Here is a 72,089-nt window from a genome sequence, read left to right as displayed (position 1 = left end):
GCTGCCAAACCTTCCTCATCTCGATGAGATCTGTCTGGACGACCCGTTATACCAGACCCATGCTGACCGACGAGCTCAGCTCCTTCAACAGTACTACTAAGATACAACAACTAACCGGTGAGAATTCGTATCTTTTGTAACCCCTTTTGTTCCATGTCAACTCACCGCGTTCGTTGCGTCAGCGTAGAAGTATCGCCATCCGCGTTGACTGCTAGCGGGTGTCGGTCTCAAATGACTATCGGTGTCCTAGCGCATATGACTGCCCGTCTGGCTGTCTTGGCGTAAAAGACCGTTTCCTCTTCAATTCCACGTGCCGCCTCCTGGGGTCATCTTCTTTGCCTAGGACGTGGGGCGTGACGTAACAACATCATTTGTCGACCGATCATATGTTTGAAAATATTCTAAGTACTTTTGAAAATTACCAAAAATCGAAATTTTGGTAAAGTCTAAACAAACGCGAATTGAGAACCTAACCTACAAATTTTTAGGTTAGTTTCATGATTTTCGCTCACGAGTCCAATGATATTTCAATCTTCGAGTTTGGGCCATTTTTGGCTATTTTAGGATTTTGACAGATTTTGGATTTTAGGTTATGTTGATGGATTTCAATCAAATGTACGTGATGTTAAGGATTCATTGTTATGAAGGATTTTTAGGAGGTTTGGAATCTTTAAAGGGGAACGCTCGCTCTTATGTATCTAATTTTACATGTAGTCTTAAAGCTAACGTCGGAGGTGCGACCGACGTCACATAATATTATAATAGGAGTAGTAATTGGATTAATGAATAATGGATATAGTAATATGTTGTAGGAATAATGTATGAGTTGAGTTGAGTTGAGTTAGAATTGGAATTGGAATTGGAATTAGGAGTGAAGGATCGACACACTTCACTTTCGCGGAGCTAGACTGAACACGTCTGCTCTTGAAGTCGGAAGAAGCCGGACTGGCACGTCCGTGCGAGTCGCTCGCTTGGAGCGGACCGTTCGAGTCGCTGTCTGGAGGCGGACTGATGCAAGCGCCTGCTCTGCCTTGCCTCCTTCGTTCGGAGTGGGGATAGCTGACGCTGCAGTCTCTTTGTTCTTCAGTCGTCGGAGTGGGAGAACCGCTGACGCAGCAGCGTCTTCGCTCCCGGGGACTGCACGTGCATTTCTGCTGACGCTGCAGTCTCGTGGCTGTCCTATTGCCCTCTACGAGCGTGGGACTGCTGATGCAGCAGTCTTTGGACTTCTCGACGTTTCTAGAAGCTTCTAGATGCTTCCAGAGTGATGCAATACTTTATTGCATTATGTGTCGCGGTGATGGGTTGAAACTGAGGTAAGGTGTTGATCAAGGTGAAGTTATGGTGATGGGTAGAGACGGAGATAAGGATTAGAACAATAGAATAATGAGATCTTAATACTATGCTCTTATGTCTAGGGGACGGTGTGTGGATCTTATGTAGATCAGACCTTGTATACATAGTGTGTGTACAAGGCCAACGTCGTACATCGGACGACGTAACAGTCGCACAGATCGCCCCTGTCACGTCCTGGCGGGGCTATAAGAGCAAGAGAAGAGAATACCGCGGCCCGGCTACTCTACTCTTCCACTGACTGACATTTAATAAAAGTGTTGGTCTTTTTATCAACAGACTAGGACCCGATGCCGACACCTGCATGCAGTCTTACACAGATGAATGATGCACGCGACCCTGAAACATACGCGGTAATATGTTCCACTTACTTTTACGCTTCGCTTGTTTGTCGATTGACACGAGACATGAATTCGCAACGGATGAACAGCTACGGTTGCGCTGATGGCCTTGAATGCGGTCCGCTCTGCTTGACAGGGGTTGATCCAAATGGCTGGAAACGACCTTCAAGGATTGACGACTGCGCCAAACTCTGTCACGTCAATATTTGACAGGAACGACCTCCAATGATTGACAGCTGGCTGCTACGGTATTGTAGACGGATGCGCTCGTTGAGGAAACGGGCGTGGACGCTGTACGATACCGTGAATCTAACTCACGAATATCGTCCGCGTGATTGACGATATTTTAACTAGCGAAAACGGGCGTGGACGCTGTGCGATCCCGTGAATTTATCTCGCGAATATCGTCCGCGTGGTTGACGATATTTTGATTCGAGAAATCGGACGTGGATGCTGCGGAGCTTGCTATGCGAGCAAGTCTATCACTATCACGCACGTACGCGAACACGTAACAGGAAATTGAATAAGGAATACTATTCGCGAACTTTCCAGTGAGAACTCTATCTCTAACTAACAACGTGTCACTTCAAACTACGAAGTTAGGAGCAAGGAAATAATAATTGGGATTTAGATTGACTCTGGTAAAACAAAGTATATTAATAACGTAAAAGAATACAAAGGTAAAGATGCTTATTATTAACGAAATCGAAATACGTACTAAGTACGAAATATGAAACGCAATAAAAATGTTTAATTGAATAAACGAAGTAATATTTGAATTAAACGAATAAGAATACGATATTACTGAATGGTATTAGGGACTGTGTCTAAACAGTATGGATTTGGGAAGATTGTGTCTAAACAATCTGGATTTGGAAAGACTATGTCTAAATAGTCTGGACTTGGAAGATTGACGAAAACTCGACTGACCCACTCGGGTCCCCGGAGAGGACTGGGGAAAATCGAACGTTCGTCGACGAACAACGTTCGTTCGAAAAATGCTGACTTCGCAAAAGGGGACCGTGTCCTCTTTGTGCCGGTCTTCGTCGTAAACAGCGCGATGGCCGCACTAGAGTCAGCAGTTTTCGTTCCCAGTGGTGCAGGACTCGAAAATTAAGTGGTAACCATTGGCGTACCTATTTATTTATTTAAATAAATTGGGACTTAGAATATTTTCGAGCGCTTGCTCTTGCAAGGCGTTTCGATGTAAATTTTATATGTCATATGATTAGTTGACATCATTTGTCGACCGATCATATGTTTGAAAATATTCTAAGTACTTTTGAAAATTACCAAAAATCGAAATTTTGGTAAAGTCTAAACAAACGCGAATTGAGAACCTAACCTACAAATTTTTAGGTTAGTTTCATGATTTTCGCTCACGAGTCCAATGATATTTCAATCTTCGAGTTTGGGCCATTTTTGGCTATTTTAGGATTTTGACAGATTTTGGATTTTAGGTTATGTTGATGGATTTCAATCAGATGTACGTGGTGTTAAGGATTCATTGTTATGAAGGATTTTTAGGAGTTTTGGAATCTTTAAAGGGGAACGCTCGCTCTTATGTATCTAATTTTACATGTAGTCTTATAGCTAACGTCGGAGGTGCGACCGACGTCACACCTCCCCCCTTAGAGAAGAGATTTCACGCAGTGGAATCTCTGCCTCTGGGTGGCGGTAGACAGGATGCACTGAAATGTCATCCCTGTCTCGCAACGCTGGGTCAAGGGAATCGCAAATTAACGTTCGTTTCGTCAAGGGAGGACGGGTTCGGAATTCTCCGACACTGGCACTATCACTATCTTTGTCCTCGATGGCCGCTGAAGTCTTGTTGTCCCTCTGCTTCATGAATATAAAGAACCGGGTCAGTGAACTCCAGATGGCGACAACGAGATGCAGGCTCCAGCCGTATAGTGAGTGTAATGCGATGCCGTTAACGATCGTACTGATGATTGTTTTGATCGTGCGGATCGCTACATACACTCCGATTATTCCAGCACTTATTGATCCGAATGTAGTGAATCCGGACCATAATTTCTGTGCTGTAGACTCCGCTATCTGCTGTAGGGAGTTTTCATCGAGCAGGTTGAACATATTGATGTTTCCTGCTGCAAACTGTCTTCCCGTCGCACCCTGTGCGATTGAATTTATGACTGCTACCTTCTCTACAGGAAACATTATATGATCCTGTAGTTTGTCCAGGTCGTCTTGTGAATAAATGCCTCCCGTTGCCAAGTTCTTCGGATCTATGTATTTCCAGGTTGACTTGGCGAGGGGGTGAAGCTCCGAAGGAGTGATGGCCTCCATCAATGACGGTGTTAGGCGATACCATGTTCCGTGCAGTCTATAATATGGGGGAAGTAGCTCATTGCATGGCTTTTCTGTCCCCGTATTTGAAATGATGTGGTCCCTTGGCTTCAGGAATTTTGATGTGTTCCGATACGTGATGGGTAGCTCATCATAACACCGTTCGGTTTTCCTCACTTGGACCGTGACTGGTATGCACTTTATTATGTGCACTACCTCTCCTGCTGGAACTGCGATAAATCCGACATCCTTCATGATGGCAGTGGCAACTTCTTCGGGTGCTGAATGTAATAATGTGAGGGCGTTCTGGAGAATCTGACGCTCTAGCTCACACTTCTGACGGATTACATCTTTGTAGAGTTGAGAAAATTGTTTCCGGAGGTGCTTCTCCACGTAAACAAATTTGCTGTTGACATACGTGAAGATGTCCAGATTGTTGACCAAGGTGTGTGTTTTCTCCTTGAATTTTCCTGAACTTCCAACTTCCAGAATGAACAGCTTGGGGTGTTCCGTTCGGATTATGACATATCCGCAAACTGACGATCTGCCTGTCTCCGTGAGTGCAAAAGTCGTGTCCTGCGATGCTACGGTATACAGGGTTGGAGAAGGATTCACCTTGGAGGATAGTTTAGTGGCTATCCCTTCGTACAAGACATCATAATTATTGAATTTGCACGAGTCCGTCGGCGTGGTTTCCCAGAACGTATGGCCATCTTGTGCGTCTAAGCAGCTTCCTTTTTGAAGGGGGCAGGTTTGCCCAGTTTGTAGATGAATCTGTCCGGTTGACAATCTGATTGGAGCGATGTAGTCGCGGATCGTGATTCGGACTAAAGCTTGTACCACGACATCGGTCCAAGTCCCAAACGGATCACTATACGTGGTTCCAGCGCAGCTACCATCGTTCTGAATAACTCCTGCTAACGTGAGGCCGTGAGAGGAGGTCGAGTTCGGCTGAATACCTGTGATCTGGGCGGCTGGGGTGATGAATATTGTCCCCGTCGTGTGTAGGCTCGAACAGGTTTCGCTGGAGATCGGTAATATATAGTCTTGTCGACCATTGGATACTACCGAATTATGTGAATGCATGCCACAATAGTATATGGTTCTGTCTATTCCGATATGGCATTGCAAAACACGAGCTTGCGAGAATTCAGCTAGCTGCAGGAGCTGAATTCTTTCTAAATTTTCAGCTGGTGCGATGTCTTCTGGCTCGCAGTTAAGAGTGTCAATAGTTGAATACGTGGTAATATTCAAGGTTGAACCTCCACAGTCATATCCAATGAGTGTTGAGGCTTGCGTGGCAATAGAGAGCAAGATAGCTGCTTGTATCGGCTGCATGGTTGCTGTTATAGCGTTGTCGAGAGACTGATGATCTTCAGGGGTGACGGTTTCTCCTTGAAGATCTCGTTGCGTCGCAGGGATATCGTCTTCCTGCTGTGGAGTGGGGTGATGCTGACCAGAGGTTTTAAATTTCGCTCTTGGGTCGCTGCGATAGTTTATCGTTGGCGTAACGATATTGGAGACTCTGTTAACGCTAGGAAGATTGAATTCGTTTCGCAAGATACATAACGAAAGCTTATAATCAGACTTAGTTGTCTCGGGCGAGTATAATGTATCGGCTTTATTTCTTTTTCTTGCTGACGCGAATCTCGCGGAATTGTATTTGCCAGACGCATGGACTTTGTTTTCGGTCGCACGGATACCTGATCGTTGAAGCTGCAAGAGGTGTTGTTCCGGCGAGGATTTGAAGATAGGAGTTTGCGGCAAAACATAAACTCCTTTTGATTTAACTTTAGGAATAGAAATGTTTTCTAAATTGTTCTCATATGAACATTCTAAAAGTTCATCTGAGGCGAAGGCGTTGATGTTTCTTTCCACACAGGACTTTGAATATAAATCGTCGGGATGGTTACCGGAATCGTCGGGATGGTTACCGGAATTATTTAAAGAATCGGGATGGCTACCGGAATCGTCGGGATGGTTACCGGAATTATTTAAAGAATCGGGATGGCTACCGGAATCGTCGGGATGGTTACCGGAATTATTTAAAGAATCGGGATGGCTACCGGAATCGTCGGAATGGTTACCGGAATTAATAGAAGACGCGAGTTGATCGTTAACGATCGTCTCGTGCGCGCGGCACGCACGAGCATTGAATAAGTCCGAATTGACTTCGGCTTGAATATTCGAAAAGGGAACCTCGATCTCTTCCACCTCCAACGTAGGCAGGGAGAAGGACGCCACTTCGGACGATGCGTTAAAGCATCGCAGGTATGCCTTTCCGTTACGGTTGGTGACTAAACAATCACCTAAGAACACATCGGGTTTTACATCTACTTTTCGCACATACCCTTCGCTTGGGCCCTTTACGTTGACGGCTATGCAGGCGGCGGTACGGCTTTCGATGGAATATTCCCGAGGATTCGAAAAGGGAATACGTAGGTTTTTATACTCTACGCATTCCTTCGCAAATGATATCTCTGCTCCCTCTCTGAAGAAGGGGGAGCCTAAGATACCATCTATATTAATTGGAAAACTGTCAGGCAGAACGTGTAGCGTGACTTTAATGGAATCTGCTAGCTCCGCATTGATATAACCGAGGGTCGCAATTTCTCCTTCTGTCACGCCATGGACGTGTATGACGCTGTCAGTTTTTAGATGAACGTCAGATTTGATACCAGACGCTCGGATTAAGTTGACCTCGGACCCGGTGTCCAAGAGGAACTCACACTCTTTTGAGAAGAGTGACGATTTTGCTTTTATTCGAGGGATAGGGGAGTCCGGCGCGAGATTTATTGCCGAGACTAATTTCGCGGATGGTCGTTCATTCTGCTGACCGTCCGGGTTATCTCTCCTATCTACTCGAATTTCATCTACTGCTGGTCGTCGCTGATGACGGCCAGCTGTGTTGCCTTTTGGCGATTCTCTTGGGATGCCTCCCGTCCTTTGGTCGCGTTTGTCGGGAGGCTTGATTCGTTTCCCGACTCATTTCTACTGTAATATTCGCGGCGGCGACATTCGTGTATGTCATGTCCCGTGCGCTTACAATATTTACAATACTTCCGACTCTCCGTAGGAAAGCGATCGCGACCTGGGGACTGGGAAGCGCGATCTTCGCGTTTATACGTTTCGCGCTGATTTGATTGCGACGGTTCGTGACGTCGCGGAGGAGGAGAGCGATACGCGTCTCTGTTATCGGGTTTCCTGTCTCGCCAGGATTCACGAGGTGAAAAGGAAGGTCGTTGATCTTTCCTTTCCGAAGATCTATTGCGCTGCTCTGGCGCATTCCTATCATAAGGAGAGTTGCTTGATCGCTCTGGTGTGCGATTACGAGAGTCGGAGAATGCAACGCGGCGTCCGTCGTCGCGATAACGAACACGGTCAAGCTCGTACTGTTTGTACGCGGTTACTGCTTCATCGAATATTTTCTGTAATTCGAGTGACGCGCAGAGCCTGACCTCGGCTCGAAGCGCTGGGATAAGACCACGCATGAAACAATCAACTGTGAATTTGTCAATCTCGTCTAGATTGGGGACCCCGCGGCCTGAATCTATGATCGCCGTTCTAAGGTCCTTTACTCGCGTAATATAATTCAACACGTGCTCGGACTGTCCCTGGTGTATCGAAGCTAATTCTCCGCGATACTGATCGATGAATTTATATGGGCCTAGTACATCTTTCAGGCGATTGCACAATTCAGAGATTGTGTTAATATTTACGTCTTCAATCGCGGCGTATGCCTGTCCTCTAAGCTTATTGCATACTAATCTAGTGAGGGTACGCTCAGCTGTGGCTGGAACAGCTTCCAAGGCTCGCTTGCACGCGCGAACGAATTGTAGCACGGTTATGGAGGTGCCGTCAAAGGTAGGCACGAGTTCAACCGCTTGTTTAACGGTGAAATTCGAAGAATCGTGTGTTACGTCACGCCCCACGTCCTAGGCAAAGAAGATGACCCCAGGTGGCGGCACGTGGAATTGAAGAGGAAACGGTCTTTTACGCCAAGACAGCCAGACGGGCAGTCATATGCGCTAGGACACCGATAGTCATTTGAGACCGACACCCGCTAGCAGTCAACGCGGATGGCGATACTTCTACGCTGACGCAACGAACGCGGTGAGTTGACATGGAACAAAAGGGGTTACAAAAGATACGAATTCTCACCGGTTAGTTGTTGTATCTTAGTAGTACTGTTGAAGGAGCTGAGCTCGTCGGTCAGCATGGGTCTGGTATAACGGGTCGTCCAGACAGATCTCATCGAGATGAGGAAGGTTTGGCAGCTGTCTCGCTGGGGTACGCACGACAATGCGTCTGTTGGACGGTAGGTACTCGTCCTTGATGATCCTACAGCGAACGTGCGGCAAGATTATGGTGCTCCTGCTGTCATCGTCATCAGAGCTGGTGACGAGATCAATGACCTCGTAACGAACGGCAGGCGGGTTGTTGTTGTCACTGGACAGGTTTATGGTATTCCTGACGTCGTCGTCGTCGTCAGAGATGTCAACGAGATCGGCTATCTCGTAGCGACCAGCAGACGGTTTGGTGACAGGTGAAGAACGCGAGAGGTCCGCGTGGTCGACCTCTGTGTTCGGAATCGGACGGCACGGACAACCGTATACCGATACGTAATCTGACGCGTCGCACTCGATATTCTCGGTCGTTCCGAGAAGTTCAGTCCAATCAGTCGAACTTAAGACGCGGTTTAAGATGGCTGTTTGATTTAATGCCCGTTTGAACTTGGCCAGTTGATACTTTCGGCCTGCACGACGTGTACGACGCATAAGGGATGGGTATGGAAGGAACTGTTTCGGAAGAGTTAATACTCTGAAAATCCTTTTGTCGGATTTTGTCTAAGTCCCAAACGTGAAAGAAAAATTGGCCAGGGGTTCCCCGTAGGCGCTGGCCAGAGGTAATTTACCTGACTCGAAAATGTCCACTCGTTAATCGGCACTACCCAGCAGAGCAGACGAACTGGCCTCCGAGCCGGGTCACCGTGCGACAACGAGGGCACTATTAAAACAGTCACTTCACTTTAGACACTGATATGTTTCCTTTCACAAACTGTCACTTCAACTTCGATAATCTTTTGACTAAGTGTCACCTCGTTGACGTATTGCCTCGGCGGAGCTGTAAGCTTCTCCCTTTGTGACCGAGGTTGAACACGTAAGCGAGAGCTCAATTATTTATTATTAATATTAAATGCGTTTATCTGATTTGGAAAGTTATTATTTCCAAACGTCTACTCGTCAACCACTACTTCTCAGCGGAGCGGACGAACTGACCTCCAAGCCGAGTTCTGTATGATTAACGAGGGCACGATTCGAATTTCGAAAAGAAACTGTCACTGGATTTAGTAGAATGATGTGGAAATTAACTTCACGTAGCACTGGTAAAATATAATATATATATTGAAATAAAGAACGTTGAGTACACTTGAGTATAAACTTGGTAGTATAATAATAAATGAATTAAACGTAATAATCGTATACGGAGTATGAGTTAGTAAGAGTTAGAATTGGAATTGATTTAGGAATTGAATTGGAATGGATTTGGAATAGAATAGTAGAACAAACGTCGATGAACGTCGAAGCGCGAATTAGAAGAGCGCAGATCGACACGTCTGCTCGCTTCGCTGGCTTGGGCCAGACTGACTGATGTCGTTGTGTGAGAATGGAGTGAGCGCAGACCGACACGTCCGCTCACTTCGCTGGCTAGCACCAGACTGATGCAAGAGGCAGCTCTGCGTAGCCTCCTTCGCTCGGAGTGGGGGTTGCTGACGCTGCAGTCCCTTTGTCCTCGCTCGTCGGAGTGGTGACGGGTGCAAGACTGCTGACGTTGCAGTCTCTTTGTCCTCGCTCTCGACAGAGTGGTGACGCGTGCAAGACTGCTGACGTTGCGATCTCTTTGTTCTCGAGGTGGCGTTTACTCGAGCGGAGTTGAGGATTTGAACAAGTTATAAGTGTAGATGAGGGTTTGAACAAGTGTTAGGTAAGATTGAGAGTTTGGAGTGGTGGTTGGGTTTAGAACAATTGGGAGAGTCGAGATTTAAGTAGTGATGGGTATTAGAACAAGTTTAGGAAAAGTCGTGGGTGAAGTAGTGATGGGTTTAAGATGTATTAGAATTAGAACAAGAGTTTGATAGCGATGGGTTTAAGAGATATTAGATTTAGAACAAGAGTTTGATAGCGATGGGTTTAAGAGGTATTATGTACTTAATATTTAATCTTAACCTAGAATCGAGGTACGGTCCTCGATTCGACCAACGTCGGAGGTCGTCCGACGTAACACCTCCCTCGCCGGAGAAGAGATTTCTCGGAGTGAAATCTCTCGGTCCGAGGTTGTGTTCGGTGAACGCTCGCATTACAATTTTTGGTCTTGAGACGCATCGTTAGTGAGCGATCCGCGCAGGGAGCTCAGTTCTCGGCGCACGTTGACTGTATTAACAGTACGAAACACTGGATGCACTGAGATGTTGTCTGATTCTGCGCGAGGAGTTGGGGTAGGTTTCGCAATGTCCGACAGTCTATAATCGCAATGTTCATTATTTGACTGTCTTTTATTGGGGTCTTGGGAGGGAATGGGCTCACTTATGTCATTTTCACTTTCACTTTTCCGATATCTGACAGCGTATGTGTATGTTTCGTCTCTTTGTTTCAGGAAAATGAAGAATCTTGTCAAGGAACTCCAGATGGCGACGATGAGGTGGAGGCTCCAGCCGTATAACGAATGGAGAGCGATGCCATTGATGATTGTGCTGATAATAGTTTTTATTGTGCGAATTGCCACATATATTCCTATTAATCCAGCGGTTACGGATCCGAACGTGGTAAATCCTGACCATAACTTCTGTGCGGTAGATTCAGCTATTTGTTGAAGCGACTCTTCGTCGAGCAGGTTGAACATGTTAATATTTCCTGCTGCGTATTGTCTACCTGAGGCGCCTTGTGCAATAGTATTTATTACGGCTACCTTTTCTACAGGGAACATTATGTGATCCTGCAGTTTGTCGAGGTCGTCTTGCGAATATATGCCTCCAGTCGCAAGGTTTTTGGGGTCCACGTATTTCCATGTGGCCTTAGAGATTGGATGGAGTTCTGACGGTGCAATAGTTTCTGTTAGTGATGGAGTGAGTCGGTACCATGTTCCATGTATTCTGTAATATGGAGATAGTAACTCGCTGCACGGCTTCTCTGTACCGGTGTTTGAAATAATGTGGTCCTTTGGTTTCAGGAATCTTGAAGAATTCTTGTACGTGACGGGCAGTTCGTCATAACAGCGTTCCGTTTTCCGGATCTGGACTGTCACTGGGATACATTTGATAATATGGACCACTTCACCTGCTGGGACTGCAATAAATCCAGCGTCTTTCATGATGGCGGTTGCCACTTCTTCAGGGGCTGTGTGCAGCTGAGTGAGTGCGTTCTGGAGAATTTGTCGTTCTAGTTCGCACTTTTGACGAATGACGTCCTTATATAGTTGAGAAAATTGTGTACGGAGATGTTTCTCTACGTAGACGAATTTGCTGTTGACATAGGTGAATATGTCGAGATTGTTGACGAGGGTGGGTGACTTCTCCTTGAATTTCCTGACTTCCCCGTTTCTAGTATGAACAGTTTTGGATGTTCTGTACGGATTATGATAAATCCGCAGACTGAAGATCGTCCTGTCTCGGTTAGTGCAAATGTTGTATCCTGAGAGGCAACTGTATACAAGGTTGGCGAGGATTTTAACTGTGGGGATAGCTTGGTCGCTAGCCCTTCGTATAGAACATCGTAGTTGTTGAATCTGCATGAATCTGTTGGTGCGGGTTCCCAGAATGTGTATCCGTCCTGTGAATCGAGGCAGTTGCCTTTCTGAAGAGGACAGGTTTGTCCGGATTGTAAATGAATTTGTGCTGTGGATAGCTTTATCGGTGCAATGTAGTCCCGTATCGTGATGCGTATTATGGCTTGCACCACGACGTCCGTCCAGGTTCCAAAAGGATCGTTGTAGGTTGTGCCTGAGCAGCTTCCGTCATTCTTGATTTCTCCTGCCATTGTGAGGCTACGAGAGGTTGTGGAATTTGGCTGGACTCCTGTGATCTGTGCCGCTGGCGTAATATACAGAGTTCCAGTAGTGTGTAGATTAGAGCATGTTTCACTGGTGGTGGTTAGGAGATACTCTTGTCTACCATTGGCGACGACGGAATTATGCGAATGCATGCCACAGTAGTAGATCGTTCTGTCTATTTCAATGTGGCATTGGAGGACTCGGGCTTGCGAAAACTCGGCTAGCTGCAGAAGTTGAATTCGCTCTAAACTCTCGATCGGTGTGACATCTTCGGGTTCGCAATTCAGGTTATCGATGGTAGAGTACGTAGTGACGTTGAGTGTCGGTCCACCGCAATCATATCCAATGAGGGTATAAACTTGCGTGGTAATGGTGCATAGGATGGCAACTTGTAACGGATACATGTTTGTGGTTGCGAAATTGTCTGAAGACTGGAGCTCCTCTGGAATGATCCTATCTTCCGAGGGGCTGAGTCGTGATGCGACAAGCTTATCTTCCGGCTGTAGAAGGAGATTTTGTCGACGCTGGGTTTCGGATTTCGCTCGTTTGTCGGTGTTGACCGGACGCGTGATTAACGCGGATTCTAATTTCGCGTCAGCGGAGGACTGTAATGAAATCTCCTGGGAGGGTTTCTTATCGCAAGTCGCAGGAGATGCTACAATCATTGTTCGCGGGTTATCGCAGAGGTATAGTATAATACGAAATTTGTTTCTCCTTTTTGCTGACGCGTATTTTACAGACGTATAATTCCTAGATGGATGAAACTCGCTTTGCGGTGCACGGATACTTGACCGTTGAGATTGGAAGAGATCATGTTCCGGCGAAAAATCAGAGGTAGGTTTTTGAAATGAAATATAGACTCTCTTTGACTCTGATTTAGAAATTATCGCGGGATGATCTTTTATGATCGACTCGTATACTCGGTCTATACGAGGTAGAGTTTTATGCTTTACTTTATGTAGACGTTCTGTCGTCTTTAGAGAATCAAAGGCGGGGACATTTCCTTTCAACCTAGACTCGGAATAGAAACAATCGGACTTGATACCGGAGCTTGTAGAATAAACCTTCATAGGTTTGAATTCGTGGGAGTCTTCTTTGGACTCTGGATTAAAATTGTTGGGATGGTTACCGAATACGTCGGGATGGTTACCGGAATTGAAAAGGTCGGGATGGTTACCGAATGCGTCGGGATGGTTACCGGAATTAAAAAGGTCGGGATGGTTACCGAATGCGTCGGGATGGTTACCGGAATTAGAAAGGTCGGGATGGTTACCGAATACGTCGGGATGGTTACCGGAATTAGAAAGGTCGGGATGGTTACCGAATGCGTCGGGATAGTGCCCGGAATTAGTTGAATAACGCTCGATCTCTTCCACCTCTAACACGGGTAATCGGAATGAGATCGGACGCGGAGATGTGTTGAAACATCTGAGGCTCGCTTTGCCTCCGCGATTAGTGACTACACAGTCACCGAGGAATACATCCGGCGCTACGCTGACGCGGCGGATATATCCCTGTTTCGGGCCCTGTACGCTGACTGCAATGCAGGCGGCTGTTCGGGGCTCAACGGCAAACTCATTAGAGTCTGCTGCAGTCCTTGATTCGGACTGTTGATTTTGATTTTTGCGCTTATCGACCGGTTCCTCTACGATATTATTCGATGTGATACGAATCTCTCCCGGTTGCACCCGACGTTTTGAGAGAGGGAATGTTTCTTCCTCTGTCCTTGCGGCGTGCTTTTCAAGAGAGACCTCCGTTTTCGGAGAAGGCATTGAAATAACCCTCGTCATTGAACTATCGCGGGGCTCAGTCGGCAGTGCGCGTGAATTAGAGAACGGAATAGAAATGTTTCCGATTAAAACAAATTGCCTTGCAAAGGAAATCTCAGCTCCTCCTATAAAGAAGGGCGAGCCGAGAATTCCGTTAACACTGACTGGAAAATCGTCCCCGAGCACGTGGAATTTGACAGGGATTGTCCCTTGAATGAATATAACGACTTCGCCGAGTGTTACTATGGAACCCTCGGTTATTCCATGAACTTCGATCGTGCTCGTGGGATCAATGGTTATCCCAGGTTTTAAACTAGACGCGCGTATCAAATTGACTTCCGAGCCCGTGTCTAATAGGAATTCACTTTTCTCGCGAAGCTGAGGGGCGGAGATTTGTACGCGCGGGATCGGCGAGTCTACTGCGAGGTTAACTGCAGAGACGAATCGTCGATCTGGTCTTCGGGGAGCTCGTTCGTTCGAACGGCGGTCTGCGTGAATGTTTGGTTGCGCTTTGTTGGGGCGGCCTCCCGCTGTTGATTCGTTCCTGTCGGGAGGCCTGACTCGTTTCCCGAGCGCAGGTTATTGTTATAGGCTCTTTTTCGACATTCGTGAATGTCATGCCCGGGAGTTTTGCAATAGTTGCAAAACTTGCGGGGCTCTCCCGAACGTCTGTCGCGATTTGAATTCGGGTCCCGGTTTTCGCGCTGCGGGTTTCGTTCGCGAGGGGTTTCGGATCGCCACTGCGGAGTTGGAGAACGATAAGAGTTGCGGTTCGAGTTTCTCCACAAGTCTCGACGTTGGTCGGACCCGTTATCGCGACGCTCATCCGGTCTGTTGTCGCGACGTTCAGGGATGCGTTCGCGAGAATTGAAATTGTCAGAAGAGCGTGGGCGATAGGAGCTTCTGTTATCTGAGAAGCTTACCTTGCGGGAATCGTCACGATTAGATTCGCGACGACGGTTTTGATACAGCTCATATTGCTTATATGCAGAGATGGCTGCTTCGAAGATCTCTGCCGAATTCTGAGAACGGCAATGCAAAACTTCGCTGCGAAGTTGTGGGAGTAGACCGCGAAGGAAGCACTCGACTGTGAAACGATCGATTTCTCTGTAGTCGTAATGTCCTTCGGTAGAATCGCTGATGGCGGTTCGTAAATCTTTGACTCGATTTATGAAGTCAAGAATATGCTCATTGTTGCCCTGGGCTACGCTTGCCAATTCGCCACGGTACTGGTCCACGAATTTGTAGGGTCCCAGTACTGTTCGTAGCTTATCGCAAAGTTGTGAGATCGTACGTATGTTTTCGCCTTCAATGGCAGCGTACGCACGATCGGAAAGTTTATTGCAGATTAGTTTAGTAAGGGCACGTTCTATGGATTCGGGGATAGAATCACGCGCGCGTTTGCAGGCGCGGATGAATTTTAGGACGGGAATCGATGTTCCGTCGAATTTGGGTACGAGTTCTGCGGCTTGTTTCAACGCGAAATTTCCTGTTGGCTCATATTGCGGGGTTTCGCGTGGCTCTGATAATGAAGGTTCTCGCGTGTTAGAGACGTTACTGGGGCCTGGTGTAGGCGCTTGGTGACGTAAGTTTTGGTTCAAGGCTTGAATATTGTGGAGCTCTTTGCGTATTTCATCGAGCATGTTATTTTGATTCTGTGCGTCTTCTTCATATTTAAGACGCAATTTAGCAATGAATTCGGTTTGCTCTTTTAAATATTCCTCTTTACGGGCGAGATCTTGCGCGTAAAGAAGTAGCTCTTCCTCGGTTGGCGGAGGAAGGTCTTGATTAGGATCCGCTCGGGGATCCGTTTGGGATCGTGTGATTGGGCGAGACATTTTGCGATATTAGTGTGAATTCTTACTCGACACACGATATAGAGAACAAATGTCAGACGTACAAAAACAATTTGTTAATGGTTCAACTACCGGCGACCGTTTTCGTGTCCTACCGACTGCGCCAAATTTTGTTACGTCACGCCCCACGTCCTAGGCAAAGAAGATGACCCCAGGAGGCGGCACGTGGAATTGAAGAGGAAACGGTCTTTTACGCCAAGACAGCCAGACGGGCAGTCATATGCGCTAGGACACCGATAGTCATTTGAGACCGACACCCGCTAGCAGTCAACGCGGATGGCGATACTTCTACGCTGACGCAACGAACGCGGTGAGTTGACATGGAACAAAAGGGGTTGTTACGTCGTCCGATGTACGACGTTGGTCTTGTACACACACTATGTATACAAGGTCTGATCTGCATAAGATCCATACACCGTCCCCTAGACATAAGAGCATAGTATTAAGATCTCATTATTGTATTGTTCTAATCCTTATCTCCGTCTCTACCCATCACCATAACTTCACCTTGATCAACACCTTACCTCAGTTTCAACCCATCACCACGACACATAATGCAATAAAGTATTGCATCACTCTGGAAGCATCTAGAAGCTTCTAGAAACGTCGAGAAGTCCAAAGACTGCTGCATCAGCAGTCCCACGCTCGTAGAGGGCAATAGGACAGCCACGAGACTGCAGCGTCAGCAGAAATGCACGTGCAGTCCCCGGGAGCGAAGACGCTGCTGCGTCAGCGGTTCTCCCACTCCGACGACTGAAGAACAAAGAGACTGCAGCGTCAGCTATCCCCACTCCGAACGAAGGAGGCAAGGCAGAGCAGGCGCTTGCATCAGTCCGCCTCCAGACAGCGACTCGAACAGTCCGCCTTCAGCCAGCGACTCGCACAGACGTGCCTACCTGGCCTCAGCCGCCAGTCCGGCTTCTTCCGACTTCAAGAGCAGACGTGTTCAGTCTAGCTCCGCGATAGTGAAGTGTGTCGATCCTTCACTCCTAATTCCAATTCCAATTCCAACTCTAACTCAACTCAACTCAAGTCCTAATTCTCATACATTATTCCTATAACATATTACTATATCCATTATTCATTAATCCAATTACTACTTCTATTATAATACTACTTACATATTGTATACCAGTGTACTTACCAGTTCTTATTTAATATATCGTTGTTATACCAGTGCTTCGATCTTGTTATTCTTGTGTTAGTTCAACACCATCTTCCAATTCAGTTCTTGCATCGAATATATTAAACTCGTGACATATCCGGACTTGGTCTAAAGTGCGCAGTGGAAACGCTGAGCCGCCAATAAGGAATTTGAAGCGAGTCATAGAGAAGTTCTCGTGCCACGTCTAGAATTGGTCTAAAGTGCGCAGTGGAAACGCTGAGCCGCCACTATAGACGTGAAGCGAGTTAACTACCAAAAAGGTTAATAACAAGTGGAAGTTCATTTCATTATATATTATTAATATTCCATCATTACTATTCCTTACCCATGCGACGCCCACGTCGAGCGGGACGCAAGTATCAACTTGCTAAATTGAGACGCGCGTTAAGAAATAAAGCGGTGCTCGATCAAATCATTGCCACTACCGAGTGGACAGAACTTCTGGGAACCACCGAGCACATTCCGTGTGACGCGTCCGATTACGTTTCTGTATACGGTTGCCCTTGCAACCCTCCTAAAGAGGTCAACCACGCGGATCTCTCGCGAGCTCCGACGCCAGTTCTACATCCGGTCGATTGTCCAGAGGTGATCGACATAGCCGACGACGACGACAGCCGAGACACGATCATCGTTCCCAGGGTCCGTTGCCGAATCATCCGTGACGTTCCTCTGCCAGCTCATCAACGTGTCATCTTGCGGCCAGCATCCAAGGCCACTAATGTCGTCCCGAGGAGAGCAGCAGCAACTCTGCCAGATCTTCCCCACCTCGAGGACATCTGTATAGAAGACCCGATGTACGACACCTACTGCCAGTACCGCCAGTTCCTGCTGCAACAATATTATTAGGCGTTAATACAGCATTGCGGTGAGTCGTATAATGTCTTGTATAATTGCTGAATCCTGTAAACTCACCGTTTTCGTTGCATCATCTCGCGCGTGATTCTTGTCGGGACACTTCTTGTAACCGCGTCGGACGTTCTCTTCTTGACTGCATCCATAGCAATATCGGTTGTCCTAGTGCATATGACAGCCCGCGGCTGTCTCGGCACGAAAGACCACTCCTCATTTAATCATAATATCTCAACCGTCCGTCTGTCACTGTTCTCTTTTCTCTCTCCTGGTACCTGTAACAAAAACACAGTGACGGACGTGACAAATTTGGCGCAGTCGGTAGGACATCGAAGTGGTCGCCGATATTTGCATTAATAAGCCCCGATGCGTGTCAGTACGAAGTTCACATTTCTTAAATCCCATTCATATCTTTCAAAATGTCTCGCCCAATCACGCGATCTCAAAAGGATCTCCGAGCAGATCCTAACGCAGACCTTCCTCCAATGACCGAGGAAGAGTTACTCCTTTACGCGCAAGACCTCGCCCGTAGAGAGCAATATCTCAAAGAGGAAACTGATTTTATTGCCAAATTGCGTCTCAAATATGAAGAAGACGCACAAAACCAAAAGAATATGCTCGACGAAATACGAAAAGAGCTTCATAACATCCAAATCACGAGTCGAACCCTACGTCAACAATCGCCTATACCAGGCCCTAGTAACGTCTCTAATATGCGGGAACCTTCACCGCCAGAGCCACGCGAAATCCCACAGTATGAACCTACTGGTAATTTCGCTCTAAAACAAGCCGCCGAGCTTGTCCCTAGATTCGACGGTACTTCGTCTTCCGTCCTACAATTCATACGTGCATGCAAACGCGCGCGTGACACCGTACCGGCCACTGCAGAGCGTGCCCTCACAAAATTGCTCTGCAATAAACTCCACGATCGTGCTTATGCCGCTATAGAAGGCCAGCACATATTCACAATTTCTGCACTATGCGAGAAATTACGAACAGTACTGGGCCCATACAAATTCGTTGACCAGTACCGTGGCGATCTCGCGAGTGTACTCCAAGCTCCAAACGAGCACATCCTAGACTTCATCAATCGCGTCAAAGACCTTCGAACCGCGATTCAAGATGCCACAGATATTGGCCTTGATTATGAAGAACTAGATCGCTTCGTAGTAGATTGTTTTCTACGAGGTCTCCTTCCCCAGCTGCGTGCCGAAGTGCTTCATTGCCCTTCGCGAAATCCTGCCACTGTTTTCGAAGCAGCCATCTCTGCTTACAGGCAGTATGAGTCAGACCAGACTCGTCGACGAGAACTGATCCGCGAAGGAAAACGAGTCAGCTTCTCTGATAACCGGCCGTATCGCCCGCGTTCCACGTACGAGTCCCCTCGTGACATTCCAGAACGAACTCAAGAACGCCGCGATAACAGACCGGACTCGTCTCAGCAGTCCTCGAGAAACTCAAACCGGGACTCTTATCGCTCCCCGACGCCGCAACGGCGATGGGAAAATAATCCTCGCGACCAAAACACGTACCGCGATGGTCGCACAGATCGCCCCTCAAGCCCTAACAAATTTTGCAACTACTGCAAAGTCCCCGGGCACGATATTCACGAGTGCCGTAAGCGCGCTTTTAATAATAATAGGAGGTCGGGAAACGAGTCCGGCCTCCCGACCGAAGCCAACCCCAGGCGGGAGGCCGCATCTTCAACCCAAACTACAGCCCGCACCCAAACAGCTATCCGGACGAACGACCAGTCCGACGATTCGTCTCAGCAGTAAATCTTGCTGCAGACTCACCAATTCCGCGCGTAAAAATCTCCGCCCCTCAATTACAAAAGAAGTGTGAATTTTTGTTGGACACGGGTTCGGAGATCAATTTAATTCGTGCGTCAAGTCTAGAACCAAATCTACCTATAGATCATACGAACACTATAGAAGTCCAAGGAATAACCGAGGGATCCATTCCAACTCTCGGTCAAATTAAAATACACTTACAGGGTCAAAACCCTATTGAATTTCATGTCTTGGAAGAAAACTTCCCAATTAACATCGACGGAATCCTCGGTTCTCCCTTCTTCAGAACAGGAGCCGAGATCTCCTTTGCGAATGAATACATTATGATAGGAAACATTCGGGTTCCCTTCTCGAACCCTTGCGCGCCCACGGCTGAGCCTCGCGATAAATTGGCAGCAGAGGTTATTTCAATGCCTTCGTCTATGACCAACGATCTCGTTAAAACTCCAGCCGCCAAGCGTGAGGAACATTCGGCAAGGAACGTTCGAGTGTCTTCCTCAAATCCTCGTGCACCCGCGGTCAGACCTTGCAGAGCTCCGGTGACGGAGGTTATTTCAATGCCTCCTCGGGATTCGATCGAGTGCTCCCTAGAGAAAAACGCCGTGAAAAGCCGGCCGGAATCGAAGGAGACTCGAGAGATATCGGAGTACACTGCGAGAAGTCGGGTCGTGGAGCGTGAGGATCGAGTCCGAACAAAGACTCCTCCGAAATCCGAAGAATTCGTCCTCGAACCTCGTACCGTTGCGTGCATAGCGGTCGACGTCGAAGGACCCAAACAGGGATATATCCGCCGTGTTAATGTAGCGCCGGATGTATTCCTGGGTGACTGCGTTGTCACCAATCGTAAAGGCAAAGCGAGCCTCCGGTGTTTTAACACCTCGTCGGAAAGAGTTTCATTTCAATTGCCCCCATTGGAGATTGAAGAAATCGAGTCGTACTCTTCCGACCTTTCTAATTCCGGGTATCATCCCGACGTATTCGGTAACCATCCCGACCTTTCTAATCCCGGGTATCATCCCGACGCATTCGGTAACCATCCCGACCTTTCTAATTCCGGGAACTATCCCGACGCATTCGGTAACCATCCCGACCTTTCTAATTCCGGGAACCATCCCGACGCATTCGGTAACCATCCCGACCTTTCTAATTCCGGGTATCATCCCGACGCATTCGGTAACCATCCCGACCTTTCTACTTCCGGGTATCATCCCGACGCATTCGGTAACCATCCCGACAATACTAACTCCGGTAACCAGCCCGATTCTTATACTAACTCCGGTAACCAGCCCGATCATTATTCTAACTCCGGTAACCAGCCCGATTCTTATACTAACTCCGGTAACCAGCCCGATTCTCATACTAACTCCGGTAACCAGCCCGATCATTATACTAACTCCGGTAACCAGCCCGATTCTTATACTAACTCCGGTAACCAGCCCGATCATTATTCTAACTCCGGTAACCATCCCGACGTATTCGGTAACCATCCCGACAATTTTAATCCAGAGTCCAAAGAAGACTCCCGCGAATTCAAACCTATGAAGGTTTATTCTACAAGCTCCGGTATCAAGTCCGATTGTTTCTATTCCGAGTCTAGGTTGAAAGGAAATGTCCCCGCCTTTGATTCTCTAAAGACAACAGAACGTCTACATAAAATAAAGCATAAAACTCTACCTCGTATAAACCGAGCATACGAGTCGATCATAAAAGATCATCCCGCGATAATTTCTAAATCAGAGTCAAAGAGAGTCTATATTTCATTTCAAAAACCTACCTCTGATTTTTCGCCGGGACATGATCTCTTCCAGTCTCAACGGTCAAGTATCCGTGCACCGCAAAGCGATTTCCATCCATCTAGGAATTATACGTCTGTAAAATACGCGTCAGCAAAAAGGAGAAACAAAATTCGTATTATACTATACCTCTGCGATAACCCGCGAACATTGATTGTACCGTCTCCTGCGATTTGCGATAAGAAACCCTCCCAGGAGATTTCATTACAGTCCTCCGCTGACGCGAAATTAGAATCCGCGATAATCACGCGTCCGGTCAACACCGATAAGCGAGCGAAATCCGAAACCCAGCGTCGACAGAATCTCCTTCGACCACCGGAAGATATAGAACAAGTATTCCTACTCAAAGAACCCTGCAAGGGCAAATTCGATGCGCAATATACGGGTCCACATGAAATCTGCGACATCTTAGACTCAAACAATGTAAAAATTAAAGTAGGGAACCATTTTAAGATTGTACATGCAAACAAACTCAAGCGTGCGCCGAATAATCTAACGCAAATCCCGCGTCAGCGAAACGTGACACTCATCTGGAAGAAGATAAGAAAAGACAAAAGTGACAGTGACACCAGTGATTCCCCACCCACCCAAAACCCAATTATGCAAAATGAACAAAGCGAAATAAATTGCATAAAATCAGCCCCAGCCCCACGTGCCGATACCGACAACATTTCAGTGCGACCAGTGTTTCGTACAAATATAGGAAATACTCGCCGAGAACTGTGCTCCCTGCGCGGAGTACCTCCGGACGATGCGTCGCATGAATGAGTGTGTGATCGAGTGTTGAGCGAGAAATTTCTTCCTTGTAAGAAATTTCTTTTCCGCGTTGGGAGGTGTTACGTCGTCCGATGTACGACGTTGGTCTTGTACACACACTATGTATACAAGGTCTGATCTGCATAAGATCCATACACCGTCCCCTAGACATAAGAGCATAGTATTAAGATCTCATTATTGTATTGTTCTAATCCTTATCTCCGTCTCTACCCATCACCATAACTTCACCTTGATCAACACCTTACCTCAGTTTCAACCCATCACCACGACACATAATGCAATAAAGTATTGCATCACTCTGGAAGCATCTAGAAGCTTCTAGAAACGTCGAGAAGTCCAAAGACTGCTGCATCAGCAGTCCCACGCTCGTAGAGGGCAATAGGACAGCCACGAGACTGCAGCGTCAGCAGAAATGCACGTGCAGTCCCCGGGAGCGAAGACGCTGCTGCGTCAGCGGTTCTCCCACTCCGACGACTGAAGAACAAAGAGACTGCAGCGTCAGCTATCCCCACTCCGAACGAAGGAGGCAAGGCAGAGCAGGCGCTTGCATCAGTCCGCCTCCAGACAGCGACTCGAACAGTCCGCCTTCAGCCAGCGACTCGCACAGACGTGCCTACCTGGCCTCAGCCGCCAGTCCGGCTTCTTCCGACTTCAAGAGCAGACGTGTTCAGTCTAGCTCCGCGATAGTGAAGTGTGTCGATCCTTCACTCCTAATTCCAATTCCAATTCCAACTCTAACTCAACTCAACTCAAGTCCTAATTCTCATACATTATTCCTATAACATATTACTATATCCATTATTCATTAATCCAATTACTACTTCTATTATAATACTACTTACATATTGTATACCAGTGTACTTACCAGTTCTTATTTAATATATCGTTGTTATACCAGTGCTTCGATCTTGTTATTCTTGTGTTAGTTCAACACCATCTTCCAATTCAGTTCTTGCATCGAATATATTAAACTCGTGACATATCCGGACTTGGTCTAAAGTGCGCAGTGGAAACGCTGAGCCGCCAATAAGGAATTTGAAGCGAGTCATAGAGAAGTTCTCGTGCCACGTCTAGAATTGGTCTAAAGTGCGCAGTGGAAACGCTGAGCCGCCACTATAGACGTGAAGCGAGTTAACTACCAAAAAGGTTAATAACAAGTGGAAGTTCATTTCATTATATATTATTAATATTCCATCATTACTATTCCTTACCCATGCGACGCCCACGTCGAGCGGGACGCAAGTATCAACTTGCTAAATTGAGACGCGCGTTAAGAAATAAAGCGGTGCTCGATCAAATCATTGCCACTACCGAGTGGACAGAACTTCTGGGAACCACCGAGCACATTCCGTGTGACGCGTCCGATTACGTTTCTGTATACGGTTGCCCTTGCAACCCTCCTAAAGAGGTCAACCACGCGGATCTCTCGCGAGCTCCGACGCCAGTTCTACATCCGGTCGATTGTCCAGAGGTGATCGACATAGCCGACGACGACGACAGCCGAGACACGATCATCGTTCCCAGGGTCCGTTGCCGAATCATCCGTGACGTTCCTCTGCCAGCTCATCAACGTGTCATCTTGCGGCCAGCATCCAAGGCCACTAATGTCGTCCCGAGGAGAGCAGCAGCAACTCTGCCAGATCTTCCCCACCTCGAGGACATCTGTATAGAAGACCCGATGTACGACACCTACTGCCAGTACCGCCAGTTCCTGCTGCAACAATATTATTAGGCGTTAATACAGCATTGCGGTGAGTCGTATAATGTCTTGTATAATTGCTGAATCCTGTAAACTCACCGTTTTCGTTGCATCATCTCGCGCGTGATTCTTGTCGGGACACTTCTTGTAACCGCGTCGGACGTTCTCTTCTTGACTGCATCCATAGCAAAATCGGTTGTCCTAGTGCATATGACAGCCCGCGGCTGTCTCGGCACGAAAGACCACTCCTCATTTAATCATAATATCTCAACCGTCCGTCTGTCACTGTTCTCTTTTCTCTCTCCTGGTACCTGTAACAAAAACACAGTGACGGACGTGACAGGGTTACAAAAGATACGAATTCTCACCGGTTAGTTGTTGTATCTTAGTAGTACTGTTGAAGGAGCTGAGCTCGTCGGTCAGCATGGGTCTGGTATAACGGGTCGTCCAGACAGATCTCATCGAGATGAGGAAGGTTTGGCAGCTGTCTCGCTGGGGTACGCACGACAATGCGTCTGTTGGACGGTAGGTACTCGTCCTTGATGATCCTACAGCGAACGTGCGGCAAGATTATGGTGCTCCTGCTGTCATCGTCATCAGAGCTGGTGACGAGATCAATGACCTCGTAACGAACGGCAGGCGGGTTGTTGTTGTCACTGGACAGGTTTATGGTATTCCTGACGTCGTCGTCGTCGTCAGAGATGTCAACGAGATCGGCTATCTCGTAGCGACCAGCAGACGGTTTGGTGACAGGTGAAGAACGCCAGAGGTCCGCGTGGTCGACCTCTGTGTTCGGAATCGGACGGCACGGACAACCGTATACCGATACGTAATCTGACGCGTCGCACTCGATATTCTCGGTCGTTCCGAGAAGTTCAGTCCAATCAGTCGAACTTAAGACGCGGTTTAAGATGGCTGTTTGATTTAATGCCCGTTTGAACTTGGCCAGTTGATACTTTCGGCCTGCACGACGTGTACGACGCATAAGGGATGGGTATGGAAGGAACTGTTTCGGAAGAGTTAATACTCTGAAAATCCTTTTGTCGGATTTTGTCTAAGTCCCAAACGTGAAAGAAAAATTGGCCAGGGGTTCCCCGTAGGCGCTGGCCAGAGGTAATTTACCTGACTCGAAAATGTCCACTCGTTAATCGGCACTACCCAGCAGAGCAGACGAACTGGCCTCCGAGCCGGGTCACCGTGCGACAACGAGGGCACTATTAAAACAGTCACTTCACTTTAGACACTGATATGTTTCCTTTCACAAACTGTCACTTTAACTTCGATAATCTTTTGACTAAGTGTCACCTCGTTGACGTATTGCCTCGGCGGAGCTGTAAGCTTCTCCCTTTGTGACCGAGGTTGAACACGTAAGCGAGAGCTCAATTATTTATTATTAATATTAAATGCGTTTATCTGATTTGGAAAGTTATTATTTCCAAACGTCTACTCGTCAACCACTACTTCTCAGCGGAGCGGACGAACTGACCTCCAAGCCGAGTTCTGTATGATTAACGAGGGCACGATTCGAATTTCGAAAAGAAACTGTCACTGGATTTAGTAGAATGATGTGGAAATTAACTTCACGTAGCACTGGTAAAATATAATATATATATTGAAATAAAGAACGTTGAGTACACTTGAGTATAAACTTGGTAGTATAATAATAAATGAATTAAACGTAATAATCGTATACGGAGTATGAGTTAGTAAGAGTTAGAATTGGAATTGATTTAGGAATTGAATTGGAATGGATTTGGAATAGAATAGTAGAACAAACGTCGATGAACGTCGAAGCGCGAATTAGAAGAGCGCAGATCGACACGTCTGCTCGCTTCGCTGGCTTGGGCCAGACTGACTGATGTCGTTGTGTGAGAATGGAGTGAGCGCAGACCGACACGTCCGCTCACTTCGCTGGCTAGCACCAGACTGATGCAAGAGGCAGCTCTGCGTAGCCTCCTTCGCTCGGAGTGGGGGTTGCTGACGCTGCAGTCCCTTTGTCCTCGCTCGTCGGAGTGGTGACGGGTGCAAGACTGCTGACGTTGCAGTCTCTTTGTCCTCGCTCTCGACAGAGTGGTGACGCGTGCAAGACTGCTGACGTTGCGATCTCTTTGTTCTCGAGGTGGCGTTTACTCGAGCGGAGTTGAGGATTTGAACAAGTTATAAGTGTAGATGAGGGTTTGAACAAGTGTTAGGTAAGATTGAGAGTTTGGAGTGGTGGTTGGGTTTAGAACAATTGGGAGAGTCGAGATTTAAGTAGTGATGGGTATTAGAACAAGTTTAGGAAAAGTCGTGGGTGAAGTAGTGATGGGTTTAAGATGTATTAGAATTAGAACAAGAGTTTGATAGCGATGGGTTTAAGAGATATTAGATTTAGAACAAGAGTTTGATAGCGATGGGTTTAAGAGGTATTATGTACTTAATATTTAATCTTAACCTAGAATCGAGGTACGGTCCTCGATTCGACCAACGTCGGAGGTCGTCCGACGTAACACGTGCATTATGGGTTCGCGGGGCGCAACGACTGGGCTAGCTGGAATTGATTGAGAATCTCTGGCCGATCGGATTTCTGCTATCTCGCGGCGTATATCCTCGTACGTTTCTCTCTGATCGCGCGTTTCTGTTTCGTATTGCAATTTGAGTTGAGTCAACGCGGCGGTTTGATTAATGAGAGCTGCTTCTCTACGAGCTAAATCTTTCTGGAATTCAATTAATTCCTCTTCCGTAGGAGGAACCTTCTTTCTAGCCTCGCTACGCGTTTCCATGATTGCGTCGCTTGAAAATTTCTAAGTATGAAATTCGCGAAAAATAATCCGACTATATAACGTGGGCGAAGGGGCGTTTTCTAAACCGCCCGTCGCACTTTAACGTTCACTAAAACTCTCGATGAATTTGTACTGAGTACGAACATCGCGAAAAATAATTTGAGTATGTAACGTGGGCGAAAGGGCATTTCCTTCACTGCCCGTCGCACTTTTAACTGACACTATGCTTTCACGGACTCTAAGTCTACTGCGTTAAATTGTCAAACAATGATGGAACGCGCAGGGGTTCGCGTGCTAACACTGATTCTATTTTTATTCCTCGATGCCGTGCTTCTAACATCGGTGACCAACGACTGTCCTACCGACTGCGCCAAATTTGTCACAACAAATTTTGGCAGAGGTAGGACACATGACGTATCCTACAAAAGTGTTGACGGTGTCTCTAACATCGGTGACCAACGAGTGTCCTACCGACTGCGCCAAATTTGTCACGTTCTGGCGGGGCTATAAGAGCAAGAGAAGAGAATACCGCGGCCCGGCTACTCTACTCTTCCACTGACTGACATTTAATAAAAGTGTTGGTCTTTTTATCAACAGACTAGGACCCGATGCCGACACCTGCATGCAGTCTTACACAGATGAATGATGCACGCGACCCTGAAACATACGCGGTAATATGTTCCACTTACTTTTACGCTTCGCTTGTTTGTCGATTGACACGAGACATGAATTCGCAACGGATGAACAGCTACGGTTGCGCTGATGGCCTTGAATGCGGTCCGCTCTGCTTGACAGGGGTTGATCCAAATGGCTGGAAACGACCTTCAAGGATTGACGACTGCGCCAAACTCTGTCACGTCAATATTTGACAGGAACGACCTCCAATGATTGACAGCTGGCTGCTACGGTATTGTAGACGGATGCGCTCGTTGAGGAAACGGGCGTGGACGCTGTACGATACCGTGAATCTAACTCACGAATATCGTCCGCGTGATTGACGATATTTTAACTAGCGAAAACGGGCGTGGACGCTGTGCGATCCCGTGAATTTATCTCGCGAATATCGTCCGCGTGGTTGACGATATTTTGATTCGAGAAAACGGACGTGGATGCTGCGGAGCTTGCTATGCGAGCAAGTCTATCACTATCACGCACGTACGCGAACACGTAACAGGAAATTGAATAAGGAATACTATTCGCGAACTTTCCAGTGAGAACTCTATCTCTAACTAACAACGTGTCACTTCAAACTACGAAGTTAGGAGCAAGGAAATAATAATTGGGATTTAGATTGACTCTGGTAAAACAAAGTATATTAATAACGTAAAAGAATACAAAGGTAAAGATGCTTATTATTAACGAAATCGAAATACGTACTAAGTACGAAATATGAAACGCAATAAAAATGTTTAATTGAATAAACGAAGTAATATTTGAATTAAACGAATAAGAATACGATATTACTGAATGGTATTAGGGACTGTGTCTAAACAGTATGGATTTGGGAAGATTGTGTCTAAAGAATCTGGATTTGGAAAGACTATGTCTAAATAGTCTGGACTTGGAAGATTGACGAAAACTCGACTGACCCACTCGGGTCCCCGGAGAGGACTGGGGAAAATCGAACGTTCGTCGACGAACAACGTTCGTTCGAAAAATGCTGACTTCGCAAAAGGGGACCGTGTCCTCTTTGTGCCGGTCTTCGTCGTAAACAGCGCGATGGCCGCCGCACTAGAGTCAGCAGTTTTCGTTCCCAGTGGTGCAGGACTCGAAAATTAAGTGGTAACCATTGGCGTACCTATTTATTTATTTAAATAAATTGGGACTTAGAATATTTTCGAGCGCTTGCTCTTGCAAGGCGTTTCGATGTAAATTTTATATGTCATATGATTAGTTGACATCATTTGTCGACCGATCATATGTTTGAAAATATTCTAAGTACTTTTGAAAATTACCAAAAATCGAAATTTTGGTAAAGTCTAAACAAACGCGAATTGAGAACCTAACCTACAAATTTTTAGGTTAGTTTCATGATTTTCGCTCACGAGTCCAATGATATTTCAATCTTCGAGTTTGGGCCATTTTTGGCTATTTTAGGATTTTGACAGATTTTGGATTTTAGGTTATGTTGATGGATTTCAATCAGATGTACGTGGTGTTAAGGATTCATTGTTATGAAGGATTTTTAGGAGTTTTGGAATCTTTAAAGGGGAACGCTCGCTCTTATGTATCTAATTTTACATGTAGTCTTAAAGCTAACGTTGGAGGTGCGACCGACGTCACACGATCGAATCCCGAGGAGGCATTGAAATAACCTCCGTCACCGGGGCTCTGCAAGGTCTGACCGCAGGTGCACGAGGATTTGAGGAAGACACTCGAACGTTCCTTGCCGAATGTTCCTCACGCTTGGCGGCTGGAGTTTTAACGAGATCGTTGGTCATAGACGAAGGCATTGAAATAACCTCTGCTGCCAATTTATCGCGAGGCTCAGCCGTGGGCGCGCGAGGGTTCGAGAAGGGAACCCGAATGTTTCCTATCATAATGTATTCATTCGCAAAGGAGATCTCGGCTCCTGTTCTGAAGAAGGGAGAACCGAGGATTCCGTCGATGTTAATTGGGAAGTTTTCTTCCAAGACATGAAATTCGATAGGGTTTTGACCCTGTAAGTGTATTTTGATTTGACCGAGAGTTGGAATGGATCCCTCGGTTATTCCTTGGACTTCTATAGTGTTCGTATGATCTATAGGTAGATTTGGTTCTAGACTTGACGCACGAATTAAATTGATCTCCGAACCCGTGTCTAACAAAAATTCACACTTCTTTTGTAATTGAGGGGCGGAGATTTTTACGCGCGGAATTGGTGAGTCTGCAGCAAGATTTACTGCTGAGACGAATCGTCGGACTGGTCGTTCGTCCGGATAGCTGTTTGGGTGCGGGCTGTAGTTTGAGTTGAAGATGCGGCCTCCCGCCTGGGGTTGGCTTCGGTCGGGAGGCCGGACTCGTTTCCCGACCTCCTATTATTATTGAAAGCGCGCTTACGGCACTCGTGAATATCGTGCCCGGGGACTTTGCAGTAGTTGCAAAATTTGTTAGGGCTTGAGGGGTGTGACGTCGGTCGCACCTCCGACGTTAGCTTTAAGACTACATGTAAAATTAGATACATAAGAGCGAGCGTTCCCCTTTAAAGATTCCAAAACTCCTAAAAATCCTTCATAACAATGTGTTACGTCGTCCGATGTACGACGTTGGCCTTGTACACACACTATGTATACAAGGTCTGATCTGCATAAGATCCACACACCGTCCCCTAGACATAAGAGCATAGTATTAAGATTTCATTATTCTATTGTTCTAATCCTTATCTCCGTCTCTACCCATCACCATAACTTCACCTTGATCAACACCTTACCTCAGTTTCAACCCATCACCACGACACATAATGCAATAAAGTATTGCATCACTCTGGAAGCATCTGGAAGCTTCTAGAAACGTCGAGAAGTCCAAAGACTGCTGCATCAGCAGTCCCACGCTCGTAGAGGGCAATAGGACAGCCACGAGACTGCAGCGTCAGCAGAAATGCACGTGCAGTCCCCGGGAGCGAAGACGCTGCTGCGTCAGCGGTTCTCCCACTCCGACGACTGAAGAACAAAGAGACTGCAGCGTCAGCTATCCCCACTCCGAACGAAGGAGGCAAGGCAGAGCGGACGCTTGCATCAGTCCGCCTCCAGACAGCGACTCGAACGGTCCGCTCCAAGCGAGCGACTCGCACGGACGTGCCAGTCCGGCTTCTTCCGACTTCAAGAGCAGACGTGTTCAGTCTAGCTCCGCGAAAGTGAAGTGTGTCGATCCTTCACTCCTAATTCCAATTCCAATTCCAACTCTAACTCAACTCAACTCAAGTCCTAATTCTCATACGTTATTCCTATAACATATTACAATATCCATTATTCATTAATCCAATTACTACTCCTATTATAATATTACTTACATATTGTATACCAGTGTACTTACCAGTTCTTATTTAATATATCGTTGTTATACCAGTGCTTCGATCTTGTTATTCTTGTGTTAGTTCAACACCATCTTCCAATTCAGTTCTTGCATAGAATATATTAAACTCGTGACATATCCGGACTTGGTCTTGTTACGTCGTCCGATGTACGACGTTGGCCTTGTACACACACTATGTATACAAGGTCTGATCTGCATAAGATCCATACACCGTCCCCTAGACATAAGAACATAATATTAAGATTTCATTATTCTATTGTTCTAATCCTTATCTCCGTCTCTACCCATCACCATAACTTCACCTTGATCAACACCTTACCTCAGTTTCAACCCATCACCACGACACATAATGCAATAAAGTATTGCATCACTCTGGAAGCATCTAGAAGCTTCTAGAAACGTCGAGAAGTCCAAAGACTGCTGCATCAGCAGTCCCACGCTCGTAGAGGGCAATAGGACAGCCACGAGACTGCAGCGTCAGCAGAAATGCACGTGCAGTCCCCGGGAGCGAAGACGCTGCTGCGTCAGCGGTTCTCCCACTCCGACGACTGAAGAACAAAGAGACTGCAGCGTCAGCTATCCCCACTCCGAACGAAGGAGGCAAGGCAGAGCAGGCGCTTGCATCAGTCCGCCTCCATCTCGCGACTCGAGCAGTCCGCCTTCAGCCAGCGACTCGCACAGACGTGCCTACCTGGCCTCAGCCGCCAGTCCGGCTTCAAGAGCAGACGTGTTCAGTCTAGCTCCGCGAAAGTGAAGTGTGTCGATCCTTCACTCCTAATTCCAATTCCAATTCTAACTCAACTCAACTCAACTCATACATTATTCCTACAACATATTACTATATCCATTATTCATTAATCCAATTACTACTCCTATTATAATACTACTTACATATTGTATACCAGTGTACTTACCAGTTCTTATTTAATATATCGTTGTTATACCAGTGCTTCGATCTTGTTATTCTTGTGTTAGTTCAACACCATCTTCCAATTCAGTTCTTGCATCGAATATATTAAACTCGTGACATATCCGGACTTGGTCTAAAGTGCGCAGTGGAAACGCTGAGCCGCCAATAAGGAATTTGAAGCGAGTCATAGAGAAGTTCTCGTGCCACGTCTAGAATTGGTCTAAAGTGCGCAGTGGAAACGCTGAGCCGCCACTATAGACGTGAAGCGAGTTAACTACCAAAAAGGTTAATAACAAGTGGAAGTTCATTTTCATTATATTATTAATATTCCATCATTACTATTCCTTACCCATGCGACGCCCACGTCGAGCGGGACGCAAGTATCAACTTGCTAAATTGAGACGCGCGTTGAGAAATAAAGCGGTGCTCGATCAAATCATTGCCACTACCGAGTGGACAGAACTTCTGGGAACCACCGAGCACATTCCGTGTGACGCGTCCGATTACGTTTCTGTATACGGTTGCCCTTGCAACCCTCCTAAAGAGGTCAACCACGCGGACCTCTCGCGAGCTCCGACGCCAGTTCTACATCCGGTCGATTGTCCAGAGGTGATCGACATAGTCGACGACGACGACAGCCGAGACACGATCATCGTTCCCAGGGTCCGTTGCCGAATCATCAGTGACGTCCCTCTGCCAACTCATCAACGTGTCATCTTGCGGCCAGCATCCAAGGCCACTAATGTCGTCCCGAGGAGAGCAGCAGCAACTCTGCCAGATCTTCCCCACATCGAGGACATCTGTATAGAAGACCCGATGTACGACACCTACTGCCAGTACCGCCAGTTCCTGCTGCAACAATATTATTAGGTGTTAATACAACATTGCGGTGAGTCGTATAATATCTTGTATAATTGCTGAATCCTGTAAACTCACCGTTCTCGTTGCATCATCTCGCGCGTGATTCTTGTCGGGACACTTCTTGTAACCGCGTCGGACGTTCTTTTCTTGACTGCATCCATAGCAATATCGGTTGTCCTAGTGCATATGACAGCCCGCGGCTGTCTCGGCACGAAAGACCACTCCTCATTTTAATCATAATATCTCAACCGTCCGTCTGTCACTGTTCTCTTTTCTCTCTCCTGGTACCTGTAACAAAAACACAGTGACGGACGTGACAGTCTAAAGTGCGCAGTGGAAACGCTGAGCCGCCAATAAGGAATTTGAAGCGAGTCACAGAGAAGTTCTCGTGCCACGTCTAGAATTGGTCTAAAGAGCGCAGTGGAAACGCTGAGCCGCCACTATAGACGTGAAGCGAGTTAACTACCTAAAAGGTTAATAACAAATGGAGTTTCATTTTCATTATATTATTAATATTCCATCATTACTATTCCTTACCCATGCGACGCCCACGTCGAGCGGGACGCAAGTATCAACTTGCTAAATTGAGACGCGCGTTAAGAAATAAAGCGGTGCTCGAACAAATCATCGCCACTACCGAGTGGACAGAACTTCTGGGAACCACCGAGCACATTCCGTGTGACGCGTCCGATTACGTTTCTGTATACGGTTGCCCTTGCAACCCTCCTAAAGAGGTCAACCACGCGGACCTCTCGCGAGCTCCGACGCCAGTTCTGCATCCGGTCGATTGTCCAGAGGTGATCGACATAGCCGACGACGACGACAGCCGAGACACGATCATCGTTCCCAGGGTCCGTTGCCGAATCATCAGTGACGTCCCTCTGCCAACTCATCAACGTGTCGTCTTGCGGCCAGCATCCAAGGCCACTAATGTCGTCCCGAACCGAGCAGCAGCAACTCTGCCAGATCTTCCCCACCTCGAGGACATCTGTATAGAAGACCCGATGTACCACACCTACTGTCAGTACCGCCAGTTCCTGCTGCAACAATATTATTAGGCGTTAATACAGCATTGCGGTGAGTCGTATAATGTCTTGTATAATTGCTGAATCCTGTGTTACGTCACGCCCCACGTCCTAGGCAAAGAAGATGACCCCAGGAGGCGGCACGTGGAATTGGAGAGGAAACGGTCTTTTACGCCAAGACAGCCAGACGGGCAGTCATATGCGCTAGGACACCGATAGTCATTTGAGACCGACACCCGCTAGCAGTCAACGCGGATGGCGATACTTCTACGCTGACGCAACGAACACGGTGAGTTGACATGGAACAAAAGGAATTACAAAAGATACGAATTCTCACCGGTTAGTTGTTGTATCTTAGTAGTACTGTTGAAGGAGCTGAGCTCGTCGGTCAGCATGGGTCTGGTATAACGGGTCGTCCAGACAGATCTCATCGAGATGAGGAAGGTTTGGCAGCTGTCTCGCTGGGGTACGCACGACAATGCGTCTGTTGGACGGTAGGTACTCGTCCTTGATGATCCTACAGCGAACGTGCGGCAAGATTATGGTGCTCCTGCTGTCATCGTCATCAGAGCTGGTGACGAGATCAATGACCTCGTAACGAACGGCAGGCGGGTTGTTGTTGTCACTGGACAGGTTTATGGTATTCCTGACGTCGTCGTCGTCGTCGTCAGAGATGTCAACGAGATCGGCTATCTCGTAGCGACCAGCAGACGGTTTGGTGACAGGTGAAGAACGCGAGAGGTCCGCGTGGTCGACCTCTGTGTTCGGAATCGGACGGCACGGACAACCGTATACCGATACGTAATCTGACGCGTCGCACTCGATATTCTCGGTCGTTCCGAGAAGTTCAGTCCAATCAGTCGAACTTAAGACGCGGTTTAAGATGGCTGTTTGATTTAATGCCCGTTTGAACTTGGCCAGTTGATACTTTCGGCCTGCACGACGTGTACGACGCATAAGGGATGGGTATGGAAGGAACTGTTTCGGAAGAGTTAATACTCTGAAAATCCTTTTGTCGGATTTTGTCTAAGTCCCAAACGTGAAAGAAAAATTGGCCAGGGGTTCCCCGTAGGCGCTGGCCAGAGGTAATTTACCTGACTCGAAAATGTCCACTCGTTAATCGGCACTACCCAGCAGAGCAGACGAACTGGCCTCCGAGCCGGGTCACCGTGCGACAACGAGGGCACTATTAAAACAGTCACTTCACTTTAGACACTGATATGTTTCCTTTCACAAACTGTCACTTTAACTTCGATAATCTTTTGACTAAGTGTCACCTCGTTGACGTATTGCCTCGGCGGAGCTGTAAGCTTCTCCCTTTGTGACCGAGGTTGAACACGTAAGCGAGAGCTCAATTATTTATTATTAATATTAAATGCGTTTATCTGATTTGGAAAGTTATTATTTCCAAACGTCTACTCGTCAACCACTACTTCTCAGCGGAGCGGACGAACTGACCTCCAAGCCGAGTTCTGTATGATTAACGAGGGCACGATTCGAATTTCGAAAAGAAACTGTCACTGGATTTAGTAGAATGATGTGGAAATTAACTTCACGTAGCACTGGTAAAATATAATATATATATTGAAATAAAGAACGTTGAGTACACGTGAGTATAAACTTGGTAGTATAATAATAAATGAATTAAACGTAATAATCGTATACGGAGTATGAGTTAGTAAGAGTTAGAATTGGAATTGATTTAGGAATTGAATTGGAATGGATTTGGAATAGAATAGTAGAACAAACGTCGATGAACGTCGAAGCGCGAATTAGAAGAGCGCAGATCGACACGTCTGCTCGCTTCGCTGGCTTGGGCCAGACTGACTGATGTCGTTGTGTGAGAATGGAGTGAGCGCAGACCGACACGTCCGCTCACTTCGCTGGCTAGCACCAGACTGATGCAAGAGGCAGCTCTGCGTTGCCTCCTTCGCTCGGAGTGGGGGTTGCTGACGCTGCAGTCCCTTTGTCCTCGCTCGTCGGAGTGGTGACGGGTGCAAGACTGCTGACGTTGCAGTCTCTTTGTCCTCGCTCTCGACAGAGTGGTGACGCGTGCAAGACTGCTGACGTTGCGATCTCTTTGTTCTCGAGGTGGCGTTTACTCGAGCGGAGTTGAGGATTTGAACAAGTTGTAAGTGTAGATGAGGGTTTGAACAAGTGTTAAGTGTAGATGAGGGTTTAAACAAGTTATAAGTGTAGATGAGGGTTTGAACAAGTGTTAGGTAAGATTGAGAGTTTGGAGTGGTGGTTGGGTTTAGAACAATTGGGAGAGTCGAGATTTAAGTAGTGATGGGTATTAGAACAAGTTTAGGAAAAGTCGTGGGTGAAGTAGTGATGGGTTTAAGATGTATTAGAATTAGAACAAGAGTTTGATAGCGATGGGTTTAAGAGATATTAGATTTAGAACAAGAGTTTGATAGCGATGGGTTTAAGAGGTATTATGTACTTAATATTTAATCTTAACCTAGAATCGAGGTACGGTCCTCGATTCGACCAACGTCGGAGGTCGTCCGACGTAACACCTCCCTCGCCGGAGAAGAGATTTCTCGGAGTGAAATCTCTCGGTCCGAGGTTGTGTTCGGTGAACGCTCGCATTACAATTTTTGGTCTTGAGACGCATCGTTAGTGAGCGATCCGCGCAGGGAGCTCAGTTCTCGGCGCACGTTGACTGTATTAACAGTACGAAACACTGGATGCACTGAGATGTTGTCTGATTCTGCGCGAGGAGTTGGGGTAGGTTTCGCAATGTCCGACAGTCTATAATCGCAATGTTCATTATTTGACTGTCTTTTATTGGGGTCTTGGGAGGGAATGGGCTCACTTATGTCATTTTCACTTTCACTTTTCCGATATCTGACAGCGTATGTGTATGTTTCGTCTCTTTGTTTCAGGAAAATGAAGAATCTTGTCAAGGAACTCCAGATGGCGACGATGAGGTGGAGGCTCCAGCCGTATAACGAATGGAGAGCGATGCCATTGATGATTGTGCTGATAATAGTTTTTATTGTGCGAATTGCCACATATATTCCTATTAATCCAGCGGTTACGGATCCGAACGTGGTAAATCCTGACCATAACTTCTGTGCGGTAGATTCAGCTATTTGTTGAAGCGACTCTTCGTCGAGCAGGTTGAACATGTTAATATTTCCTGCTGCGTATTGTCTACCTGAGGCGCCTTGTGCAATAGTATTTATTACGGCTACCTTTTCTACAGGGAACATTATGTGATCCTGCAGTTTGTCGAGGTCGTCTTGCGAATATATGCCTCCAGTCGCAAGGTTTTTGGGGTCCACGTATTTCCATGTGGCCTTAGAGATTGGATGGAGTTCTGACGGTGCAATAGTTTCTGTTAGTGATGGAGTGAGTCGGTACCATGTTCCATGTATTCTGTAATATGGAGATAGTAACTCGCTGCACGGCTTCTCTGTACCGGTGTTTGAAATAATGTGGTCCTTTGGTTTCAGGAATCTTGAAGAATTCTTGTACGTGACGGGCAGTTCGTCATAACAGCGTTCCGTTTTCCGGATCTGGACTGTCACTGGGATACATTTGATAATATGGACCACTTCACCTGCTGGGACTGCAATAAATCCAGCGTCTTTCATGATGGCGGTTGCCACTTCTTCAGGGGCTGTGTGCAGCTGAGTGAGTGCGTTCTGGAGAATTTGTCGTTCTAGTTCGCACTTTTGACGAATGACGTCCTTATATAGTTGAGAAAATTGTGTACGGAGATGTTTCTCTACGTAGACGAATTTGCTGTTGACATAGGTGAATATGTCGAGATTGTTGACGAGGGTGGGTGACTTCTCCTTGAATTTCCTGACTTCCCCGTTTCTAGTATGAACAGTTTTGGATGTTCTGTACGGATTATGATAAATCCGCAGACTGAAGATCGTCCTGTCTCGGTTAGTGCAAATGTTGTATCCTGAGAGGCAACTGTATACAAGGTTGGCGAGGATTTTAACTGTGGGGATAGCTTGGTCGCTAGCCCTTCGTATAGAACATCGTAGTTGTTGAATCTGCATGAATCTGTTGGTGCGGGTTCCCAGAATGTGTATCCGTCCTGTGAATCGAGGCAGTTGCCTTTCTGAAGAGGACAGGTTTGTCCGGATTGTAAATGAATTTGTGCTGTGGATAGCTTTGTCGGTGCAATGTAGTCCCGTATCGTGATGCGTATTATGGCTTGCACCACGACGTCTGTCCAGGTTCCAAAAGGATCGCTGTAGGTTGTGCCTGAGCAGCTTCCGTCATTCTTGATTTCTCCTGCCATTGTGAGGCTACGAGAGGTTGTGGAATTTGGCTGGACTCCTGTGATCTGTGCCGCTGGCGTAATATACAGAGTTCCAGTAGTGTGTAGATTAGAGCATGTTTCACTGGTGGTGGTTAGGAGATACTCTTGTCTACCATTGGCGACGACGGAATTATGCGAATGCATGCCACAGTAGTAGATCGTTCTGTCTATTTCAATGTGGCATTGGAGGACTCGGGCTTGCGAAAACTCGGCTAGCTGCAGAAGTTGAATTCGCTCTAAACTCTCGATCGGTGTGACATCTTCGGGTTCGCAATTCAGGTTATCGATGGTAGAGTACGTAGTGACGTTGAGTGTCGGTCCACCGCAATCATATCCAATGAGGGTATAAACTTGCGTGGTAATGGTGCATAGGATGGCAACTTGTAACGGATACATGTTTGTGGTTGCGAAATTGTCTGAAGACTGGAGCTCCTCTGGAATGATCCTATCTTCCGAGGGGCTGAGTCGTGATGCGACAAGCTTATCTTCCGGCTGTAGAAGGAGATTTTGTCGACGCTGGGTTTCGGATTTCGCTCGTTTGTCGGTGTTGACCGGACGCGTGATTAACGCGGATTCTAATTTCGCGTCAGCGGAGGACTGTAATGAAATCTCCTGGGAGGGTTTCTTATCGCAAGTCGCAGGAGATGCTACAATCATTGTTCGCGGGTTATCGCAGAGGTATAGTATAATACGAAATTTGTTTCTCCTTTTTGCTGACGCGTATTTTACAGACGTATAATTCCTAGATGGATGAAACTCGCTTTGCGGTGCACGGATACTTGACCGTTTAGATTGGAAGAGATCATGTTCCGGCGAAAAATCAGAGGTAGGTTTTTGAAATGAAATATAGACTCTCTTTGACTCTGATTTAGAAATTATCGCGGGATGATCTTTTATGATCGACTCGTATACTCGGTCTATACGAGGTAGAGTTTTATGCTTTATTTTATGTAGACGTTCTGTCGTCTTTAGAGAATCAAAGGCGGGGACATTTCCTTTCAACCTAGACTCGGAATAGAAACAATCGGACTTGATACCGGTGTCACGTCCGTCACTGTGTTTTTGTTACAGGTACCAAGAGAGAGAAAAGGATGGTACTCAAGAACAGTGACAGACGGACGGTGGAGATATGAATAGTAATTGAGGAGTGGTCTTTCGTGCCGAGACAGCCGCGGGCTGTCATATGCACTAGGACAACCGATATTGCTATGGATGCAGTCAAGAAGAGAACGTCCGACGCGGTTACAAGAAGTGTCCCGACAAGAATCACGCGCGAGATGATGCAACGAAAACGGTGAGTTTACAGGATTCAGCAATTATACAAGACATCATACGACTCACCGAAATGCTGTATTAACGCCTAATAATATTGTTGCAGCAGGAACTGGCGGTACTGGCAGTAGGTGTCGTACATCGGGTCTTCTATACAGATGTCCTCGAGGTGGGGAAGATCTGGCAGAGTTGCTGCTGCTCGGTTCGGGACGACATTAGTGGCCTTGGATGCTGGCCGCAAGACGACACGTTGATGAGTTGGCAGAGGGACGTCACTGATGATTCGGCAACGGACCCTGGGAACGATGATCGTGTCTCGGCTGTCGTCGTCGTCGGCTATGTCGATCACCTCTGGACAATCGACCGGATGCAGAACTGGCGTCGGAGCTCGCGAGAGGTCCGCGTGGTTGACCTCTTTAGGAGGGTTGCAAGGGCAACCGTATACAGAAACGTAATCGGACGCGTCACACGGAATGTGCTCGGTGGTTCCCAGAAGTTCGGTCCACTAGGTAGTGGCAATGATTTGATCGAGCACCGCTTTATTTCTCAACGCGCGTCTCAATTTAGCAAGTTGATACTTGCGTCCCGCTCGACGTGGGCGTCGCATGGGTAAGGAATAGTAGTGACGGAATATTAATAAGATAATGAAAATGAACTTCCATTTGTTGTTAACCTTTTAGGTAGTTAACTCGCTTCACGTCTATAGTGGCGGCTCAGCGTTTCCACTGCGCTCTTTAGACCAATTCTAGACGTGGCACGAGAACTTCTCTATGACTCGCTTCAAATTCCTTATTGGCGGCTCAGCGTTTCCACTGCGCACTTTAGACCAAGTCCGGATATGTCACGAGTTTAATATATTCGATGCAAGAACTGAATTGGAAGATGGTGTTGAACTAACACAAGAATAACAAGATCGAAGCACTGGTATAACAACGATATATTAAATAAGAACTGGTAAGTACACTGGTATACAATATGTAAGTAATATTATAATAGGAGTAGTAATTGGATTAATGAATAATGGATATTGTAATATGTTATAGGAATAATGTATGAGAATTAGGACTTGAGTTGAGTTGAGTTAGAGTTGGAATTGGAATTGGAATTAGGAGTGAAGGATCGACACACTTCACTTTCGCGGAGCTAGACTGAACACGTCTGCTCTTGTTGTCGGAAGAAGCCGGACTGGCGGCTGAGGCCAGGTATGCACGTCTGTGCGAGTCGCTGGCTGAAGGCGGACTGCTCGAGTCGCGAGATGGAGGCGGACTGATGCAAGCGCCTGCTCTGCCTTGCCTCCTTCGTTCGGAGTGGGGATAGCTGACGCTGCAGTCTCTTTGTTCTTCAGTCGTCGAAGTGGGAGAACCGCTGACGCAGCAGCGTCTTCGCTCCCGGGGACTGCACGTGCATTTCTGCTGACGCTGCAGTCTCGTGGCTGTCCTATTGCCCTCTACGAGCGTGGGACTGCTGATGCAGCAGTCTTTGGACTTCTCGACGTTTCTAGAAGCTTCTAGATGCTTCCAGAGTGATGCAATACTTTATTGCATTATGTGTCGTGGTGATGGGTTGAAACTGAGGTAAGGTGTTGATCAAGGAGAAGTTATGGTGATGGGTAGAGACGGAGATAAGGATTAGAACAATAGAATAATGAAATCTTAATACTATGCTCTTATGTCTAGGGGACGGTGTATGGATCTTATGCAGATCAGACCTTGTATACATAGTGTGTGTACAAGGCCAACGTCGTACATCGGACGACGTAACACCTCCCAACGCGGAAAAGAAATTTCTTACAAGGAAGAAATTTCTCGCTCAACACTCGATCACACACTCATTCATGCGACGCATCGTCCGGAGGTACTCCGCGCAGGGAGCACAGTTCTCGGCGAGTATTTCCTATATTTGTACGAAACACTGGTCGCACTGAAATGTTGTCGGTGTCGGCACGTGGGGCTGGGGCTGGTTTTGTAATGTCCGACAAGTCGTATTCGCAATGTTCATTTTTCGACTGTCTTTTCTCGGGGTTTAGGGCGGGTGGGGAATCACTTTGTTCACTAACACTTTCACTTGCACTTTTGTCTTTTCTTATCTGCGTCCAGATGAGTGTCACGTTTCGCTGACGCGGGTTTTGCGTTGGATTATTCGGCGCACGCTTGAGTTTGTTTGCATGTACAATCTTAAAATGGTTCCCTACTTTAATTTTTACATTGTTTGAGTCTAGGATGTCGCAAATTTCGTGAGGACCCGTATATTGCGCATCGAATTTGCCCTTGCAGGGTTCTTTGAGTAGGAATACTTGTTCTCCCACCTTGAATTCTACCGGGTTAATTCTTCTATCGTAGTATGATTTGGATTTTCTTTTCGCGGAGACTAAGTTTCCGCGCGCGCGAATCTGGGTTTCGGTTATCTTTCTTTGCAATTGGGAGAGGTAGTGGGTATAGGAGTCGTTTTCGCATTCGTAGGAGTAGGAATCGGCGGATGGGACTCGCGCCAAAGAGCCGAATACTAACTCGTGCGGCGTGAAATCTGTGCCCTCGTGGACACTTGTATTGTAACTAAACATTGCTAAATCGACCCATTTGTCCCAGTTGTTTTTGTGGACGTATTGCTTCAGGTATTCTGCTAAGACGTGGTGGGATCTTTCGATTGACCCGTTGCTTTGAGGGTGGAAGGCTGTTGTTTGCAGCCGAGTTATTCTGAATCGTTTTGCGATGGCCTTCATCAGGGAGCTTGTGAAATTTGCTCCTTGATCCGTTAGGATGGCTTTAGGTGTTCCGAAACGGCAGATAAAATTGTTTATAAATGCATCCGCAGTGCTGATAGCATCGGCGGATTTGAGAGGGATTGCGGTTGAGTGTTTCGTTAATAGATCCTGTATGGTTAAGATGTATGTGTTTCCGTCGTTGGTTGTTGGAAGGGGCCCTACAATGTCCATGGACACCTTATCGAACGCTCTACCGGGTGTATCCGTTATTCTCATCGGCAGGCGCGTTTTTACCCTGGTCAGTTTATTACGTTGGCAACTGAGGCAGTTATTAACGTAGTTCGTTATCTGGATCTTCATACCGCTCCACCAATATCTTTCGCGGATTCTCTTCAGGGTTTTTGTAATTCCTTTGTGCCCTGCGTACGCAGAGACGTGATTTTCTGCGATAATATCATTCCATCTATCTTCGGCCGGTATCTGGATTTCGTTTGCGCAGAAGAATATGTGTACGGGGGTGTCTTCGAATGTTGCGATGAGGAGGTTCGAGACGTACTCCATGGAATTGTCGTCTATATAGGTTTTAGAGATTGAAAATGTTCGCAGTCTGAGTTCGTTGGCTACATCAAGTAATGTCCGGAAACATTCTTTTAGGTCGTCAGTTGAAACCTCGTGAGTCAGGGATGGTTTGATGGGTATCTGTATCAGCTTGTTGCTACCGAAATTACTTATCTTTGCTTTGAATAAGGTCAGATCTCGACCGTCGGACAGTTTCCTTTGTCTATGGAGGTCTACGGCTCCTGGGTCTATAGGTTGACCATCCAGGGTTGTGAAACATACTAAATTATCTTTCCTCATAATTAGTCGGTCGCGGAGGTACGTTATTCTCCCTTGTCGTCTTGGCTCCTCATCTTCTTCCTCGTCCTCGGAGGGTAAGGTTTCTTCTTCTTCATCGAGCCAGTTTGGTCCCGTTGGTTGGGGAATTAGGCTGGGGACGGCGGTTAAAATGTCCTCTAGTCCTGTTATGGGTGATTCCTCTTGACTGGAGGCGGGTACTAGGGGTGGTGATACCAAAAGGCTGTCGTCATCTGAACTCGCCCTAGGGCGTGGTGGCGTTTTCGATGGTGGTTCAGATGTTGAGTTTGACGATGATTTCCTCTTCCTCGGGGGAATTGACTGAGGCGGTGGCATAAGATGCGAGTCGGCCCATCTCCTTCGGCGGTTATCGAAGAGAGGGGTTCCTGGATTTGATAACGGTGCTCTTGGCGGCGATGTGCCTCCAGGGGTGCTCCATGAGAGGGGCAACGTAACTGGGTTTCGGGAGAGGGCATCAGCGTTAGAATTCGCTTTTCCAGGTTTGTAGACGACTTTATATTCAAACTCGGCCAGTTTTAGGCGCCATCTGAGGAGGCGCGACGTAGGGTCTTTTACTGACGTCATCCAGACCAGCGGTTTATGGTCTGTGATTAGTGTAAATTTTCGGCCGTAAATATATGGTCTAAAATACTGTACTGCGAATATTATTGCTAAGCACTCCTTCTCTATTGTAGAATAGTTCACTTCAGCGCCCTGCAGGATCCTTGAGGCATAGGCAACGGGACGATCCTTGCCTACTTCGCCTTGGCTTAGTACGGCGCCGATGGCATAACCAGATGCATCGCAGGTGACGTTGAACGGCTTATCGAAATCCGGGTATTGAAGGACCGGTTCGTCACACAGAGCTTGTCGTAGGTCTTCGAAGGCCTTTTCTTGTTTTGGACCCCATTCGAAATTGTGCTCTTTGGCGAGGAGTTGGGTTAGGGGTTTGGAGATTTTAGCGAAGTCATTAATAAATTTGCGGTAGTACCCTGCAAGGCCTAGAAATTCGCGCACGTTTTTCGCGTTCTTAGGTCGTGGGAAATTTTGTACGGCATTAATTTTCTTTGGACATGGTCTGACGCCGTCTTGACTAATCTGATGTCCCAGGTATGCCACTTCCTTATGAAGGAAGCCGCATTTCGAGGGCTGTAATTTGAGGTTGGCTCCGCGCAGTCGGCGGGCTAGTTTATTGAATTTGGCATAATGTTCTTCTGTCACGTCCGTCACTGTGTTTTTGTTACAGGTACCAAGAGAGAGAAAAGGATGGCACTCAAGAACAGTGACAGACGGACGGTGGAGATATGAAGATTAATTGTGGAGTGGTCTTTCGTGCCGAGACAGCCGCGGGCTGTCATATGCACTAGGACAACCGATATTGCTATGGATGCAGTCAAGAAGAGAACGTCCGACGCGGTTACAAGAAGTGTCCCGACAAGAATCACGCGCGAGATGATGCAACGAAAACGGTGAGTTTACAGGATTCAGCAATTATACAAGACATTATACGACTCACCGCAATGCTGTATTAACGCCTAATAATATTGTTGCAGCAGGAACTGGCGGTACTGACAGTAGGTGTCGTACATCGGGTCTTCTATACAGATGTCCTCGAGGTGGGGAAGATCTGGCAGAGTTGCTGCTGCTCGGTTCGGGACGACGTTAGTGGCCTTGGATGCTGGCCGCAAGACGACACGTTGATGAGCTGGCAGAGGAACGTCACGGATGATTCGGCAACGGACCCTGGGAACGATGATCGTGTCTTGGCTGTCGTCGTCGGCTATGTCGATTACCTCAGGACGATCGACCGTATGCAGAACTGGCGTCGGAGCTCGCGAGAGGTCCGCGTGGTTGACCTCTTTAGGAGGGTTGCAAGGGCAACCGTATACAGAAACGTAATCGGACGCGTCACACGGAATGTGCTCGGTGGTTCCTAGAAGTTCTGTCCACTCGGTAGTGGCAATGATTTGATCGAGCACCGCTTTATTTCTCAACGCGCGTCTCAATTTAGCAAGTTGATACTTGCGTCCCGCTCGACGTGGGCGTCGCATGGGTAAGGAATAGTAATGATGGAATATTAATAATATAATGAAAATGAACTTCCACTTGTTATTAACCTTTTTGGTAGTTAACTCGCTTCACGTCTATAGTGGCGGCTCAGCGTTTCCACTGCGCTCTTTAGACCAATTCTAGACGTGGCACGAGAACTTCTCTATGACTCGCTTCAAATTCCTTATTGGCGGCTCAGCGTTTCCACTGCGCACTTTAGACCAAGTCCGGATATGTCACGAGTTTAATATATTCGATGCAAGAACTGAATTGGAAGATGGTGTTGAACTAACACAAGAATAACAAGATCGAAGCACTGGTATAACAACGATATATTAAATAAGAACTGGTAAGTACACTGGTATACAATATGTAAGTAATATTATAATAGGAGTAGTAATTGGATTAATGAATAATGGATATTGTAATATGTTATAGGAATAATGTATGAGAATTAGGACTTGAGTTGAGTTGAGTTAGAGTTGGAATTGGAATTGGAATTAGGAGTGAAGGATCGACACACTTCACTTTCGCGGAGCTAGACTGAACACGTCTGCTCTTGTTGTCGGAAGAAGCCGGACTGGCGGCTGAGGCCAGGTATGCACGTCTGTGCGAGTCGCTGGCTGAAGGCGGACTGCTCGAGTCGCGAGATGGAGGCGGACTGATGCAAGCGCCTGCTCTGCCTTGCCTCCTTCGTTCGGAGTGGGGATAGCTGACGCTGCAGTCTCTTTGTTCTTCAGTCGTCGAAGTGGGAGAACCGCTGACGCAGCAGCGTCTTCGCTCCCGGGGACTGCACGTGCATTTCTGCTGACGCTGCAGTCTCGTGGCTGTCCTATTGCCCTCTACGAGCGTGGGACTGCTGATGCAGCAGTCTTTGGACTTCTCGACGTTTCTAGAAGCTTCTAGATGCTTCCAGAGTGATGCAATACTTTATTGCATTATGTGTCGTGGTGATGGGTTGAAACTGAGGTAAGGTGTTGATCAAGGAGAAGTTATGGTGATGGGTAGAGACGGAGATAAGGATTAGAACAATAGAATAATGAAATCTTAATACTATGCTCTTATGTCTAGGGGACGGTGTATGGATCTTATGCAGATCAGACCTTGTATACATAGTGTGTGTACAAGGCCAACGTCGTACATCGGACGACGTAACACCTCCCAACGCGGAAAAGAAATTTCTTACAAGGAAGAAATTTCTCGCTCAACACTCGATCACACACTCATTCATGCGACGCATCGTCCGGAGGTACTCCGCGCAGGGAGCACAGTTCTCGGCGAGTATTTCCTATATTTGTACGAAACACTGGTCGCACTGAAATGTTGTCGGTGTCGGCACGTGGGGCTGGGGCTGGTTTTGTAATGTCCGACAAGTCGTATTCGCAATGTTCATTTTTCGACTGTCTTTTCTCGGGGTTTAGGGCGGGTGGGGAATCACTTTGTTCACTAACACTTTCACTTGCACTTTTGTCTTTTCTTATCTGCGTCCAGATGAGTGTCACGTTTCGCTGACGCGGGTTTTGCGTTGGATTATTCGGCGCACGCTTGAGTTTGTTTGCATGTACAATCTTAAAATGGTTCCCTACTTTAATTTTTACATTGTTTGAGTCTAGGATGTCGCAAATTTCGTGAGGACCCGTATATTGCGCATCGAATTTGCCCTTGCAGGGTTCTTTGAGTAGGAATACTTGTTCTCCCACCTTGAATTCTACCGGGTTAATTCTTCTATCGTAGTATGATTTGGATTTTCTTTTCGCGGAGACTAAGTTTCCGCGCGCGCGAATCTGGGTTTCGGTTATCTTTCTTTGCAATTGGGAGAGGTAGTGGGTATAGGAGTCGTTTTCGCATTCGTAGGAGTAGGAATCGGCGGATGGGACTCGCGCCAAAGAGCCGAATACTAACTCGTGCGGCGTGAAATCTGTGCCCTCGTGGACACTTGTATTGTAACTAAACATTGCTAAATCGACCCATTTGTCCCAGTTGTTTTTGTGGACGTATTGCTTCAGGTATTCTGCTAAGACGTGGTGGGATCTTTCGATTGACCCGTTGCTTTGAGGGTGGAAGGCTGTTGTTTGCAGCCGAGTTATTCTGAATCGTTTTGCGATGGCCTTCATCAGGGAGCTTGTGAAATTTGCTCCTTGATCCGTTAGGATGGCTTTAGGTGTTCCGAAACGGCAGATAAAATTGTTTATAAATGCATCCGCAGTGCTGATAGCATCGGCGGATTTGAGAGGGATTGCGGTTGAGTGTTTCGTTAATAGATCCTGTATGGTTAAGATGTATGTGTTTCCGTCGTTGGTTGTTGGAAGGGGCCCTACAATGTCCATGGACACCTTATCGAACGCTCTACCGGGTGTATCCGTTATTCTCATCGGCAGGCGCGTTTTTACCCTGGTCAGTTTATTACGTTGGCAACTGAGGCAGTTATTAACGTAGTTCGTTATCTGGATCTTCATACCGCTCCACCAATATCTTTCGCGGATTCTCTTCAGGGTTTTTGTAATTCCTTTGTGCCCTGCGTACGCAGAGACGTGATTTTCTGCGATAATATCATTCCATCTATCTTCGGCCGGTATCTGGATTTCGTTTGCGCAGAAGAATATGTGTACGGGGGTGTCTTCGAATGTTGCGATGAGGAGGTTCGAGACGTACTCCATGGAATTGTCGTCTATATAGGTTTTAGAGATTGAAAATGTTCGCAGTCTGAGTTCGTTGGCTACATCAAGTAATGTCCGGAAACATTCTTTTAGGTCGTCAGTTGAAACCTCGTGAGTCAGGGATGGTTTGATGGGTATATGTATCAGCTTGTTGCTACCGAAATTACTTATCTTTGCTTTGAATAAGGTCAGATCTCGACCGTCGGACAGTTTCCTTTGTCTATGGAGGTCTACGGCTCCTGGGTCTATAGGTTGACCATCCAGGGTTGTGAAACATACTAAATTATCTTTCCTCATAATTAGTCGGTCGCGGAGGTACGTTATTCTCCCTTGTCGTCTTGGCTCCTCATCTTCTTCCTCGTCCTCGGAGGGTAAGGTTTCTTCTTCTTCATCGAGCCAGTTTGGTCCCGTTGGTTGGGGAATTAGGCTGGGGACGGCGGTTAAAATGTCCTCTAGTCCTGTTATGGGTGATTCCTCTTGACTGGAGGCGGGTACTAGGGGTGGTGATACCAAAAGGCTGTCGTCATCTGAACTCGCCCTAGGGCGTGGTGGCGTTTTCGATGGTGGTTCAGATGTTGAGTTTGACGATGATTTCCTCTTCCTCGGGGGAATTGACTGAGGCGGTGGCATAAGATGCGAGTCGGCCCATCTCCTTCGGCGGTTATCGAAGAGAGGGGTTCCTGGATTTGATAACGGTGCTCTTGGCGGCGATGTGCCTCCAGGGGTGCTCCATGAGAGGGGCAACGTAACTGGGTTTCGGGAGAGGGCATCAGCGTTAGAATTCGCTTTTCCAGGTTTGTAGACGACTTTATATTCAAACTCGGCCAGTTTTAGGCGCCATCTGAGGAGGCGCGACGTAGGGTCTTTTACTGACGTCATCCAGACCAGCGGTTTATGGTCTGTGATTAGTGTAAATTTTCGGCCGTAAATATATGGTCTAAAATACTGTACTGCGAATATTATTGCTAAGCACTCCTTCTCTATTGTAGAATAGTTCACTTCAGCGCCCTGCAGGATCCTTGAGGCATAGGCAACGGGACGATCCTTGCCTACTTCGCCTTGGCTTAGTACGGCGCCGATGGCATAACCAGATGCATCGCAGGTGACGTTGAACGGCTTATCGAAATCCGGGTATTGAAGGACCGGTTCGTCACACAGAGCTTGTCGTAGGTCTTCGAAGGCCTTTTCTTGTTTTGGACCCCATTCGAAATTGTGCTCTTTGGCGAGGAGTTGGGTTAGGGGTTTGGAGATTTTAGCGAAGTCATTAATAAATTTGCGGTAGTACCCTGCAAGGCCTAGAAATTCGCGCACGTTTTTCGCGTTCTTAGGTCGTGGGAAATTTTGTACGGCATTAATTTTCTTTGGACATGGTCTGACGCCGTCTTGACTAATCTGATGTCCCAGGTATGCCACTTCCTTATGAAGGAAGCCGCATTTCGAGGGCTGTAATTTGAGGTTGGCTCCGCGCAGTCGGCGGGCTAGTTTATTGAATTTGGCATAATGTTCTTCTGTCACGTCCGTCACTGTGTTTTTGTTACAGGTACCAAGAGAGAGAAAAGGATGGCACTCAAGAACAGTGACAGACGGACGGTGGAGATATGAAGATTAATTGTGGAGTGGTCTTTCGTGCCGAGACAGCCGCGGGCTGTCATATGCACTAGGACAACCGATATTGCTATGGATGCAGTCAAGAAGAGAACGTCCGACGCGGTTACAAGAAGTGTCCCGACAAGAATCACGCGCGAGATGATGCAACGAAAACGGTGAGTTTACAGGATTCAGCAATTATACAAGACATTATACGACTCACCGCAATGCTGTATTAACGCCTAATAATATTGTTGCAGCAGGAACTGGCGGTACTGACAGTAGGTGTCGTACATCGGGTCTTCTATACAGATGTCCTCGAGGTGGGGAAGATCTGGCAGAGTTGCTGCTGCTCGGTTCGGGACGACGTTAGTGGCCTTGGATGCTGGCCGCAAGACGACACGTTGATGAGCTGGCAGAGGAACGTCACGGATGATTCGGCAACGGACCCTGGGAACGATGATCGTGTCTTGGCTGTCGTCGTCGGCTATGTCGATTACCTCAGGACGATCGACCGTATGCAGAACTGGCGTCGGAGCTCGCGAGAGGTCCGCGTGGTTGACCTCTTTAGGAGGGTTGCAAGGGCAACCGTATACAGAAACGTAATCGGACGCGTCACACGGAATGTGCTCGGTGGTTCCTAGAAGTTCTGTCCACTCGGTAGTGGCAATGATTTGATCGAGCACCGCTTTATTTCTCAACGCGCGTCTCAATTTAGCAAGTTGATACTTGCGTCCCGCTCGACGTGGGCGTCGCATGGGTAAGGAATAGTAATGATGGAATATTAATAATATAATGAAAATGAACTTCCACTTGTTATTAACCTTTTTGGTAGTTAACTCGCTTCACGTCTATAGTGGCGGCTCAGCGTTTCCACTGCGCTCTTTAGACCAATTCTAGACGTGGCACGAGAACTTCTCTATGACTCGCTTCAAATTCCTTATTGGCGGCTCAGCGTTTCCACTGCGCACTTTAGACCAAGTCCGGATATGTCACGAGTTTAATATATTCGATGCAAGAACTGAATTGGAAGATGGTGTTGAACTAACACAAGAATAACAAGATCGAAGCACTGGTATAACAACGATATATTAAATAAGAACTGGTAAGTACACTGGTATACAATATGTAAGTAGTATTATAATAGGAGTAGTAATTGGATTAATGAATAATGGATATTGTAATATGTTATAGGAATAACGTATGAGAATTAGGACTTGAGTTGAGTTGAGTTAGAGTTGGAATTGGAATTGGAATTAGGAGTGAAGGATCGACACACTTCACTTTCGCGGAGCTAGACTGAACACGTCTGCTCTTGAAGTCGGAAGAAGCCGGACTGGCACGTCCGTGCGAGTCGCTCGCTTGGAGCGGACCGTTCGAGTCGCTGTCTGGAGGCGGACTGCTGCAAGCGTCCGTTCTGCCTTGCCTCCTTCGGTCGGAGTGGGGATAGCTGACGCTGCAGTCTCTTTGTTCTTCAGTCGTCGGAGTGGGAGAACCGCTGACGCAGCAGCGTCTTCGCTCCCGGGGACTGCACGTGCATTTCTGCTGACGCTGCAGTCTCGTGGCTGTCCTATTGCCCTCTACGAGCGTGGGACTGCTGATGCAGCAGTCTTTGGACTTCTCGACGTTTCTAGAAGCTTCTAGATGCTTCCAGAGTGATGCAATACTTTATTGCATTATGTGTCGTGGTGATGGGTTGAAACTGAGGTAAGGTGTTGATCAAGGTGAAGTTATGGTGATGGGTAGAGGCGGAGATAAGGATTAGAACAATACAATAATGAGATCTTAATACTATGCTCTTATGTCTAGGGGACGGTGTATGGATCTTATGCAGATCAGACCTTGTATACATAGTGTGTGTACAAGGCCAACGTCGTACATCGGACGACGTAACACCTCCCAACGCGGAAAAGAAATTTCTGACAAGGAAGAAATTTCTCGCTCAACACTCGATACCACACTCATTCATGCGACGCATCGTCCGGGGGTACTCCGCGCAGGGAGCACAGTTCTCGGCGAGTATTTCCTATATTTGTACGAAACACTGGTCGCACTGAAATGTTGTCGGTGTCGGCACGTGGGGCTGGGGCTGGTTTTGTAATGTCCGACAAGTCGTATTCGCAATGTTCATTATTCGACTGTCTTTTCTCGGGGTTTAGGGTGGGTGGGGAATCACTTTGTTCACTAACACTTTCACTTGCACTTTTCCTGTATCTTGCTGTATACGTGTAAGTATTGTCCTTTTGCTTCAGGAAGATGAAGAATCTTGTGAGGGAGCTCCATACGGCGACTGCTAGATGCAAACTCCATCCGTAAAGTGAGTGCAATGCAATACCATTGATTATGGTACTTATGATAGTCTTTATTGTTCGGATTGCTATATATATTCCTAGCACTCCAGCACTGATTGAACCAAATGTGGTGAATCCTGACCACAGTTTTTGTGCTGTTGATTCCGCTATCTGTTGCAGGGAGTTTTCGTCAAGCAGGTTGAACATATTAACGTTTCCTGTTGCGTAATCTCTGCCGGATGCTCCTTGGGCGATAGAATTTATTACGGCCACTCTTTCCACTGGAAACATGATGTGGTCCTGTAGTTTGTTGAGATCCTCTTGGGAATAAATTCCGCCTGTTGCGATATTTGTTGGATCCACGTACTTCCACGTGGGTTTGATGAGCGGTTGTAATGTTGCTGGGGCAACGGTCTCTGTGAGTGACGGCGTTAAACGATACCAAATTCCGTTTATTTTGTAGAGAGGCGGCAGGAGTTCATTGCATGGCTTTTCTGTACCTGTGGCAACTATAATATGGTCTCCTGGCTTTAAGAACTTGGAAGAATTCTGGTAAGTGATCGGAAGTTCATCGAAACACTTATCCGTTTTCCGAACTTGTACGGTTACTGGAATGCACTTTATAATATGCACCACTTCTCCAGCTGGAACTGCGACGAATCCTGGTTCTCGCATAATGGCAGCTGCTATTTCTTCCGGTGATGAGTGTAACATCGTTAGTGCGTTTTGAAGGACCTGTTTCTCCAGTTCGCACTTTTGCCGGATGACATCCTGGTACAACTGGGTAAGTTGACTTTTCAGATGTTTTTCTACGTAGATGAACTTACTATTCACGTAGGTGAATATGTCCAGATTGCTTACTATGGTGTGAGTGCGTTCCTTGAATTTACCGGACAAACTTGTATCCAGAATAAAGAGCTTGGGGTGCTCCGTGCGAATAATAATATAACCGCAAATTGATGTACGACCAGATTCTGTCAACGCGAATGTGGTGTCTTCAGATTCCACCATATATAGTGTAGGTGAGAACTTTGTCTTTGTAGAAACTCTGGTAGCTAGTCCTTCGTAGAGAACGTCGTAGCTATTGAACTTGCAGTAATCGTTGGGAACGACATCCCAGAATGTATGTCCATCTTGCGTATCAAGGCAGCTTCCTTTTGTGAAGGAGCATATTTGTCCTGACTGTAGATGGATCTGACCTGTAGAGAGCTTCACTGTTGCTGTGTAGTCCCTCAGGGTTATTCGAACAATGGCCTGTACAACGACACTGGTCCAAGTGCCGAATGGGTCGTTGTACGTTGTTCCCGCGCATTGCCCGTTATTTTGAAGTTCTCCCGCCAATGTGAGGCTGCGGGATGTAGTAGAATTGGGCTGGACTCCCGTGACCTGGGCGGTCGGAGTGATGAGGATTGTTCCGGTCTTCTGCAACTCGGAACAGGTTTCACTGGTGGTTGCCAGTAAATATTCCTGTCGTCCGTTCGTGACGATGGAAACATGTGAGTGCATGCCACAATAGAATATCGTGCGGTCGATTTCTATGTGGCACTGGATTACTCTCGTCTGAGTAAACTCTGCTAGTTGTAGCAATTGGATTTTTACTGAGTCCTCCGTGGGCTTGATTTCTTCAGGCTCGCAATCAGGAATATCGATGATGGAGAACGTTGTCGTGTTCAGTGTAGATCCTCCACAATCGTATCCGATGAGGGTGTACACTCGCGTGGCTATAGAGAGTAAGATGGCAACTTGGATCGGCTGCATGATTACAGTTTCGTGTGTGTCTAAGGACTGACGGTCTTCTGAGGCGATTGCTGCTTCGGAGAAGCGGTGTTGCGATGTGATATGCTGATCTTCCAGTAGTGGAAGGAGATTTTGCTGACCAGAGGTTTCGTATTTCGCTCGTTTAATCTGGTAGGGGTATCTGTTATCGCGAGGGTACTCGGATTTATATTTCTTTCTTGCTGACGCGTATTTCGCTGTAGCGCAGAGATTAATTTTATCGTATTTGTTTCGCTTCGCATGGCAACGTGCAGATGGAAGTTGAAAGGAATCGAGTTTCTGTGGATCATCAAAGATATGATTTCGAAGTAAGTTATGAAGTTCTTTTACTTTGGAGGCTTTGATATCCTTCTCTGGTTTAGAACTGTCGCTGGATTTATTGTGCAATATAGAACAGACCTGCTTACATATGGGTCTTGAAGATCTTTGATTGTCGTAGGAATGGAGTTGGTCTTGGAATTGATCGGGCTGGTTACCGGAGTTAGAATAAGGATCGGGCTGGTTACCGGAGTTAGAATAAGAATCGGGCTGGTTACCGGAGTTAGTATGAGAATCGGGCTGGTTACCGGAGTCAGTATGAGAATCGGGCTGGTTACCGGAGTTAGTATAATGATCGGGCTGGTTACCGGAGTTAGTATAAGAATCGGGCTGGTTACCGGAGTTAGTATTGTCGGGATGGTTACCGAATGCGTCGGGATGATACCCGGAATTGGAAAGGTCGGGATGGTTACCGAATACGTCGGGATGATACCCGGAAGTAGAATGGTCGGGATGGTTACCGAATACGTCGGGATGATACCCGGAAGTAGTATAAGAATCGGAAGAGTACGACTCGATTTCTTCCATCTCCAATGGGGGCAATCGAAATGAAACTCTTTCCGACGAGGTGTTAAAACACCGGAGGCTCGCTTTGCCTTTACGATTGGTGACAACGCAGTCACCCAGGAATACATCCGGCGCTACGTTAACACGGCGGATATATCCCTGTTTAGGTCCTTCGACGTCGACCGCTATGCACGCAACGGTACGAGGTTCGAGGACGAATTCTTCGGATTTCGGAGGAGTCTTTGTTCGGACTCGATCCTCACGCTCCACGATCCGACTTCTCGCAGTGTACTCCGATATCTCTCGAGTCTCCTTCGATTCCGGCCGGCTTTTCACGGCGTTTTTCTCTAGGGAGCACTCGATCGAATCCCGAGGAGGCATTGAAATAACCTCCGTCACCGGAGCTCTGCAAGGTCTGACCGCGGGTGCACGAGGATTTGAGGAAGACACTCGAACGTTCCTTGCCGAATGTTCCTCACGCTCGACGGCTGGAGTTTTAACGAGATCATTGGTCATAGACGAAGGCATTGAAATAACCTCTGCTGCCTATTTATCGCGAGGCTCAGCCGTGGGCGCGCAAGGGTTCGAGAAGGGAACCCGAATGTTTCCTATCATAATGTATTCATTCGCAAAGGAGATCTCGGCTCCTGTTCTGAAGAAGGGAGAACCGAGGATTCCGTCGATGTTAATTGGGAAGTTTTCTTCCAAGACATGAAATTCGATAGGGTTTTGACCCTGTAAATGTATTTTAATTTGACCGAGAGTTGGAATGGATCCCTCGGTTATTCCTTGGACTTCTATAGTGTTCGTATAATCTATAGGTAGATTTGGTTCTAGACTTGACGCACGAATTAAATTGATCTCCGAACCCGTGTCCAACAAAAATTCACACTTCTTTTGTAATTGAGGGGCGGAGATTTTTACGCGCGGAATTGGTGAGTCTGCAGCAAGATTTACTGCTGAGACGAATCGTCGGACTGGTCGTTCGTCCGGATAGCTGTTTGGGTGCGGGCTGTAGTTTGAGTTGAAGATGCGGCCTCCCGCCTGGGGTTGGCTTCGGTCGGGAGGCCGGACTCGTTTCCCGACCTCCTATTATTATTAAAAGCGCGCTTACGGCACTCGTGAATATCGTGCCCGGGGACTTTGCAGTAGTTGCAAAATTTGTTAGGGCTTGAGGGGCGATCTGTGCGACCATCGCGGTACGTGTTTTGGTCGCGAGGATTATTTTCCCATCACCGTTGCGGCGTCGGGGAGCGATAAGAGTCCCGGTTTAAGTTTCTCGAGGACTGCTGAGACCAGTCCGGTCTGTTATCGCGGCGTTCTTGAGTTCGCTCTGGAATGTCACGAGCGGACTCGTACGTGGAACGCTGGCGATACGGCCGGTTATCAGAGAAGCTGACTCGTTTTTCTTCGCGGATCAGTTCTCGTCGACGAGTCTGGTCTGACTCATACTGCCTGTAAGCAGAGATGGCTGCTTCGAAAACAGTGGCAGGATTTCGCGAAGGGCAATGAAGCACTTCGGCACGCAGCTGGGGAAGGAGACCTCGTAGAAAACAATCTACTACGAAGCGATCTAGTTCTTCGTAATCAAGGCCAATATCTGTGGCATCTTGAATCGCGGTTCGAAGGTCTTTAACGCGATTGATGAAGTCTAAGATGTGCTCGTTTGGAGCTTGGAGTACACTCGCGAGATCGCCACGGTACTGGTCCACGAATTTGTATGGGCCCAGTACTGTACGTAACTTTTCGCATAGTGCAGAAATTGTGGATATGTGCTCGCCTTCTATAGCGGCATAAGCACGATCGTGGAGTTTATTGCAGAGCAATTTCGTGAGGGCACGCTCTGCAGTGGCCGGTACGGTGTCACGCGCGCGTTTGCATGCACGTATGAATTGTAGGACGGAAGACGAAGTACCGTCGAATCTAGGGACAAGCTCGGCGGCTTGTTTTAGAGCGAAATTGCCAGTAGGTTCATACTGTGGGATTTCGCGTGGCTCTGGCGGTGAAGGTTCCCGCATATTAGAGACGTTACTAGGGCCTGGTGTAGGCGTTTGTTGACGTAAGGTTTGACTCGTGATTTGGATGTTGCGAAGCTCTTTTCGTATTTCGTCGAGCATATTCTTTTGGTTTTGTGCGTCTTCTTCGTATTTGAGACGCAATTTGGCAATAAAATCAGTTTCTTCTTTGAGATAGTGCTCTCTACGGGCGAGGTCTTGTGCGTATAGGAGTAGCTCTTCCTCGGTCATTGGGGGAAGGTCTGCGTTAGGATCTGCTTGGAGATCCCTTTGAGATCGCGTGATTGGGCGAGACATTTTGAAAGATATAAATGAGATTTAAGAAATGTGAACTTCGCACTGACACGCGTCGGGGCTTATTAATGCAAATATCGGCGACCACTTCGATGTCCTACCGACTGCGCCAAATTTGTCACGTCCGTCACTGTGTTTTTGTTACAGGTACCAAGAGAGAGAAAAGGATGGCACTCAAGAACAGTGACAGACGGACGGTGGAGATATGAAGATTAATTGTGGAGTGGTCTTTCGTGCCGAGACAGCCGCGGGCTGTCATATGCACTAGGACAACCGATATTGCTATGGATGCAGTCAAGAAGAGAACGTCCGACGCGGTTACAAGAAGTGTCCCGACAAGAATCACGCGCGAGATGATGCAACGAAAACGGTGAGTTTACAGGATTCAGCAATTATACAAGACATTATACGACTCACCGCAATGCTGTATTAACGCCTAATAATATTGTTGCAGCAGGAACTGGCGGTACTGACAGTAGGTGTCGTACATCGGGTCTTCTATACAGATGTCCTCGAGGTGGGGAAGATCTGGCAGAGTTGCTGCTGCTCGGTTCGGGACGACGTTAGTGGCCTTGGATGCTGGCCGCAAGACGACACGTTGATGAGCTGGCAGAGGAACGTCACGGATGATTCGGCAACGGAACCTGGGAACGATGATCGTGTCTTGGCTGTCGTCGTCGGCTATGTCGATTACCTCAGGACGATCGACCGTATGCAGAACTGGCGTCGGAGCTCGCGAGAGGTCCGCGTGGTTGACCTCTTTAGGAGGGTTGCAAGGGCAACCGTATACAGAAACGTAATCGGACGCGTCACACGGAATGTGCTCGGTGGTTCCTAGAAGTTCTGTCCACTCGGTAGTGGCAATGATTTGATCGAGCACCGCTTTATTTCTCAACGCGCGTCTCAATTTAGCAAGTTGATACTTGCGTCCCGCTCGACGTGGGCGTCGCATGGGTAAGGAATAGTAATGATGGAATATTAATAATATAATGAAAATGAACTTCCACTTGTTATTAACCTTTTTGGTAGTTAACTCGCTTCACGTCTATAGTGGCGGCTCAGCGTTTCCACTGCGCTCTTTAGACCAATTCTAGACGTGGCACGAGAACTTCTCTATGACTCGCTTCAAATTCCTTATTGGCGGCTCAGCGTTTCCACTGCGCACTTTAGACCAAGTCCGGATATGTCACGAGTTTAATATATTCGATGCAAGAACTGAATTGGAAGATGGTGTTGAACTAACACAAGAATAACAAGATCGAAGCACTGGTATAACAACGATATATTAAATAAGAACTGGTAAGTACACTGGTATACAATATGTAAGTAGTATTATAATAGGAGTAGTAATTGGATTAATGAATAATGGATATTGTAATATGTTATAGGAATAACGTATGAGAATTAGGACTTGAGTTGAGTTGAGTTAGAGTTGGAATTGGAATTGGAATTAGGAGTGAAGGATCGACACACTTCACTTTCGCGGAGCTAGACTGAACACGTCTGCTCTTGAAGTCGGAAGAAGCCGGACTGGCACGTCCGTGCGAGTCGCTCGCTTGGAGCGGACCGTTCGAGTCGCTGTCTGGAGGCGGACTGCTGCAAGCGTCCGTTCTGCCTTGCCTCCTTCGGTCGGAGTGGGGATAGCTGACGCTGCAGTCTCTTTGTTCTTCAGTCGTCGGAGTGGGAGAACCGCTGACGCAGCAGCGTCTTCGCTCCCGGGGACTGCACGTGCATTTCTGCTGACGCTGCAGTCTCGTGGCTGTCCTATTGCCCTCTACGAGCGTGGGACTGCTGATGCAGCAGTCTTTGGACTTCTCGACGTTTCTAGAAGCTTCTAGATGCTTCCAGAGTGATGCAATACTTTATTGCATTATGTGTCGTGGTGATGGGTTGAAACTGAGGTAAGGTGTTGATCAAGGTGAAGTTATGGTGATGGGTAGAGGCGGAGATAAGGATTAGAACAATACAATAATGAGATCTTAATACTATGCTCTTATGTCTAGGGGACGGTGTATGGATCTTATGCAGATCAGACCTTGTATACATAGTGTGTGTACAAGGCCAACGTCGTACATCGGACGACGTAACACTTCTAATGAACGCGCGTAGATCACGATATCGTCGAGGTACACGAAGAGTTCGTTGCCTTGTAGGCCGCAGAGGACTGTGTCCATTAATCTTTGGAAGGTAGCCGGAGCATTACGGAGACCGAATGGCATTCTGTTGAATTCGTAGTGGCCGAAAGGCGTGGAGAAGGCGGTCTTCGCGGCATCCTCCTTCTCCATTCCTATCTGATGGAATCCGCTGGCTAAGTCAAACACACTGAAGTATGCGGCGCTGCCTAACTGATCTAGGATTTCGTTAATGCTAGGTAGCGGGTACGCGTCGGCCACCGATTTCTCGTTTAATGCGCGGTAATCGATTACCATGCGCCATTTTTTGTTACCCTCGGCGTCCGCTTTCTTAGGAACAATCCACAAGGGGGAATTATAAGGTGAGTTAGATGGAACGACTATGTCATTCCGTAAGAGTTCGGACATTTGTTTGTTGATTTCGTCCTTGTGGATTGGTGGGTAGCGATACTGTTTAACATGGATTGGAATATCATCCGTCGTGATGATTCTGTGAGTCACCGCATTTGTTTTTCCCAAACGATCCCCTTGGAGATGGAAAAGATCATTGTGCTTTTCTAACAAAGATTTAACATGGTCCATTTCGTCACCGCTGAGATGATCCATGGGGATAGTTTCTAATAGCTCTTTCACGCGAGCTTCGTGGGAATTTGCGATGGAATAGGTCATTCTGACCTTGGTTTTATCGGGCTGGTTACCGGAGTTAGTATGAGAATCGGGCTGGTTACCGGAGTTAGAATAAGAATCGGGCTGGTTACCGGAGTTAGAAAGGTCGGGATGGTTACCGAATGCGTCGGGATGGTACCCGGAATTAGAAAGGTCGGGATGGTTACCGAATACGTCGGGATGATACCCGGAATTAGAAAGGTCGGGATGGTTACCGAATGCGTCGGGATGGTACCCGGAATTGGAAAGGTCGGGATGGTTACCGAATACGTCGGGATGGTTCCCGGAATTAGAAAGGTCGGAAGAGTACGACTCGATTTCTTCCATCTCCAATGGGGGCAATCGAAATGAAACTCTTTCCGACGAGGTGTTAAAACACCGGAGGCTCGCTTTGCCTTTACGATTGGTGACAACGCAGTCACCCAGGAATACATCCGGCGCTACATTAACACGGCGGATATATCCCTGTTTGGGTCCTTCGACGTCGACCGCTATGCACGCAACGGTACGAGGTTCGAGGACGAATTCTTCGGATTTCGGAGGAGTCTTTGTTCGGACTCGATCCTCACGCTCCACGATCCGACTTCTCGCAGTGTACTCCGATATCTCTCGAGTCTCCTTCGATTCCGGCCGGCTTTTCACGGCGTTTTTCTCTAGGGAGCACTCGATCGAATCCCGAGGAGGCATTGAAATAACCTCCGTCACCGGGGCTCTGCAAGGTCTGACCGCGGGTGCACGAGGATTTGAGGAAGACACTCGAACGTTCCTTGCCGAATGTTCCTCCCGCTCGGCGGCTGGAGTTTTAACGAGATCGTTGGTCATAGACGAAGGCATTGAAATAACCTCTGCTGCCAATTTATCGCGAGGCTCAGCCGTGGGCGCGCAAGGGTTCGAGAAGGGAACCCGAATGTTTCCTATTGTAATGGATTGATTCGCAAAGGAGATCTCGGCTCCTGTTCTGAAGAAGGGAGAACCGAGGATTCCGTCGATGTTAATTGGGAAGTTTTCTTCCAAGACATGAAATTCAATAGGGTTTTGACCCTGTAAGTGTATTTTAATTTGACCGAGGGTTGGAATGGATCCCTCGGTTATTCCTTGGACTTCTATAGTGTTCGTATGATCTATAGGTAGATTTGGTTCTAGACTTGACGCACGAATTAAATTGATCTCCGAACCCGTGTCCAACAAAAATTCACACTTCTTTTGTAATTGAGGGGCGGAGATTTTTACGCGCGGGATTGGTGAGTCTGCAGCAAGATTTACTGCTGAGACGAATCGTCGGACTGGTCGTTCGTCCGGATAGCCGTTTGGGTGCGGGCTGTAGTTTGAGTTGAAGATGCGGCCTCCCGCCTGGGGTTGGCTTCGGTCGGGAGGCCGGACTCGTTTCCCGACCTCCTATTATTATTAAAAGCGCGCTTACGGCACTCGTGAATATCGTGCCCGGGGACTTTGCAGTAGTTGCAAAATTTGTTAGGGCTTGAAGGGCGATCTGTGCGAGGATTATTTTCCCATCGCCGTTGCGGCGTCGGGGAGCGATAGGAGTCCCGGTTTAAGTTTCTCGAGGACTGCTGAGACGAGTCCGGTCTGTTATCGCGGCGTTCTTGAGTTCGCTCTGGAATGTCACGAGGGGACTCGTACGTGGAACGCTGGCGATACGGCCGGTTATCAGAGAAGCTGACTCGTTTTTCTTCGCGGATCAGTTCTCGTCGACGAGTCTGGTCTGACTCATACTGCCTGTAAGCAGAGATGGCTGCTTCGAAAACAGTGGCAGGATTTCGCGAAGGGCAATGAAGCACTTCGACACGCAGCTGAGGAAGGAGACCTCGTAGAAAACAATCTACTACGAAGCGATCTAGTTCTTCGTAATCAAGGCCAATATCTGTGGCATCTTGAATCGCGGTTCGAAGGTCTTTAACGCGATTGATGAAGTCTAGGATGTGCTCGTTTGGAGCTTGGAGTACACTCGCGAGATCGCCACGGTACTGGTCAACGAATTTGTATGGGCCCAGTACTGTTCGTAATTTCTCGCATAGTGCAGAAATTGTGAATATGTGCTGGCCTTCTATAGCGGCATAAGCACGATCGTGGAGTTTATTGCAGAGCAATTTTGTGAGGGCACGCTCTGCAGTGGCCGGTACGGTGTCACGCGCGCGTTTGCATGCGCGTATGAATTGTAGGACGGAAGACGAAGTTCCGTCGAATCTAGGGACAAGCTCGGCGGCTTGTTTTAGAGCGAAATTGCCAGTAGGTTCATACTGTGGGATTTCGCGTGGCTCTGGCGGTGAAGGTTCCCGCATATTAGAGACGTTACTAGGGCCTGGTGTAGGCGATTGTTGACGTAGGCTTTGACTCGTGATTTGAATGTTGCGAAGCTCTTTTCGTATTTCGTCGAGCATATTTTTTTGGTTTTGTGCGTCTTCTTCATGTTTGAGACGCAATTTGGCAATGAAATCTGTTTCCTCTTTGAGATATTGCTCTCTACGGGCGAGGTCTTGTGCGTATAGGAGTAACTCTTCCTCGGTCATTGGAGGAAGGTCTGCGTTAGGATCTGCTCGGAGATCCTTTTGAGATCGCGTGATTGGGCGAGACATTTTGAAAGATATAAATGGGATTTAGAAATGTGAACTTCGCACTGACACGCGTCGGGGCTTATTAATGCAAATATCGGCGACCACTTCGATGTCCTACCGACTGCGCCAAATTTGTCACGTCCGTCACTGTGTTTTTGTTACAGGTACCAAGAGAGAGAAAAGGATGGTACTCAAGAACAGTGACAGACGGACGGTGGAGATATGAATAGTAATTGAGGAGTGGTCTTTCGTGCCGAGACAGCCGCGGGCTGTCATATGCACTAGGACAACCGATATTGCTATGGATGCAGTCAAGAAGAGAACGTCCGACGCGGTTACAAGAAGTGTCCCGACAAGAATCACGCGCGAGATGATGCAACGAAAACGGTGAGTTTACAGGATTCAGCAATTATACAAGACATCATACGACTCACCGAAATGCTGTATTAACGCCTAATAATATTGTTGCAGCAGGAACTGGCGGTACTGGCAGTAGGTGTCGTACATCGGGTCTTCTATACAGATGTCCTCGAGGTGGGGAAGATCTGGCAGAGTTGCTGCTGCTCGGTTCGGGACGACATTAGTGGCCTTGGATGCTGGCCGCAAGACGACACGTTGATGAGTTGGCAGAGGGACGTCACTGATGATTCGGCAACGGACCCTGGGAACGATGATCGTGTCTCGGCTGTCGTCGTCGTCGGCTATGTCGATCACCTCTGGACAATCGACCGGATGCAGAACTGTCCGCGTGGTTGACCTCTTTAGGAGGGTTGCAAGGGCAACCGTATACAGAAACGTAATCGGACGCGTCACACGGAATGTGCTCGGTGGTTCCCAGAAGTTCGGTCCACTAGGTAGTGGCAATGATTTGATCGAGCACCGCTTTATTTCTCAACGCGCGTCTCAATTTAGCAAGTTGATACTTGCGTCCCGCTCGACGTGGGCGTCGCATGGGTAAGGAATAGTAGTGACGGAATATTAATAAGATAATGAAAATGAACTTCCATTTGTTGTTAACCTTTTAGGTAGTTAACTCGCTTCACGTCTATAGTGGCGGCTCAGCGTTTCCACTGCGCTCTTTAGACCAATTCTAGACGTGGCACGAGAACTTCTCTATGACTCGCTTCAAATTCCTTATTGGCGGCTCAGCGTTTCCACTGCGCACTTTAGACCAAGTCCGGATATGTCACGAGTTTAATATATTCGATGCAAGAACTGAATTGGAAGATGGTGTTGAACTAACACAAGAATAACAAGATCGAAGCACTGGTATAACAACGATATATTAAATAAGAACTGGTAAGTACACTGGTATACAATATGTAAGTAATATTATAATAGGAGTAGTAATTGGATTAATGAATAATGGATATTGTAATATGTTATAGGAATAATGTATGAGAATTAGGACTTGAGTTGAGTTGAGTTAGAGTTGGAATTGGAATTGGAATTAGGAGTGAAGGATCGACACACTTCACTTTCGCGGAGCTAGACTGAACACGTCTGCTCTTGTTGTCGGAAGAAGCCGGACTGGCGGCTGAGGCCAGGTATGCACGTCTGTGCGAGTCGCTGGCTGAAGGCGGACTGCTCGAGTCGCGAGATGGAGGCGGACTGATGCAAGCGCCTGCTCTGCCTTGCCTCCTTCGTTCGGAGTGGGGATAGCTGACGCTGCAGTCTCTTTGTTCTTCAGTCGTCGGAGTGGGAGAACCGCTGACGCAGCAGCGTCTTCGCTCCCGGGGACTGCACGTGCATTTCTGCTGACGCTGCAGTCTCGTGGCTGTCCTATTGCCCTCTACGAGCGTGGGACTGCTGATGCAGCAGTCTTTGGACTTCTCGACGTTTCTAGAAGCTTCTAGATGCTTCCAGAGTGATGCAATACTTTATTGCATTATGTGTCGTGGTGATGGGTTGAAACTGAGGTAAGGTGTTGATCAAGGAGAAGTTATGGTGATGGGTAGAGACGGAGATAAGGATTAGAACAATAGAATAATGAAATCTTAATACTATGCTCTTATGTCTAGGGGACGGTGTATGGATCTTATGCAGATCAGACCTTGTATACATAGTGTGTGTACAAGGCCAACGTCGTACATCGGACGACGTAACACCGGAGCTTGTAGAATAAACCTTCATAGGTTTGAATTCGCGGGAGTCTTCTTTGGACTCTGGATTAAAATTGTCGGGATGGTTACCGGAATTAGAAAGGTCGGGATGGTTACCGAATGCGTCGGGATGGTTACCGGAATTAGAAAGGTCGGGATGGTTACCGAATACGTCGGGATGGTTACCGGAATTAGAAAGGTCGGGATGGTTACCGAATGCGTCGGGATAGTGCCCGGAATTAGTTGAATAACGCTCGATCTCTTCCACCTCTAACACGGGTAATCGGAATGAGATCGGACGCGGAGATGTGTTGAAACATCTGAGGCTCGCTTTGCCTCCGCGATTAGTGACTACACAGTCACCGAGGAATACATCCGGCGCTACGCTGACGCGGCGGATATATCCCTGTTTCGGGCCCTGTACGCTGACTGCAATGCAGGCGGCTGTTCGGGGCTCAACGGCAAACTCATTAGAGTCTGCTGCAGTCCTTGATTCGGACTGTTGATTTTGATTTTTGCGCTTATCGACCGATTCCTCTACGATATTATTCGATGTGATACGAATCTCTCCCGGTTGCACCCGACGTTTTGAGAGAGGGAATGTTTCTTCCTCTGTCCTTGCGGCGTGCTTTTCAAGAGAGACCTCCGTTTTCGGAGAAGGCATTGAAATAACCCTCGTCATTGAACTATCGCGGGGCTCAGTCGGCAGTGCGCGTGAATTAGAGAACGGAATAGAAATGTTTCCGATTAAAACAAATTGCCTTGCAAAGGAAATCTCAGCTCCTCCTATAAAGAAGGGCGAGCCGAGAATTCCGTTAACACTGACTGGAAAATCGTCCCCGAGCACGTGGAATTTGACAGGGATTGTCCCTTGAATGAATATAACGACTTCGCCGAGTGTTACTATGGAACCCTCGGTTATTCCATGAACTTCGATCGTGCTCGTGGGATCAATGGTTATCCCAGGTTTTAAACTAGACGCGCGTATCAAATTGACTTCCGAGCCCGTGTCTAATAAGAATTCACTTTTCTCGCGAAGCTGAGGGGCGGAGATTTGTACGCGCGGGATCGGCGAGTCTACTGCGAGGTTAACTGCAGAGACGAATCGTCGATCTGGTCTTCGGGGAGCTCGTTCGTTCGAACGGCGGTCTGCGTGAATGTTTGGTTGCGCTTTGTTGGGGCGGCCTCCCGCTGTTGATTCGTTCCTGTCGGGAGGCCTGACTCGTTTCCCGAGCGCAGGTTATTGTTATAGGCTCTTTTTCGACATTCGTGAATGTCATGCCCGGGAGTTTTGCAATAGTTGCAAAACTTGCGGGGCTCTCCCGAACGTCTGTCGCGATTTGAATTCGGGTCCTGGTTTTCGCGCTGCGGGTTTTGTTCGCGAGGGGTTTCGGATCGCCACTGCGGAGTTGGAGAACGATAAGAGTTGCGGTTCGAGTTTCTCCACGAGTCTCGACGTTGGTCGGACCCGTTATCGCGACGCTCATCCGGTCTGTTGTCGCGACGTTCAGGGATGCGTTCGCGAGAATTGAAATTGTCAGAAGAGCGTGGGCGATAGGAGCTTCTGTTATCTGAGAAGCTTACCTTGCGGGAATCGTCACGATTAGATTCGCGACGACGGTTTTGATACAGCTCATATTGCTTATATGCAGAGATGGCTGCTTCGAAGATCTCTGCCGAATTCTGAGAACGGCAATGCAAAACTTCGCTGCGAAGTTGTGGGAGTAGACCGCGAAGGAAGCACTCGACTGTGAAACGATCGATTTCTCTGTAGTCGTAATGTCCTTCGGTAGAATCGCTGATGGCGGTTCGTAAATCTTTGACTCGATTTATGAAGTCAAGAATATGCTCATTGTTGCCCTGGGCTACGCTTGCCAATTCGCCACGGTACTGGTCCACGAATTTGTAGGGTCCCAGTACTGTTCGTAGCTTATCGCAAAGTTGTGAGATCGTACGTATGTTTTCGCCTTCAATGGCAGCGTACGCACGATCGGAAAGTTTATTGCAGATTAGTTTAGTAAGGGCACGTTCTATGGATTCGGGGATAGAATCACGCGCGCGTTTGCAGGCGCGGATGAATTTTAGGACGGGAATCGATGTTCCGTCGAATTTGGGTACGAGTTCTGCGGCTTGTTTCAACGCGAAATTTCCTGTTGGCTCATATTGCGGGGTTTCGCGTGGCTCTGATAATGAAGGTTCTCGCGTGTTAGAGACGTTACTGGGGCCTGGTGTAGGCGCTTGGTGACGTAAGTTTTGGTTCAAGGCTTGAATATTGTGGAGCTCTTTGCGTATTTCATCGAGCATGTTATTTTGATTCTGTGCGTCTTCTTCATATTTAAGACGCAATTTAGCAATGAATTCGGTTTGCTCTTTTAAATATTCCTCTTTACGGGCGAGATCTTGCGCGTAAAGAAGTAGCTCTTCCTCGGTTGGCGGAGGAAGGTCTTGATTAGGATCCGCTCGGGGATCCGTTTGGGATCGTGTGATTGGGCGAGACATTTTGCGATATTAGTGTGAATTCTTACTCGACACACGATATAGAGAACAAATGTCAGACGTACGAAAACAATTTGTTAATGGTTCGACTACCGGCGACCGTTTTCGTGTCCTACCGACTGCGCCAAATTTTGTTACGTCACGCCCCACGTCCTAGGCAAAGAAGATGACCCCAGGAGGCGGCACGTGGAATTGGAGAGGAAACGGTCTTTTACGCCAAGACAGCCAGACGGGCAGTCATATGCGCTAGGACACCGATAGTCATTTGAGACCGACACCCGCTAGCAGTCAACGCGGATGGCGATACTTCTACGCTGACGCAACGAACACGGTGAGTTGACATGGAACAAAAGGAATTACAAAAGATACGAATTCTCACCGGTTAGTTGTTGTATCTTAGTAGTACTGTTGAAGGAGCTGAGCTCGTCGGTAAGCATGGGTCTGGTATAACGGGTCGTCCAGACAGATCTCATCGAGATGAGGAAGGTTTGGCAGCTGTCTCGCTGGGGTACGCACGACAATGCGTCTGTTGGACGGTAGGTACTCGTCCTTGATGATCCTACAGCGAACGTGCGGCAAGATTATGGTGCTCCTGCTGTCATCGTCATCAGAGCTGGTGACGAGATCAATGACCTCGTAACGAACGGCAGGCGGGTTGTTGTTGTCACTGGACAGGTTTATGGTATTCCTGACGTCGTCGTCGTCGTCGTCAGAGATGTCAACGAGATCGGCTATCTCGTAGCGACCAGCAGACGGTTTGGTGACAGGTGAAGAACGCGAGAGGTCCGCGTGGTCGACCTCTGTGTTCGGAATCGGACGGCACGGACAACCGTATACCGATACGTAATCTGACGCGTCGCACTCGATATTCTCGGTCGTTCCGAGAAGTTCAGTCCAATCAGTCGAACTTAAGACGCGGTTTAAGATGGCTGTTTGATTTAATGCCCGTTTGAACTTGGCCAGTTGATACTTTCGGCCTGCACGACGTGTACGACGCATAAGGGATGGGTATGGAAGGAACTGTTTCGGAAGAGTTAATACTCTGAAAATCCTTTTGTCGGATTTTGTCTAAGTCCCAAACGTGAAAGAAAAATTGGCCAGGGGTTCCCCGTAGGCGCTGGCCAGAGGTAATTTACCTGACTCGAAAATGTCCACTCGTTAATCGGCACTACCCAGCAGAGCAGACGAACTGGCCTCCGAGCCGGGTCACCGTGCGACAACGAGGGCACTATTAAAACAGTCACTTCACTTTAGACACTGATATGTTTCCTTTCACAAACTGTCACTTTAACTTCGATAATCTTTTGACTAAGTGTCACCTCGTTGACGTATTGCCTCGGCGGAGCTGTAAGCTTCTCCCTTTGTGACCGAGGTTGAACACGTAAGCGAGAGCTCAATTATTTATTATTAATATTAAATGCGTTTATCTGATTTGGAAAGTTATTATTTCCAAACGTCTACTCGTCAACCACTACTTCTCAGCGGAGCGGACGAACTGACCTCCAAGCCGAGTTCTGTATGATTAACGAGGGCACGATTCGAATTTCGAAAAGAAACTGTCACTGGATTTAGTAGAATGATGTGGAAATTAACTTCACGTAGCACTGGTAAAATATAATATATATATTGAAATAAAGAACGTTGAGTACACTTGAGTATAAACTTGGTAGTATAATAATAAATGAATTAAACGTAATAATCGTATACGGAGTATGAGTTAGTAAGAGTTAGAATTGGAATTGATTTAGGAATTGAATTGGAATGGATTTGGAATAGAATAGTAGAACAAACGTCGATGAACGTCGAAGCGCGAATTAGAAGAGCGCAGATCGACACGTCTGCTCGCTTCGCTGGCTTGGGCCAGACTGACTGATGTCGTTGTGTGAGAATGGAGTGAGCGCAGACCGACACGTCCGCTCACTTCGCTGGCTAGCACCAGACTGATGCAAGAGGCAGCTCTGCGTTGCCTCCTTCGCTCGGAGTGGGGGTTGCTGACGCTGCAGTCCCTTTGTCCTCGCTCGTCGGAGTGGTGACGGGTGCAAGACTGCTGACGTTGCAGTCTCTTTGTCCTCGCTCTCGACAGAGTGGTGACGCGTGCAAGACTGCTGACGTTGCGATCTCTTTGTTCTCGAGGTGGCGTTTACTCGAGCGGAGTTGAGGATTTGAACAAGTTGTAAGTGTAGATGAGGGTTTGAACAAGTGTTAAGTGTAGATGAGGGTTTAAACAAGTTATAAGTGTAGATGAGGGTTTGAACAAGTGTTAGGTAAGATTGAGAGTTTGGAGTGGTGGTTGGGTTTAGAACAATTGGGAGAGTCGAGATTTAAGTAGTGATGGGTATTAGAACAAGTTTAGGAAAAGTCGTGGGTGAAGTAGTGATGGGTTTAAGATGTATTAGAATTAGAACAAGAGTTTGATAGCGATGGGTTTAAGAGATATTAGATTTAGAACAAGAGTTTGATAGCGATGGGTTTAAGAGGTATTGTTACGTCGGACGACCTCCGACGTTGGTCGAATCGAGGACCGTACCTCGATTCTAGGTTAAGACTAAATATTAAGTACATAACAACCTCTTAAACCCATCGCTACCAAACTCTTGTTCTAATTCTAATATCTCTTAAACCCATTGCTATCAAACTCTTGTTCTAATTCTAATACCTCTTAAACCCATCACTACTTCACCCACAACTTTCCCTAAACTTGTTCTAATACCCATCACTACTTAAATCTCGACTCTCCCAATTGTTCTAAACCCAACCATCACTCCGAACTTACTTTCACTTGTTCAAACCCTCATCTACACTTACAACTTGTTCAAATCCTCAACTCCGCTCGAGTAAACGCCACCTCGAGAACAAAGAGATCGCAACGTCAGCAGTCTTGCACGCGTCACCACTCTGTCGAGAGCGAGGACAAAGAGACTGCAACGTCAGCAGTCTTGCACCCGTCACCACTCCGACGAGCGAGGACAAAGGGACTGCAGCGTCAGCAACCCCCACTCCGAGCGAAGGAGGCTACGCAGAGCTGCCTCTTGCATCAGTCTGGTGCTAGCCAGCGAAGTGAGCGGACGTGTCGGTCTGCGCTCACTCCATTCTCACACAACGACATCAGTCAGTCTGGCCCAAGCCAGCGAAGTGAGCAGACGTGTCGACCTGCGCTCTTCTAATTCGCGCTTCGACGTTCATCGACGTTTGTTCTACAATTCCAATTCCAATCTAATTCCAATTCTAATTCAAACTCAATACCAATTCCGACTCAACGCAGTCTCTATTCCAACACTAATTCATTTACTAACTCCTACGCAATTAATTCATTTAATTCATATTCACATTTATATTAATACAATTGTAACCAAGTGTAACCAAGTTATTATTATAATATATCTTATTTTACCAGAACTTCGCGAGTGACTTCTCTTACAATTCAATCAATTCAGTGACCTATTTCTCTCCGATATTCAAACTATATCTTCGTTTATCGTGCACTTGTAGAGTATTGAAACTCGGTCACAAAGGGAGAAGCTTACAGCTCCGCCGAGACAATACGTCTGCAAGCGACATTTTGAACAATTGTTTCCATTAGCAATCGTGCACTTGTTGAGTATTGAAACTCGGTCACAAAGGGAGAAGCTTACAGCTCCGCCGAGACAATACGTCTGCAAGCGACATTTTGATCGGTCAAGTGTTCGATCAAGTCTCCATCAAGTGACAGTTCACACAAGGAATACGTGCAGTGCTAGATCTATAGTGACAGTTCTAACAGTGCCCTCGTTCGTTACACAGTGACCCGGCTTGGAGGCCAGTTCGTCCGCTCCGCTTGGGTAGTGTCAATGAACGAGCGGACCTTTTCAATAACTATATTTTATTAAAGTCACAGGTGGAATACCGCTGGCCAGCGCCTCCGGGGAACCCCTGGCCAATTTTCCCTTTTCATTCAGAACATAGACAAAATTCCTATAAAGGATTTCTTGAGAAGGAGTTGTTAAACCAAGTTCCTTTCGCTCCTCTCTCCTCATGCGTCGAACACGTCACGACCGAGAATATCGAGTGTGACGCGTCAGATTACGTATCGGTATACGGTTGTCCGTGCCGTCCGATTCCGAACACAGAGATCAACCACGCGGATCTCTCGCGTTCCACGCCTGTCAACGATACACCAGCTGCCCGCTATGAGATCATCGATCTCATAGACATCTCTGACGACGACGACGACGCCAGGAATACCATAAACCTGTCAAGTGACAACAACAACCCGCCTGCCGTTCGTTACGAGGTCATTGATCTCGTCACCAGCTCTGATGACGATGACAGCAGGAGCACCATAATCTTGCCGCACGTTCGCTGTAGGATCATCAAGGACGAGTACCTACCGTCCAACAGACGCATTGTCGTGCGTACTCCAGCGAGACAGCTGCCAAACCTTCCTCATCTCGATGAGATCTGTCTGGACGACCCGTTATACCAGACCCATGCTGACCGACGAGCTCAGCTCCTTCAACAGTACTACTAAGTTACAACAACTAACCGGTGAGAATTCGTATCTTTTGTAACCCCTTTTGTTCCATGTCAACTCACCGCGTTCGTTGCGTCAGCGTAGAAGTATCGCCATCCGCGTTGACTGCTAGCGGGTGTCGGTCTCAAATGACTATCGGTGTCCTAGCGCATATGACTGCCCGTCTGGCTGTCTTGGCGTAAAAGACCGTTTCCTCTTCAATTCCACGTGCCGCCTCCTGGGGTCATCTTCTTTGCCTAGGACGTGGGGCGTGACGTAACAAAATTTGGCGCAGTCGGTAGGACACGAAAACGGTCGCCGGTAGTTGAACCATTAACAAATTGTTTTCGTACGTCTGACATTTGTTCTCTAAATCGTGTGTCGACCAAGAATTCACACTAATATCGCAAAATGTCTCGCCCAATCACACGATCCCAAACGGATCCCCGAGCGGATCCTAATCAAGACCTTCCTCCGCCAACCGAGGAAGAGCTACTTCTTTACGCGCAAGATCTCGCCCGTAAAGAGGAATATTTAAAAGAGCAAACCGAATTCATTGCTAAATTGCGTCTTAAATATGAAGAAGACGCACAGAATCAAAATAACATGCTCGATGAAATACGCAAAGAGCTCCACAATATTCAAGCCTTGAACCAAAACTTACGTCACCAAGCGCCTACACCAGGCCCCAGTAACGTCTCTAACACGCGAGAACCTTCATTATCAGAGCCACGCGAAACCCCGCAATATGAGCCAACAGGAAATTTCGCGTTGAAACAAGCCGCAGAACTCGTACCCAAATTCGACGGAACATCGATTCCCGTCCTAAAATTCATCCGCGCCTGCAAACGCGCGCGTGATTCTATCCCCGAATCCATAGAACGTGCCCTTACTAAACTAATCTGCAATAAACTTTCCGATCGTGCGTACGCTGCCATTGAAGGCGAAAACATACGTACGATCTCACAACTTTGCGATAAGCTACGAACAGTACTGGGACCCTACAAATTCGTGGACCAGTACCGTGGCGAATTGGCAAGCGTAGCCCAGGGCAACAATGAGCATATTCTTGACTTCATAAATCGAGTCAAAGATTTACGAACCGCCATCAGCGATTCTACCGAAGGACATTACGACTACAGAGAAATCGATCGTTTCACAGTCGAGTGCTTCCTTCGCGGTCTACTCCCACAACTTCGCAGCGAAGTTTTGCATTGCCGTTCTCAGAATTCGGCAGAGATCTTCGAAGCAGCCATCTCTGCATATAAGCAATATGAGCTGTATCAAAACCGTCGTCGCGAATCTAATCGTGACGATTCCCGCAAGGTAAGCTTCTCAGATAACAGAAGCTCCTATCGCCCACGCTCTTCTGACAATTTCAATTCTCGCGAACGCATCCCTGAACGTCGCGACAACAGACCGGATGAGCGTCGCGATAACGGGTCCGACCAACGTCGAGACTCGTGGAGAAACTCGAACCGCAACTCTTATCGTTCTCCAACTCCGCAGTGGCGATCCGAAACCCCTCGCGAACAAAACCCGCAGCGCGAAAACCGGGACCCGAATTCAAATCGCGACAGACGTTCGGGAGAGCCCCGCAAGTTTTGCAACTATTGCAAAACTCCCGGGCATGACATTCACGAATGTCGAAAAAGAGCCTATAACAATAACCTGCGCTCGGGAAACGAGTCAGGCCTCCCGACA

The sequence above is a fragment of the Lasioglossum baleicum genome, unplaced genomic scaffold (assembly GCF_051020765.1).
Source record: "Lasioglossum baleicum unplaced genomic scaffold, iyLasBale1 scaffold0023, whole genome shotgun sequence".
Taxonomy (NCBI): domain Eukaryota; kingdom Metazoa; phylum Arthropoda; class Insecta; order Hymenoptera; family Halictidae; genus Lasioglossum; species Lasioglossum baleicum.
Note: the sequence above shows the minus strand (reverse complement) of the source record.